This window comes from Dipteris shenzhenensis, chromosome 13 (assembly GCF_047967505.1).
Source record: "Dipteris shenzhenensis isolate YYH24624 ecotype China chromosome 13, Dip_SZ_1.0, whole genome shotgun sequence".
Lineage (NCBI taxonomy): Eukaryota > Viridiplantae > Streptophyta > Polypodiopsida > Gleicheniales > Dipteridaceae > Dipteris > Dipteris shenzhenensis.
Window position 1 is genome coordinate 39,844,761 of NC_141608.1, and position 72,089 is coordinate 39,916,849.

Genomic DNA, 72,089 nt, shown 5'->3' on the forward strand with positions numbered 1-72,089 from the left:
AGAAGAGTTAGGGAAGAGTGTTAGAGATAGCTAGATGAAAGATGGGATGAAACCAACTCAGAGGTAGATTTTGATTCTAAACCTGAAGTAGAGGAATGACAACAAAGATAAGAACAGAAAGAAGAGAGACATGAAAAGCAAGAAGATGATGACTCCGATGAAGAAAGAATGAAGGAGAGGACCAAAGACAACAAGAACATGACAACTTTGATGAAGAAATAACAGAGGAGGACAAAGACAGCAAGAATTGCCCAAAACCAAGGGGAATCATCAAGCAAAAGGAAACGCTTGGATGATGAGGCAATTAGAGGTGCAAAGACGGGAAAGGATTATTGCATCTCAATAGACAAGGAGCCGATCTCGCAAGCAGCATCATGGCAAGCTAGAATTCCAGATGTTCCAGCATCAAGAAGACCAACTGGTAGAAAGACTTTGCCATCAAGGGGTGGCAAAACAAAACCAAGAAGAGGTAGCGGGGGTGGAGGTGGAGGTGGAGGTGGAGGTGGAGGAAGAAGACGTCACCACAAGAAGCCAGGGATGAAAGTTCTTTGTGAGATACAAAGTATCAGAAGAGCATAGAGCTGTTGATCCCGAAAACTCCCTTCTCTCACCTTTTTTGTCTTGTAAGAGGGAGCAAAAGATGCTCTTATTTCTCTTTTTGAGAATACAAATCTATGTGCCATCCATGACAAGAGGGTTACTATAATGAGCAAGGACATGCAATGTGCACGAAGAATAAGAGGCAATGATGCACTCAGAAAATCATGATCAATGTTTCACAAGTTTTGGTTGGTGTAAAAACTCTTTTTTTAACTTATGGTTCTTGTAAGCACTTGGCATACATCTGGCATGCAAATATTTAAATTTTCTTAAAAAAAGCTCCAAGGCCGCCCCCTTTTTTTTTTAAATGATGGTTCTTGCATTATTCTTTTGTAAGGAGCTCCAAGAGCCCATGCTTTATCTGGCACACCACGAGCCAAGATGGTGATGGTGTCTTACCCTGTGGCACACCAGATCAAGCATGGGGGCTCTTAGAGCCCCTTTTTTTTAAATTTTTTATTCATATTTGCATGCCCAATTCATGCAAGTGCATGTAAGCGCCTTATTTTAAAAAAAACAAGACTTTATATTCATTCCCCCTTTCATATTAACTTTTCCTTTGACATGACATTATTACATGAAACATCATGTCTTTAGAAACATCCAAAATGCAAAACTAGATTCTATTCCATCTTGTTTTGTTTAGGCGATAGCAAGATCTTGCCATGATCAAGTTGCCATAAGTGAAAATTTTCTTTCACACCAATAGCTATTGGTACTTGGTTAAAACTTACGCCATAATTGTTCATTATTATGACAATTGCATGTTATTTTTCCAAATAGAGAATGAAAAACCATGTTCCAAAGTACACATGATAAAGAAAGTATATATTGTAAGCTAGCTTGATTTTGTTTACAACATTTTTTGCCTTTGGCCTCCAAAAGTTTTTGCATATTAATACTATTTCTCCCCACAGGTGCCAAGATAGTGGACTATGAGAATGTATCCTTTATCTACGTGGCATTGCAAACACTGGTGGTGGCACCCATAGTAGCAATTGCCAGAATTTTCCCTTGAAGTTTAAGCAGCCCGAAAGCAGATAGCACCTAATCTTGCCTCACAAGAATACATTTGCATGCAGTGTAAGGTAAGGGCACAAGGGACATCAACTTTGATAGTGCCCTACACTTCACCAATTCCCCATTTCCATCCAACGAGAAGGTGGAGTGGAAGCACATGGGTTTCTCTCTTGAACAACCCCATGTAATGTGCAAGCAAGGAGTCGACACCTATGCTCTCTCTTGGACCCCTATGTCACATCCCGAAATTGTCAATTTCAAAGGCACCTTAAACCACAATAATACAAGAACATTAATTCAAAAGAACTTGTAAAAATAACATCAACTTATAGTCTCTTGTGCATCTTTTTCATCAAAGCCTTGTTTGTTTAAGTCGATGCAGCTCTTGCTTTAATGAACGTGAGTTGATGAAGACGATGATGAGGGCTCTCCAAGGCCTTCAAATTTGTGATTGTTTTGCCTTTTCCTACATCTCCTTCTCCATAGATTCTTGCAATTGCAAAATTTTGGCCTTTGTAAATTGTTTCTTACTCTGAAACAATCATTTCTTGCCAAGTTTGAAGGATTGACTCCTCTCAAGAGCCTACATCAATGGAGGTAGCTCCTAAATCATAGGAACTCCACAATCATAGGCACCACCCCATGTGGGGGCCTTTGCATTACATCATCACCTGTGTCATGGTCCATGCCACTAAGTGTGCCTCTTCAACGCACACACACACACACAACCATATGACTGCTAGTGGATGCACACCTAGCAAGCCCTTGATCACACATATCCCAACATCTCTCTCTCTCTCTCTCTCTCTCTCTCTCTCTCTCTCTCCGTCACACCCCTTTCTATGTCTCTTTATCAACATGCTAATCTCTCTCTCTCTCTCTCTCTCTCCCCCTCCATCACACCCCTTTCTATGTCTCTCTATCAACATGCTAATCTCTCTCTCTCTCTCTCTCTCACACACACACACACACACACACATGCACACACACACACATGTAGCACCCCTAATCTCTCTCTCACACCCCTCTCTCTCTCCATCTATAAGACACCCCTTCTACCTTTTGTCTCTTCCTCATACTCTTTCAATCTCAATATGGTCGCCCCTTTGAACACACATAAACATACATAGTAGAATGTACAAATGGAGTTGCCATGATGCAAAAATGACAATGTACATCATACATACAATTTGAAGGAAAGCAATGTAGGATCCAAGTTCATATCTTGAGCCATATATACATGCTAAACCTTCACCTTTCATTTCTTTTTGGTATTACAAAACCCAACAATGCGACGCTTTCAATGCTTCTCTTTCTTTGCTCTATCCTTTCTTGAAACCTTGAATGGGCCTATTGTAGAAGTAACCTAGTACATTAGCCCTAGGGGGTGAGTAAAATGACCAAAGGGGATGGTGGGGGCAAAAGGGAGGCAAGTGGCAGGTAGTGGGGACCAACCGAAGTCTCTCCACCAAGGGGAGGGCAATATGGAACCCTTGATTCTTTTAATGCTCAAGCCCTCCCATTAGTTGGTTTGACAATCTTTAGGTTAGATAAATCTTAAGGGCCTAATGCAAGAGGCCCTTTTTGAAATCTCCTAATGGTATTGATTTCCATTATTGGATTCCAATAGGGGCTCCCAGTTGGTGAAAAATGTATTAGAGCATGAAAGATGGGGTGAAAGGGGGAGGAGGGGGAGTAATAAATTGGTACAACTGGCTGTTATCCCCTCAATAAATTTGTGGTGTGATCAAAGCCAAAACACAAGTCCAATGACATAAAGAAGCGTCAAACAAGAGAAGTGGTCATCACGAGCACGAAAGCTCCCGGCGAGCGGAGTTATAGAGCAAGAAGAACTTGGAAGTAGTTAAGAGCTACCGAAAGTTGAGATCCTACATAAAGGAGTCCTCAACACAGCTGAAGCAGAGTCATGAAGTCACCATGTAGCCAAAGCTAGAAAATGGTAAGGAAGAAGTGCAAATGGGAGTTGTAGGTCAATAAGGAGGCAACAAATAAACAAGGAATGAAATGTGGCTAAGGAAGAGGACAAGAACTTCAAGGAAAGGAGCTGCAAATGAACCATATGAGAAGATGGGTGGAAGGAAGTCACAGAGTTATCACAGTACGTAAGGAGAGTTGCCACCAAGACAAGTGATTGTATGGTAGCAAGAGCAAAAGGGCCGTGCTAAGTGAATTTACAAGCCAAGGTTGTAGAAGCCAAGATGAATGATAGAAGCCAAGGTTGACAGCGATGATAGCACAGAGGCTAAGAAAGAAAAACAAGATAATCATGGAGTTGCCAGGTCCTAATGCCGAGTGTAGAAGAAAGTAGGCCTTTATATAAAGGCTCCCACAGACAATGTTTATAACAGCTCATGGCCGCTTATGGAACCAAAGCACTAGTGGTGGGTAACGAAGCAGGGGGTAGGTTGGAGTGGATGGTTAGTAAGGTGGGTAAACTAGGGAGTGATTAGGTAAAGGGGGTTATGTGAGGGAGTGGTTAGGGGGTTGGTTAGGTTAGGAATGTGCAAGCACACAAGAGCTATGAAGCATGTGTAGGGCTAGGAAAAAGTGTGTGGGTCAAGCTAGGAAAGAAAAATGGGGGTGGGTTAAAAGTACTAAATTAAGAAAAAAGAAGAAGACAAGAAATGAGAAGCCATAAAAATGAAAAAGGAAGCCAAATGAAGGAGTATTAATAAATTACACATCATAAATGAGAGAAAGGGAGGAAGGGGCAGTTTAATAACTCAAAATAAAGTTTAATCTAAGGGGAAGGGGGCTATATATATATATATATATATATATGGGGGTAGAGGGAGGGGTATGTGTGTCAAATGTGAAGGTGTGGAAGTTGCAAGTACGAACATGTATGTTTGTGTGTTGTGCATGCATGCGTGCGTGCGTGCGTGCGTGCATGTGTGTGTGTGTGTGTGTGTGTGTGTGTGAGAGAGAGAGAGAGAGAGAGAGAGAGAGAGAGAGAGAGAGAGAGAGAGAGGAATGGAGCTAAGAGAGACTGCCTACATGAATGGCTTCTCCCAAAGCATTCATCACACTTAGCATGATCTTTCCCTCAACCTCGACCTCTCTGCTACCGTCTTCATCGACTACCAGATTCATGGCCTCAATCTGAGTTGGCAATGGTCCCTTTGTGAGCATAACCAGGCGGTGCAAGCCTTGAGAGGTCTCAAGTTGACTATCAAGCATCGCAAATTGCCAAGGAAGTATTGAACTAGTGTCAATTGAAAGGACTGGTAGGGATGGTCGAGCAGCTGAATAAAGGAAACGACAATCGTTCTTTCTTCGAGGCAAAATACAATTGGCTCTACCACACCCAAGTCCTAGCCAAAGAGATGTTGACGAAGTCAAATTGTTTTGCTTTCTTCTAGTTGCCCTGCAACATGATCTAAGCGATGTCTCATGCATGAATCTCAAGATTATAAGAGCCATTTCACCAATTTTTTCAAACTGTGTGATAGACATGGCAACTTTCTTCATCCCTCAACTTATCTCAGTGATGGAGGTTCAGAGGCATTTCAAGATGTAGGGACATCATATTTGTACTAGATAATAGAGTAGCTATCTAAGAAAGGAAACAACGACTGTCCTCTCTTCAAGGAAAAATACAATTGTCATCTCATGCATATTCAGATTCTCAAGCTCCTTGAGAAATGAGATCTTTGACTCATTCTTAGCCTAATACATTGTCTACAAGACATGCCATGCACATAAAGATGTCCTACAAGCCCTAATATGAGGAATAATTAACCTCTTAATGGACAAAGAAATCAAGGAAGAGGTTAAGCATCCCATCTTATCTCTTTACCTATAAGAGCTACGACTACTACAGATATAAGTATAGCCACTATTGTTGCTTGATTTCTACCAGGTGTGGCTTGTGCATTAAAACCAACATTTAAATGCTGTACCAATTCCTGCAACTAAATACTCTACAATTGCAAATATGAACTCAACTTTGTAAAGGCATGATCGCTAATTGTGAAAACTCAAAAGGGTGCTTTTAAGTTTGATAGTCAAGCAGCTCAGTTGCTAATAATAATCATGCATTGATACTTGTCACAGTTCTTAGCACAAGCAAAGTTTCTAGAGATTAAAATGCAGATGTTTCACACAATAAAAATTGGTGTATTTTACAATAGATGTGATCAAATGCAAGTGCATTGGATTGGGATGTTTGGTTGTTCCTCATGCGGTCCATTAGAGCTTCCAAAAGGGGACGAAGCAGCATTATATGCTGACAAAGATCGTATGGAGTGAGTATAATCTACAAAGGGCATATGCATTTGGTAAGATGATAAAAGTCATATCAAGGCCATGTAGGAATTGATTTGGCAAGCATGGTAGAGGCCACAACCTTTTTAAAACACTTCGTTTGACATTGGGTGAAGGTGAGGTGGGTTGAGAGAGTAACTCTAGGGGGAGAGGGTGGTGCATGGAGGTGAAAGGAGAAGAGAAGGGAGCAATCATAACAAGAGGGAAGGTGGAGCAAAGGTGAGGGCGAGGGGGAGTGAAGGTGAGGGGGCTAAGGGAGCATCTATGAGGAAGGGGAGGGGGAGGTGGAGTGAAGGTGAGGGGGGAAGAGATTGTAGTGCATGAGGAGGGGGTGGTGAGCAAAGGTTGAGGGGTTGAGGGAGTAGCCACGCTGTGAGGAGATAGGAGGGGCAGTGATGTTGTGAGGAGATGGAGCAAAGTTGAGGGGGAGGTAGACCAAAGTTGGTGGGGTTCAGAGAGCAATTGCACAAGGAGGGGTGGACAGGGGTTGAGGGAGGTGCCACAAGGAGATGATGTGAGAGAGTAGCCACAAGGAGAGGGGAGGTGGGGGGTTGAGGGATTGACCACCACAAGGGGAGGGGAGGAGTGGGAGAAGCCACGAGGAGAGTGGAGGCGAGGGGGTTGAGGAAGTAGCTCTACAAGGAGAGGGGAGGACGAGGTGAGGGGCTAAGAGAGTTGATGCTCTTGCAAGGATGCTCGGTGAAGGTCATTAAGGGACAAAGACTAGAGGGAGGGTAAGGGGAATTGAAGCTATGAGGGGAATTGAGAGAGAGGTAGAGACAAGGAGGTGGTGAGATAGCTAGGAAGAGAGGAGAGAAAATAGAGAGGAGGAGAGAGGAGCTTGAGTACCATTGTGGTAAAACAAGAGAGTTTGCAGGTGATAATGAGCTTTAAAGTCATTATGGATAGATATGAACAATATACTTGCATCATCTTTCACAAGATGAAATATTTGTAGCATACTAGGAAAGATTATGTGCCCAGTATGCATGAGGCCATAGCTTTCTATTATATTTCTTAAGGAAGAGTCGCCAAGAGCTGGAGTGCACAAAGAGTTGGGAGATGTGCCTTCTGTTGGCTGGGTGAGAGAGCATGGTGAGCAAAGGGGGTGCCACTTGGCAAGCAAGGAGGCATCCTTCTTTAGAGTAGATGTTGAGTAAATCATGGGTTTTTGAAATTTGGGAGGAGTGGAGTGGTAATGATGCCTCTCTCATCTCGTGCTTTCCTCACAAGCCTTGCCTAACACATCATCCCACCACCCAAAAGACTTGCCCAACACACTTTTTGGCCCCCCATGTCCAGGCAAAGCAAGCAACATAGTAAAGCACTATGAAGCATGTGTGGCAGGGATGGAAGGCACCATAGCCAGAGCTATGGAGCTCAAGTGAGAGAAGATGCCATCATCAAGGAGGAAGAAAGCCAGGGACGCTTTTATGGAGCTCAAGTGATAGAAGATGCCATCGTCAAGGAGGAAGAAAGTCAGGGAGGAAGAAAGCCAGGGAGGAAGAAAGCCAGGGAGAAAGAAAGCCAGGGACGCTTTAAGGAGAGGGATTCCAGAGCCACACCAACCTGTAGTAAAGGTAAGCTTTTTTACCACACTCGAAGTTTTGGACTTTGCAAGAGGAGAGCAACATGCACTGTATAAACATAACCCAAAAAGTTTGTATTCACGCATCTTCCCTCCATTCAAGGTTCATGATAGCATGATTATCTCATTCTAATACTTCTCTAGCTCGCAGAATTGGTGGAGGGCACAGTGAAAGCTGGCGGGCAAGGAAACTTTATAGACAACAGAAAGCCTTTCTCAATGGCTACATCCTCAGATGTGCCACTTAGTGTCAAAATGCTTCGTTACTACATAGGAAGGCACGTCCAAAAGTAGATCAGGTTGAGTAGGATTCAGTAGTTCCATTGTTGTGAGGTGTTTTATCTCTCGCAGGATGGCTTTATAAAAGAGAGAGACTTTATAGAAGGCTTGGTGATTAAGAATTTTGCAATTCATCATTTTGTCTAAATAGATTGTTTATGTGCATTCAAAGGCACACATGCATATGATGCACATTCAAAGGCACCTACACACACACACACACACACACTTGCAGGGACACATGCACACACATGTACACGAGTACACAATCATATTTAACTTCACATGTACATGGACACACATATGTACACGAGTACACAATCATATTTAGCTTCACATAAACACACAAATACATATATGCACTCACACTTGCCCACACATAGACACACATGCACTCACCCACAGTGCACATACAAAGACCACACACACTCCTAACTAAGCGCATGTATCAACATTATCATGTACACACATTTTCAACATACACATTTGGTTGAGCACAATAATACTTGAGCCATCTTTTTTAAGACTTCAATACATGAGGTTGGGTGCATTCACAACTCTTCTTGAACATAAGGTTCTCCTCCATAATTGTGAGCTTGAATTAAAGGCATTCAATAATTGTCCAAATAAAAAAATACACATACTTGCACCCACATGTGTGTGTTGTATATGGATATGTATATGTTGTGTGTGTGTGTGTGTGCGCACACGCATGCGTGTAGATGTAGATGTATAGCTAGTCCCTACACACACAAGCGCGTGCGCACACACACACACATAGGTGCAATGCTACAAAAAACATTTTTTCCAACTAAATACTCTTAATTGATATTCAATTTAATTTAAAATTTTCTTAAAATTTCTAAAAGCTTAAGATTCCTTAAATTTAATTCCTCACCTATGATCCCAACTTCAAAACCGAACAAAACATGTCTCTATCGCATCGTAGACGGGTCATGCTACTTGTATTATAAACGATGGGGTCACGCTACTTGTATTATAAACGATGGGGTCACGCTACTTGTATTATAAATTGTCTCTAGCATGGAGAGCAAAGATACTCAATGAACCATTGTGTTTCCCTAATCCATTCCGTTAACAACCGGCTTATTAGACACCATATGCCCGTCGTCACTGTTAATGCTAAAAATCAGCACATGCAGAATTCTAAGATATGAATGACGGTTGGACGGCAGAGTAAAACGACGTTTGAATGCCATCTACGTGGTATTGAAGGACAAATCTTCATCATCCCTCGCTTAAAAAGTCGTTGAACACCTAGACTAGGGCGGAGTGCCCTCACATCCGAGAGCGAGCGACAGACATAGAGGGGGTGGGGAACCCCTGGGAGGATGTTTAACTAACAGAAGGTGAGGGAGGGAAGAAAAAAAGGGCGAGAGCTCTACGTTGCAGCTAATCAGCGGCCTAGAGCAAAAGTGTGGGAGTCGATGTCTCTCTTTAGAAAAGTGAACAAGCACAGAAAGTGCGGCATCTCGGGAAGGAGAAAAGGCAACGAGGGGCTGATTGAGTTGAACAGTTTAGAGCGACGATTTTTCTGATGGAGTTGAACAGTTTAGAGCGACGATTTTCTCCAAACGGGACCCGCTGTGTTGTTCTGTGGGTGGCCGGTCAAAACGCGAGGAGGAATTATTGACGTTATATGGAGTACCTGCGCCCCTGGAATTCGGATCCTATTATGGATGAGCGGAGCCCACGGACATAAGGTTGCAAAGAGAGGAATCGGGGCCCCTGTTGACGATGATGGGTCAGCAATTGGGACGTATCAAAATCGGGAGCTCCGAAGTCCGAATCCTGCAGGCTACAGGGAAGAAGACGAAGATCGGACGTGGGCGAGTGTGCCGCTCGTGCATGACGTAACTCCACGATTCACGAGCACAGCAAATGCCTGGCCGTGGCACAGTAACACAGGCTCTACAAGAAAAACGAAAGCCGTCACTGGAAAGGTGGGCTCGTTAAGCTTGCAACAGGCTGTGTGGGCAGTAAGTACGATGGTGAGTGAGAGTAAATGCTTTGATGGAGAGGTTAATGCAAATCTGGAACATTGGTGGGCAGTGGGATTGCACAAAACGGGTCGCATTTGGCACCGGAACGGATAATCGCTTGATGTAAACATGGATGGCAACGACCTTCTACAGTTCTACTGCAGCTGCCCAGTAGTGATTCTCATCAGTACTGCAACCAAATTACGAATGCGAACCTCGATCCAAATCCAACCGTCGGTCCCTACGAATAAGACCTTCGATTGTGACTTGAAATTTTGGAATTGCTTTCAAGTTGCCAGCAATCTATCTATAAAACTTTTAAAGCATGCCTTTGCTGTAGAGCTTTGTAGGCTGTTTAATAAACCAACCATTTCCTGTAGAGCTTTGTAGGCTGTCTCATAAACCAACCAGTAGGAGCCGACAGCTGACTTGCGCTTGACAGGGAATTTTTGCTGGCTTGACAATAGTTGCTACTAGCTTCTAAATTCTCGACAAGCTATACCCCATGCAGCATTTTCTACGGGAGAGAAGATTATGGCTGCTGGCAAGACATCAAGAGACTCGCTTCAATTACTCCTTGGCATTTTGTCCTAGGCAAGTGAGTTCTTCATTATGGGATTTTATTTATTTTCCCAAGTAAAAGAGAGAAATTTCATTATGAGATTTTTGGTGCTTTCTCAATGAAGGAAGGGAGGGTTCTTGGGAGAAGAGGCGCCAATTGCTTAGTTGCAAGGCAATGCCCCGTTCAATTGGTGGCAGTAAGACACTCATTGCAATGTAGTTAGTCTGTTGATGGAATGGATGCTATGCGAAGTGATTGGTTGAGAAGTTATGCATATGTGAGAGGCACTCCATTGAGAGTGAATGGTAAGCACGAGGAGAGAGAGAAAAAAGGGACAACAAATGTGGAGTGGGATTATTTTAATTGGGTTTTGGGATGTGTGAGTGAGTTATGAGTCTGTTTGGCATGGATGACTATGTTGAAAGACTTAAAATCCCAACACACAAACAACAAACTTCATAGATCCTCAACACAGATTGGCATTACACAAATTATGAAATTATCTAAGATGTCGAGATGGAGCAAGTGAAACTTGGAAAGAGACATGCCCAATGGAAAGAGACGTATGGGGCAAATGTATATGTAAAAACAAAGAGAAAGGAAACCTAAGCCCACATATGCAAGTCAAACAAGACCTTGAAAGGATGTAAAATTCATGTTGGTTAGTCGAGAGATAGATAGTGAAGAACCAAGTGATACATGCTCTAGAGCAATGTAGAAGCTCAAAAGCACAAAAGGGTGGATACATGTAAAAACTCTTGGGTAAAGTGACTTAAAAACTAAAATAACAAGTCGAGACAAATGAAAAGTAGCTCAGTCAAGTAAGGTAGCACACAATGGACGGAAGACTTACATAGAGGAAACAAATCCATTTAACCTAATGTTAGACCGTATTTGAAGCACTCCATCACATCATGGAGATGGGGTTAAAAAATTCATGTTTTGCTTTATAACTTGCATAGTTTTGAAATGTGTGTAGTCAGCCTTCAATTTGCTACCCTAGGCCATGATGTCAGGCAAAATTTTGAAGAAGAGCTAGTTCTCAATGAAATCCTATTGTTTGTTTCCGTGTTACATCTATGAATGCATTATTACTCACCTTATTCATCAAATACACCAAATGCTCCTAGTGCTTATATAAAAATGCAATTATGAGTTGAGAATCACACTCTTATTATTTATGTCTTATATTGTAGCAAAATGCATTTGGTCTTAGTAGCTTGATAGCTTAGCTTGCACAACCAAGTTGTTACAAAATCTAGATGCCAATGGTGAAAGTGGAACTTTTGCATAACCAAGTTATTCTGACTTCTGGATGCTAATGGTGAAAGCAAAAAACTAGAGCATTTGCAACACCTTGCTACTGGTAAGGCAGTGTGTAGGTTCCATAATTGTGACTATTCTTGCTCAAAGGTTGCATACATGGAGATTTGTCTCGGCTCACAACAATGCTAAATTGACATGGCACGCTCTTCAAAATGACACATTGTCTCTTGCGATGCTAAGTAAAGCACAATTGATGGTGCTAGCTTCTTTCATTCAAACGGAATACGTGGAGATGTGTTTTCTTAGTGCTTCACGAAAGCCTTTAGATTTGTTAGGGGCACTGCCATGGAGTTTTGAAGCAATAGCAACCGTATAGCTTGTGCGATTCTGACAATTCTGGATAGTATCTACTTGGTGGCCGCCGCAAAGACACCATGGCTTATTTCTCCTTTCACTAGAGGCTTTTGCATTCCTTGATGTTACTTAGTGAAAATTTATTCCCACGATGGAGACATGCTTTAGGGCTCCCTCATTTGTGGGCCACAAACTTTATTAATTAGGAATAGTTTTGCCATGGCGTTGAGCCCAACATGAAGCTAATCATGTTGAAGCAAGGCTTGACATAAGTGACATTGTGTTAGAACTCTAAGTGACAACAAGTAAAACAAGCAAGAGTCGAGTCTCAACTCCCATGACTTGATACATACAAACTACCATCGCTATGAGCAATATTGCGCTTTTATGCTAGTGATGACAACTAAGCAAATGTTGTATTTGTGAGCGAGTGGAAGAATGTGTGAAAAGCCATGTTGCTGAGGTCTAGTAGGTTGGGGATAGGGCATGGAGGAATAGTCACTATAGATGACTAAAAGTGTCTAATGCACCCTTTAATTGTGTCCATGTGCTTTTATCTAAGGGTAGGGTGAGGTGTTCTTAAGGGAAGATGGTGTACTAGGATCGAGTCACATGGAGATGTTACAAGTATTTGCCACCTAAACCAATTAACTTCCCATTGATAGCCTCACCTCTGGCTATTCGTCATGACTACGTTGGTTAGGCACTGAGACCCTACAGACACGAGCCTTATAGGTTGTCATTAGTGGCAAACCATTGAGGACACATGCACAATTTTGAGGGAACCACTTAGCAATTGGTGGTGAACAACAACATCTCTTCGTGGGGTTGCAATTGCAACCTTTGTTTTTGGTTGTTGTGATAGGTGAGCCTCTTTCAAGTAATTCCACCTTGATGCTCTTCTTTGATTTCTAGAAAGACCTTTGGCCCTATGCAAAACCCTGTTGGTTTTGCTTAGGACTTTCAATAGTTTTGGCTCCCACATGAAGCCTTCATGTAATTAGAGCCACCCAAACTGATGGTGAATGGTCTTAATAGCTAGTGTTGAACCAAAGGTTTTCGAATGCATAGGCTCCTAGTTCTCGCTTCATAATTTTTGTTCCGCTTCATAATTTTTGTTCTCTCCCTATTTGCCATCAAATGTGCATTTGGCTTGAAAGGAGGTCATTTGATGGTGGCATGAATGAGCCAAGCTCTCATGGCTGGCCAAATGAGCACTCAGAAAGCTCCATGCGATGAATGTTCCCACATCATTTCCTGAGCAGTGTGCCAGACATTTCTTGCTTCTGGCTAGGCATATCAAGGTTAGGGTTTGAATAAAATGAGCCATTGTTATTGGTGAGCAAGCTATAGATCAACAAAATGCCCTACTTGTAACCTCTTACAAAGGTTAGAGGCCTTGGAAGGGGTGCTATGTCGTTAGGAATTAGCAACCTTTCCCTTTCATAGAGAATTAGGGCCCATAATTTTCCTTCCTTTTGATTTTCTCGGGGGAACAATTGTCCCCTTGTAACTTGTCGATGTCTTGAGATGTTCTTAAACTTAAGGGTAGCAACATGTGGGAACCTCTGCTTAGGCTATTTGCCAAGGTTGGCAATATGCTAGGACCTGGCATTCGTAGGCATAGCCAAGTTGTTGTCTATAGCCTGTTGCCATCGCTAATTGACGTTTGAGTTTTTGGACTCAATTGAGTTATAAAAATTAGACGGAGCCTTGCAATGCTTGGATGGAGAGGAAGAAATTCCATCTCCAATGGAGCACTTGGAATGCCACAAGGTGTCAGCAAAATTTTGGGACTACTCGTGGGAACGCAAAAAACATTGGGATGTTTGAGCAAACTGTGTCGTATTTGTTGTCATGGGAACAACCTCATAAAGCAAATCCTTGTGTACCAGAAGGCTAGATATATGTGGCATATCGGTGCATGGAGGAGCAATTGTCCCTGCTATGCCACATGCCTGCAAAAGAAGGAGATGGTCCTTGTGCGTAAGCCAGGCCTCGTTAGCCTCCTACCTTCCTCTACGCATGAATTCTCCATCCACCTTCTTGTGCAGCTAGAGGAGAGCATTCATAGGCTGGAATAGTGCCAAGCCCCTATTTGCCTTGGATAGTGAGATAAAATTTCTGTCTCCATCGGGGTTGAAAATGAATTTTTGTCATGAATCAAGGACTCGAACGTGGGAACATCATAGAGTGTTGGCAAATCTAGGCATATTTGCAAAAGGAAATTTTTATTGGCTTGCCCTCACGGGAAGGTCTAATTGGAGGTTCTAGTTAGAGATGAGAAAAAGAAGTGTTTTCGAAATTAGCATTTGGGATTGTATGATTGGGCTAAGTTGCACTTGCTATTTGCATCCCATCTTTTTCTCCCCCTTTCTCTCTCTCTCTCTCTCTCTTTCTTCTTCACTCTTTTCTCTTGCTATTTGCATCCTATCTTTTTGGACGTGCCCTTACGGGTAGGATATAATAATGTTTTGCTCCCTTTGCAAATGGGAAAATACTGAATCATTTGAATCTTTATGATTGGGCTAAGTTGCACTTGCTATTTGTATCCCTTGAAATCTTTCATCTTGCTATTTGTAGCCCTCCCCCTCCCCCTCCTCCCCTCTCTCTCTCTCTCTCTTCTTCTTCTTCTTCTCTCTCTCAACTTTCAATTCGCCCCCTTTTCCGCACACCATCTTGGGTGTTCTCCTTTCTCTCTCTCTGTCTCTCTTCTTCTTCTCTTGGCAGGCCACACGAATGAAATTCACCTTGTTAATGAAAAGAAAGCACCGCAAGAGCAACTCCAAATGCAAGCGAAGATCGAAGATCAAAGTTTTCAAATAGAATCCAAGGGAGGGGGGAGAATTCACAAAAGAAGAAAAGGCCAAAGGCAATGGGAAGCAAACGAAGGGGGGGACACGCAGTGGGCCGTCATGGTCATGGTCTTCAACAACACTAACCTACAATTATGCAAAAAGCGTGCAAGCATGGGGGACCTACGTGTCTTCTCGTCTTCTCCCTTAATTTTGGGCTTTGCCTTCCAAATCCCTTGTTTTTGTGGCCCTCTCTCCAATTACTTTTTGACAGCAGTTTCAAAATGCACCCCTTCTTCCCGAAACAACAACAACAACAAAGCACCAACTGCAAAATCAAAGTGCTGATGATTTTGCAACCTCTCTTGATTGGCAACCTTTTCTGTTCCTCTTCGTGTGTGTGGGTCAGGGGAAGAGAAATTGGCAACGTCTCCTCTTCCTCCTTTTTACTTGAGTTGGGTTTCTCTCTCTCTCTCTCTCTTTGCTTCAGCTGAGCTTCTTCTGTGTGTGTAGCCGTTGCAACCTCTCTTAATTGGCATTGTGTGTGTGCGTGTGTATGTGAGAGAGAGAGATAGAGATACTAATCCTCTTCCTCCTCTGTATTAAGTTGGGCTTCTCTTCTCTTCTCTTGATTGGCACTGTGTGAGAGAGAGAGAGAGAGATTGGCAACGTCTCCTCTTTGTTCTTTTGTACTGATCTCTCCTTCAGCTGAGCTTCTTTGTGTGTGTGTGTGTGTATGGTATATACCCGTTGGGCGTCTGAGCTGTGCGTTTATGTGTGTATATACCCGTTAGTGTATACCCGTTAAGACCCCTCTCTCGATCTCTCTCTCTCTCTCACACACACATGCACAGTTCTGTTGCTCTGCCTCAGAGTCTGCCTCTCTCTCTCTCTCTCTGTGCATTTGGGTCTTTTCCCCTCTCCCTCTCGCAAATTCAGTTTTTCTTCTGCATTTGGCTCTCTCTCTCTCTCTCTCTCTCTCTCTCTCTCTCTCTGTGGCTTTAAGCTCTGCTCCCTTTTGCCCATCCCACCTTCCCCTCGTTCTTTTTCCCCCCTTCCTGCTTTACTTTGCGCACTTTCCTTTCCCCTCACCCCAGCTCTCTTCTCCCATCCTTCCCTTCGGCATTTTCCCTTTCCTCCATCTCTCACTTTTGCATCTGTGTGCTCTCTTGTGGTCTCTCTCTCTCTCTCTCTCTCGTGCTCATTTGGGTTTTTCTGAACGCGAACGAGCTTCTAATCATCTGGGTGTGTGGTCATTTGCGTTCTCTTGGATATAATCATTTGGATCTAGTAAGCTTCTAATCGTGTAAGTTCTCTTTCTGCCTCTCTCTCTCTCTCTCTCTCTCTCTCTCTCTAATCTAGCCTTGCTCTCTTCCTTTGCCTCTTCAAAGTCGCCCATTTTTTGTGGCAGCTTTCCTGTGAGCTCTATATCCCGTCTCTTCCTCTGCTGCCAGACTTTACTCAAGAAGATCCACGGGCGGAGCCCTGGCTGTCTGTACCCAGATCCTTCCCAGTGACTGATTTGCTCTTGCTCCAACGTACTGGGTACATATTTTTGTTGGGTTGCTCTGATTTCCGAGTAGCTTCTACCCCTTTTCACGCTCGGTTACTTGTTCTGCTCGACGATTTCCTACTCCGTGAGAACATGACTGGTGTAACCACATCATCAGACCACGATCTGTTTTTGGCCACCCGCTCTTCCCTCCCATCCAGACATGCTTTTGCATTCCTATGTTTTCCTGCCTTGCCTTGTTTCTTCTCGTAGATTCATCCCACTAACGATTTTCACTCATCTGATGATGGAGTTTCCTCCATTGCGACGGTTGCCATTGTTGGAATTGCGCAAACCTTAAAAACAGTACAATGTGGGATGCTACGGAGGAGCTAGGCAAAGCTTTCAACTGGGTTGTATGTTTCTGACCATGGTCACGGCTGAAGCGGCTTCCTTCCGATCTGCAGCGTCTCTGCAAACACCACCGCAGGAGAAGATCATCGAGAATGCAAATGGAAAGGTATGCTCGGACAAAGCCACTACAGGCCTCCGTAAACCTCGTAATAGAGAAGTTACTTCAAGATATAAGTCTCCAGCTCCTTCGGTTTCCCCGGCTCCTACTCCGAGTCGTAGATTTCCTTCTCCAAATGTGGACCGTGTTACAAATTTACCTGACATTGCCTCGCCAAAGCGGGCACAATCAGCTGAGAGGAGACGGCCATCTCCCACACGGACAGAGACGAAGGTTTCAAACGGCTCTCTCGATGCAACCATGGTTCCAAGGCGCCCGGCAGGACGGACAGAGCTCCTTTGGCCGTCAACTCGTCTTTCTTCCTCGGGGCAGGGGGAGCCTTATTCCCCCACATCAATTGGTCAAGCAAAGAGTCAGGGAGATAGCAGAGGGAAATGCAATAGTCTTGCCACTGATCATACTTTAAGGCCTTCTGCCAATGTTGTGCAAAGGTCATCTGATCATCGAAAGCCAACACCAGAACGAAAAGGCACACCTCTGCGTTGTCAAAACATTGATCAAGCCGAAAATGCCAGGCCCATGGACAATGTGCACAAGTCTGATTACCATCGCTGGCCAGGGAGCAGTAATGGCAAAATTTCTGGAGCAGCGATGAGTAGAAGCGTGGATCTTTCCACAGATAGGGAAAGACCCCTCAGCAGAGCAGCTTCATTGTTGGTGCAAGGTAAAAGTGGCATTGGGGCTTCTAGAGTCCCGAGGCCACTCAATTCTTCCCGAGCATTTTCTCAGTCTATCAATGAAGGGCCAAGTATTTCTAGTGGCTCAAACAAGACACGAGCAGAAAGCAGGACCAGAAGGAGAGATTCTCCTATAAAGATGAGCAAAGGATCACCACCCAACAGCTTTGGTTTGCAACAGTCAGATTCCAGCATAGAGCAAGCAGTACTTTCAACTAGACAGTCACTGCAACCAGCAGAGCTGGCTAGTGCAGAGGCCCATGTATTTGCTGATAATGCTTCAGATACAGATAGCGTGTCATCTGGAGGTACCACAAATACATCGTCTTCAAGCAGAGGAACTCCAGGACACTGTACAGGAACCAAAGCCGCCCGTGGCACTACCGTGCCTGCAAGATTTTGGCAGGATACAGCAAGCCGGACACGGCGCCCATCTGAGAATAAGTTGCGGTCCTCTATGCCTGAGCCTGACTTCTCAGTGTCATCTGTGGGGAGATCAGGCAGCAGATATAGGTTAGCTGTCTCATCAGAGATCCCTTCAGGATCCAATCCAGGGTCAAATGGGCTTGCCACATCGTCCCAGTGGTCAGTTACCCCCAACCGCTCAATATCGGGCTTTTTCCCTCCCCAGCAACCCCTCTCTCCTGTGAGAACTTCTCCTTACAGAAACACACCTAGCCCTGGAAGGTCAAGGGGACTACCACTATCTTTACCATCACAGATCCAAAGGTCCAGCAGTGCTGCGATAATGCTTAATTTTGGAGTAGACTCAAGGAAGGGGAGAAAAGGATTGACACAAATGGAAGAAGCCCAATTACATCGAATTCTTCACAACCGATTGCTACAGTGGCGATTTGTGAATGCGAGAGCTGATGCAGCTATGAATACACAAATATTTGCAGCAGAGGTAGCTGTACTATTCCCATGTCATGCATTCAATACATGAGTCTTATATCTCAAATTTTATGTTCCTGAAATAGATGTTTGGTACTTGTCTTCAACAATCTTCTGGAGATGTATGATAAAGACTATAACAGCAATAGTTGTATTCCTCTGCAGATGTATAATGAAGGCTTCCAATTGGGTTCTAAAATTTACAATTTGCTTTGTTACTATATAGTTTGCACATGACTGAAACCTTAGTTTTTTTGAGTTTGGAAGGCAAGATCAAGATGTACAGAACTTCCACTTTGGAAAATATGTGTGCAAATCAACAGGCAGAGAGCATGTTGGACTTAATTTTTTGGTCATTTGCATATGCAACAATTTGTTTGACAAATTCTAGCTGGATGCTCACGTTCTAGGGAATGAAATGGATTTCATCTTAGCAGTCATTATAATCTATAGATTTTCTTTTACACATGTAACTGACGGGAAAAGTCAATCAAGGCATGATTGCTTATTTTGTATCGCTGAAAGGGGAGTAGGCACCCGAATAACATGGTAATGCAATATATGCAATCAGACTGATGCTGAAGTTTATTCACCTGTTATGTTTATACTAATCTTTGTCCTTTGACATTGTCAGAAATCTCTCTATAATGTCCATGCAAAAATTTCTGATCTTCGATCTTCAGTCACGACAAAGAGAATAAGGCTGCAGCAAGCACGACAGACTCACAAGCTCAATTATCTACTTTCATCTCAAGTAAGACCTCCTCCTACCATGTCTCTGATTCATAATATTCAAACACCCTTATGAATCATGATAAGCTATGCTCTGAGAGTAGTGCTAGAGCAAAAATTGTGTTTGATTGGCTTTGTTTTTGAGTTCTTTGAATGTTTTGAAAGGACAAATAGAAATTATTATTGGCTATTCACAATTACATGTACTTGCTGTATTTAAGAGTCTAACTTGTATGATAGTGATGATGCCAAATCATGTACATGAGTATATCAGTTAAGATGTTTCTATGAATATGCATGTGTGTGTGACATGCGCGCATACACACACGTGCATATTTAGATTCTTATGAATGTTGTGTGTAATACATATGCATGCATTTGCAGATGCAAAAAGAAGATGATACATATGTACATATGCACATATGCATGTATTTTATACTATGTATAAGTATATACATATTTGTATGTATGTGTGCATGTTGGGGGTGCATATTTAAGAGTAAGTATATTATAGTCTCTCTCTCTCTCTCCCTCCCAAGAAAAAAAAACATACATACATATATACATTGTATGTGTATATTTGAATTCTATCAATCTAAGCTGCTTGAGTTGTAACACGCGGGGACTTGCTACCATGCATGCTCGAATATCCAATGAGGCATGCAGGACCGACCATCTATCGCGCTGTGTGGAAGCAAACTAAATGCGTGTACATAAGGTGTGCTAGAGAACTCAATCATGGACATTGGAAATCTTCCTAACTATTGTACACATGCTTTATTTGTGATGTGAAAATGCTGGCGAAAATGTCCTAACTAGTTGAAACTCTCCTATTTGAGGGAAAAATTGTATGCTGGACTAGGTGATTGTGTTTGTAAATGACATCTATTATCACGGAATAATATTCTCATAGCTTTTGTCTGTGGCAAAGCCATGAGATTGAAAAAAGCCCCATATACAACTGATCCAAAGGGTGGAGCCACTAACAAAATCCAAAAAGTGTATATGTAGGGAAGAATGAGCTATGCTGTTGAGATAGGCTTGAAAATGTCTCCCTCCTGTAGCCGTGTACTTATTTCATGGTTCTCTGTTCGAATTGATTATTGGAGCTAGAAATTGCGTGATTGCAAGTTGGAAAATTTGGATGAGAAATGGCTCAAATCAAAACTCACTACGTGAAATGGAATTTGATTTGGCCCAAAAGGGTTAGACAGTGGAGCGAATGGGGCAAGGACTAGGCCAAGACTTGACTAGGCGGTTGACCAACTTGGTTCGAGTAGATCTGGTCAGACTAAAGGGCCCTTGGTATGGTGACTATGTTGCCTTGCTCTTGGTCTTTGAATGGCCTCTTGTTGTTGCTATACTGTCCTTTGGACGGAGGTTGGTCGCCTATGTCCTTGATTGGCTGCTCTTGGTTTGAACTTGGCTAGCTAGTGTGTCACCATGCACTTGACTTAGGGGTGCATACGACGTGGGAAAACTTTGCCTATTCAAGTTTTCCTTGCATTCAAACAAATGCATACATGGAGATTGAATGGCCTCTTGTTGTTGCTATACTGTCCTTTGGACGGAGGTTGGTCGCCTATGTCCTTGATTGGCTGCTCTTGGTTTGAACTTGGCTAGCTAGTGTGTCACCATGCACTTGACTTAGGGGTGCATACGACGTGGGAAAACTTTGCCTATTCAAGTTTTCCTTGCATTCAAACAAATGCATACATGGAGATTGGAGAAGAGATATAGCCAAGCATAACAGCTGTATGATGGAATGTCTTTGTTTGGCTGCTCTTGGTCTTCTGGTGGTCTGAACTTGGCCAACTAGTGCGTCACCATGCACTTGACTTAGGGGTGCATACAACGTGACTCGTGAGAAAACTTTGCCTATTCAAGTTTTCCTTGCATGCAAACAAATGCATACATGGAGATTGGAGAAGAGAAGGAAAATATGCAAGGGAACGATGCAATACATAAATGGGGGAAAATATACAAGCTTCTTATGGTTAACATGTACTTCTATATAGCCAAGCATAACAGCTGCATGATGGAAATTCTTTCTAGATAAATGTGCATATAGCTCAATGCTCAGGTTGTAATGTAAGTTGGACATGGTTATTGTTGATCATACATTTGGAGCGCCTTGAGTAACTAGACAATCCTCTAATTGCTTTTATATGTAATCAAGCTTATGGCATCCTCCAAATTTGAGGACTTCGTGTGTCGGACCGTGCATCATATAGGAACTTGATGTTGAGATCTCCAGATAGAACTGACAATGTGATGTTTGATGGGCCAATTAGGATGTTGTTTGAAGCACTATCTTCTGGATCTGGGCCAATTCCCATCACCCTACTAGACCTCAGGTGCACGTGTTGCTCACTCAGCCTAACTTCCCAGTCAAAATCAGTCATTGTGTCCTTATATTAGTAGTCACTACATTAGCCCTTAAGCAACGACTTCATGAGTCACTACATTGTCAAGTCACTGTGTTAGCTTTACGGCAGTGACATCTTAATGTGATGGGACTTTAAGTAGCTCCTCTTAATGCAGCGGGTGAGTTAAAGTAAGATGACCGGTAAAGTTATGCACAACTGGTAACGCAACTAAGAGGATGGAAGGTCACAATCAAAGCAAGCAAGAAATTGTCAATGTCAAATAATGAAGAGGAGAGAGTAATCACAAGGCTGATTTGTGGAAGGGTTGTGTGGCATTGGATCTCCATCATCAAGTCTTCCCCTCCCTTATCTAGATTAATGAGCCCCTCCTTTCGACCCCCCTATCCTTTTGACCTTGACCAACATTGACCCCTTTTTTTGGGTCGAGTAGGGATGCTAGAAACAACCTATTTAGGAGCAAATAAAGAGGAATAACATTTAGTCCGCTCACTCCAAGAAGCATAAGATGAGATGATGCTCCCATTTCATTGGAAATGATCCTGGTGAACATACATATGGAGAGATGAAATATGAATTTGGAAAACCGTTGGAGGTGCTACCCTGCCCACTGGGGCAGTCTGCAGGGGACATTTACACTGAGCCAACCTTTAGTGCTAGCATTTGTCATGGCTGAGTCTGCCCTTCAGCTCCGGAGTGCCGACGGAAACTCAGTACGTAGACTTCGTATAAATGGATGCTCAAGTTTGTGTGGGTGTGTGGACTTGTATGTGTGAGAGCATATGTTCATACTATGGTCTACACCCATTGATGGGCACTGATGACGTCAGTGGGGATGTCATAGTAGCTAGTCCCTTCTATGTGTGATGGAGTTAATGGCTTCAACCTTATGAGTGACTATCATGAGATTGAAACTGCACTATGTTGTGTTTTAAGAGGATGAGTTTGGGCTTGTTCCTGCCAGCCTCTAAAATTTTCCTGTCCATTCTAGAGCTCGTGAGCAGGTTGGACAGATCTAATCTCTCTCTTCCCCCCCCCCACCCCCACCCCCCCCCAAAATCCCCATCCTCCCTCTAACATCTTGTACAATTAATGTTCTTTCACGAAATCTAGAGAAGTCCCAGTCTGCAGGGAACATTTAGACTGAGCCAACCTCTAGTGCTAGCATTCGTCATGGCTGAGTCTGCCCCTCAGCTCCGGAGTGCCGGTGGAAACTCAGTACGTAGACTTTGTATAAATGGATGCTCAAGTATGTGTGGGTGTGTGGACTTGTATGTGTGAGAGCATATGTTTATACTATGGTCTACACCCACTGATGGGCACTGATGATGTCAGTGGGGATGTCATAGTAGCTAGTCCCTTCTATGTGTGATGGAGTTAATGGCTTCAACCTTATGAGTGACTATCATGAGATTGAAACTGCACTATGTTGTGTTTTAAGAGGATGAGTTTGAGCTTGTTCCTGCCAGCCTCTAAAGTTTTCCTGTCCATTCTAGAGCTCGTGAGGAGGTTGGACAGATCTAATCTCTCTCTTCCCCCCCCGCCCCCCCCCCCCCCCCCCCCCCCAAAAAAAAATCCCCATCCTCCCTCTAACATCTTGTACAAGTAATGTTCTTTCGTGAAATCTAGAGAAGTCCCAGTCTGTATTTCAAGTCGACAAGTGGGTGTGCACTGGAGCCTGAGTTACCTTCTTCAATCTACAGGCCCCGAAGCTTGAGGACTGGTCAAAATTACATCATGAACATGCTTGTTCCCTAACAGGATCTGTGCAAGCCTTAGAAGCTGCAGTTTTGCAAGTACCTGTAACGGGAGGTGTTAAGGTGACCTTCATCTTCTCTATAGTCATTGCAATTTTTTGTTTCCTGGCTCAGTGGTATTTGAGTCTGTTTTCACCTTGTTGATTATGAAATGTATGTTCTGTAATCTTAAGACACTGTTAATTTCTATGCAGGCGGATACAATCTCAGTGAAAGAAGCAATAGGGTCTGCATATGATGTGATGAACTCTGTGGAGAATTCAGTTACTTATCTGTTGCCTAAGGTACAGTACTGAGTGTTATGTAAAGTTCCAATTTGTTTCTCGTATCAGGCTTGTCATTTTGACGCTACTTGATCTATGTGCAGGTTGAGAAGACCAATTCTTTAGTATCTGAACTAGCGCGTGTGGTATGCCAAGAAAGAGCGTTAATGGAACAGTGTGCTGATCTGCTTGCTACTGCTTCAGCATTAGAGGTGGATACTGCACAAATCGCAATTAGTTGCTGTATGCCATTTTGGGTCCTTCAAACATCGCTTAATATTTATCTGTATTTTATTTTGACAGATACAGGAATGCAGCATGAGAACACACTTAGTTCAGCTTGAGCAAGAAAGAGTTCGTGTTTTAGGGCATTTGATGGACAATACTGTTGTTGCCAGAGATCCTGTATTGCGAAGCTCACCTTAACAGGATCAATTCAATCATCAATCTTCTCAAACATGGATTTGCTAAGGAAGAGGCACCACTTTAATGAAAATTCTGTGGATGGCGAATTCAAACGATCCTTGTTCTTTTCCATCCTCTTGAGCAGAGGGTAATGAAAGCGGCCAGGACTAGAAGCCTGAAGGTGAATTCCTGAGTCGTCGCCATGCTTTCATGCCAAGGTCAGCTCAAGGCATGGTTGTAATATAGCTCCTGGGGAGGTCTTTAACAAGTTTACTGCTTCTCCCTTGAGAATCTGCTTGTAGCTGTGTATTCTGCAGGCAATATCCTGATCTCTATCTGTGGAGTATGGCCAAGAAAGAGATAGCCACATCTGGCTCTTCGATGTGCTGACGATGCATTCAGTTTCTCCTACTGATGCGCAAATTTTTTTTTCTGCAGACACGTAATTAGTGTTTGCAAGGAGCTTGTTCCTTTCTGTCAACCATGGGATCAGGATGATAATACTCGTGCCGCAGTGACTGTTAAGGAAGAGTCTCAAGAAGAATGAGAGACTTGGTTCCTGACCATGCAGGACATCTGATGGTCACCTCTGTACGACATAATTTGCAAATTTCTCAATAATAAGAAAGGCTCCTATGGTATCATATCATACAACGTCCTCTCCTTTTGTGCATTAAGAAGGTGTTCTTGGATCCCTAAATGCTCTAAGACATCATGAAACCACAGGGAAAAGATCAAAAGATCCCTTAAACTTCCTGCAATATCTACTTTGGTTGTTGACCATGGGATGCAGGATGACAATGACCGTACACAGGACATCTGATGGTCATTTGCACGACATACTGTGAAAATTTCTTAATAATAAGAAAGCCTCCTATGCACCATCAGCATACAACGTTCTCTCCTTTTATGCATTAATAAGATGCTCTTGGATCCCTAAATGTTCAAAATCACAGGGAAAAGATCCCTTATACTTTGCTTCTTATCTTATAAGAATAGTTGAAATACTGGGAAAGTGTAATGTTGATGCTGCTTCAACAGTACAGTATTCACTCCCTCTCACGTGTGCTGATATCAGTGGATGCGACTGGTCATGAAAAAGAGGTCAGGAAGTCACAGAATGTTTGCATTTTTGGATTGTCCTGCATTGACCACATTCTCTTGATTCAGAGTGGTTGTGAGCTTTGGTACACGCATAATTTGACTCTGTTCTTGACCCTTCGGAACATGTGACGGTCACTTTTCAATGACACATTGCGCAAATTTCTCAATGAGAGCCTCTTTTGCATTTATCAACAGCAGAGAAGATCCTTCGGTATTGTGCATTGAAAATTCACTGATCCTTAACGGGAGGTCAGGGAATCATTCGGAAGACACCCTCCAAACTTAGGTTCTTATGATGGTAGCCTACTTAAGAAATACAGTGAAAGGGCAAAAATGTACCATCTTCCGCATTCCATGGCCCTCTAGTCCCAGCTGTCAGTATGCAACCACCATCGTTGAATCTTAAATGTGCAACTAAATCTCCGTGATGTGCAAAACTGTTGATAATGTTTTTAGTCTTCATATTTCAATAGTACTCAATCCCGCCTTCGCCCCTTGTCTCCTCTCGTCTCCCTTCTCGCTCGTCTCCCTCTTCTTGCCCCTTGTCTCCCTCTCCTCTCCCTCCTTGCTCGTCTCCCTCTTTTGAGAGAAGTGAGCAAGAAAACCTATTTTCTAATTTTGCTGGAGGACGGTGAGCATACTCTGTGCCTCTTGTTTTAGCTAGATTGCTTGGCCAGCTGGGCTCTTGATGAATACTTCTCTCTTTTGCTATCTTGTTGAGATTCACATGAGTCACGTTGTCAGAAATGATGCAGAAGATTGATGTTCAATTGCATGCAACCTTTTCTAGAGTTTTCGTTATCATCCAGTCCTGCTTGTGCTTGATTTGTTGTTCATGTCGACAGTAAAACGTAGTTTTTCTTTTTCTCAGACGAAGACAAATTCCTATTCTTTGCACTGTAAGCAAATCTATTGTCATTCCACTTCAAGCGAACGACGGGGAGATGTATTTCAAAAATGTATAAATAATAAATCATAACCAAATTGAGACAGAAGCATGCAACTGTGACAAGGATAATCCAAACCCAAGCTGCATTGCATGTACGACAAAAGTTCCAGCACCATTTGCAACTTCATTGGATCCCTTTTTTCGAAGGCACAAATGTTTATTTTTTGGGTCAAATTATGTTCCTACGCTTTAGAAAATAGTACTTTCGTGCTCTAGCCGGATGGCCCTCGTGCGTGTTGTAACCTAATGGACCTATTGTGTTGTGGCTCCTTACGTAGTACTGCTCTAAAGTTCGTGCTTTGTCTACAGTGTCTGTCGTTTCCAAAACTTTGATTTCGAAATTTTCTTCGAAGGGCTTGTAACGTTGCAAGTCCTCTTTCATTTTCGCCAGTGGTTTTTTATTGTGCTGTTTGATCCTCCGTGGCAGGTCCGTCGTGCTCCCTATGTATTTTCTGTTATTGGGCTTGCACATGATGCAGTAGACAATGAGGTTCGCGGGCGCTTCAGTGGAGGCTCCTCCTTCATCTCGAGGCTCGCGTCTTTCAATGTCGTACCTGCGTAAACATTGACAATTACGTTAGTCATCGATGTTTTCGGTCTTTTTTTTTTCGTTTGAGGTCCATAATAGAATGCATTTATTTACTTGCCTTGGTTTTTCTCTGTTGGCGTGAAAGGATCGTTTCCAATACCGAAGCGCTCCTCGTATAAGTCCCTGTCAAAAATATACGTAAGCTTCTCCATTGTCGTTACCGGGTGCGTTGCGTCGTGTGTCCCTCCAAATTGTTTCATGAATTGTTCGAGTATAGCTGTTCCCCTTGATCGCGCGTCGTGTCCCTCAGCAACTCCAAGGATACGTTGTACCCATAATGCAGCAGCTCGCACGCATACGCTGTGATCCCTTTCGTCTTCGTGTCTGGTAGCTTCTGCCTCTCCAAACTTTCCATCATCCTATCGGTCTCAGAGAACTCAATGTCAAGCTCGATAAGGATCTCTTTGAGGAGTCCTGCAGGAGAAGTGCAATTCATGATGAGTTTGTTGTTCTTGCAACTCGTTAATTCTTTTTCTCAATTATTGAGGTTTTTTTTACTTTTCGGAAGCATTACGTACCATTTGCGAATCTCAAGCCTCCCGGCTGTCTTTTAGCTGGCAAACGCCTATTGCAGTTGTCAATGAAGTCGCGTAGTTCCGCATACGTGTTGAAGCCGTTGATGTAAGCTCCTCGACGTTCTCCTGCATTGTTTGCTAGCCGGAATTGCTTTGTGGTTAGGAAGAACCTCCTCTTTGCTGGTGGAGGTTTTGTTGCCTTCGCGTTGCTTTTGTATAGCTCAAATAGCTGCTTGCAGGCACGACTTATTACACCGTCTTTTTAAATCTTCAAGAAAAAAAGATTCTTTCATGCTGGTGGAATTTACCTTGTCTGCGTCCATGTCTTATGCTGCAATGTTCCGAGCTTTCTGATTCTCTGCACCTGTTCTTGACAACAGACAAGATATTAAAACCATTTTCCTTGCACGCATGTTTGACGTAACATATTCATGACTTGTCTCTGCCTTTTTCAATCTCTGGTAGTGAATACCTTTATGCGCGTGGTTGTGTTGTCGACTGTGAGAACTCTCGTGGAATTGGTCTGAATACGTCTGGATGTGGGTAATGTAGTATGCGCAGCCTCGTTCTCTCAGTCACTCTGGACAACATCACGTATGCTAGGCCAGGGGCAAACACTCCTCGAAATATGAGCAGCGCTTTGTTGGATATGGTTGCGCCTTGGGATTTGTGTCCCGTGATAGCGTATGCTAGGGTTAGTGGAAATGTGGACTTGTGGAACCATTTTCCATTTATTGCCTTTCACTGATGCTTCGAGCGTCGTAATGTGAGCACGGCCGCTGTTGTGTCCACGACGACAGTGATACCGTTGATTTCTCCCTTGCTAGTTGCATTGATGCTCTTGATTTTACACATTGCTCCATTTGCGGCACCTATTGCGAGGTCGATGTTTTCCGTTATCATTGCCTTCGCCCCCACACAAATTTTTCCTATCTCGTTGAAGCTTTTGTCCTCCAACCATTCTTTGAGAGCTGGTTCACTCGCGGCGTTACTGTGTATTTGAACATGCACAATCAGCTCGGGAGTGTTGAATTTCTCCACAAGCTCATCGTTGAAGGTAGCGACATCAGCTCTGTGCATGCAAATGATGGTTGTTTCGGCATCGATGAAGTGGCATGCACCTTCCTTGTCGACAATGCACTGCCCCAAACAGTCGGAAATCTCGTCAGTTGTGGGTGTCCTAAGTCTTATGGTATGCAAGAATGCCAGGAACGGCATGTCTCGTGCATGTCGCACCGAGAATTGCATGTGGTACATTTTCGCTTGAGCCCAGTGCACAGAGGATGTGATGTGGCACGGCTCGCAAAGATCCTCGCGGTGTTTGTAGACTGGCGGTAATTGCGCCAGGTCACCAAAAATTATCAGCATTTTGTGTCTGAATGGCTCATGCAATGTGCCATTAGTCACATTGATGATTTGTCTTACCACGAGATCGAAAGTCATCCTTGTTAGCATGGACATCTCGTCAATGATGATCGCGTTGGCTTCCTTGATTGCGAGGTGTCGCTCATCCGTCTCATGGATGTTCAGTGGGTACTGACTGCTGCGCACAGGGATCTTGAATTGGTAGTGTACAGTGGTTGCAATCCCGCTCAGTCGCGTCGCAGTTGCCCCTGTTGATGCACAGAGTATTGCGGTTTTGTTTTGCGCTACCAGATGCGAAACATAGTACCATATCAAGAAGCTTTTGCCGCTACCTGGTGTTCCACAGATAACGTGCAGCCTCGAGCTTGTTGAAGCTAGGCTTTCGAAGACTCTTTGTTGTTCTACTGTCAATGCGGCATTGGCGACGGTGCGAAACTCGGCCATTTTTTCCAACATCCTTGCGCGTGTTGGCCCTTCGACGGTTTGCTGGTCGATGTTAGGCGCTTCCATCAGGCAGTCTCGGATGATCGCAACCTTTTGCAATATCATATTGATCAACTGGTTCGTGTGGTCAGTCGCTAGCAAGTTCCTTTGCGTGTATTCGGTCACATACATCTTGAGGTCCTCGTTGCTCAATATGAGGCCGCGCATTTGGCATTCGACAAAGTAGGATCCAGCTGTGTTGGCAGGTGATATGAGCTCCGTTTCATTCCTGAAGCTAAGTTTTCGCAAGAGCACGTTGTAGAAGTACCCCTCTGGTTGATGTCCAGGGTGGTAGTCAGTGAATCTGACTACTCGCTCACATTTTGCGATCCTGTTGCCTAAGAGGTCAAGACCGACCGTTCCATGTTGCGTTTCCTTAGGCTTTCGGATCACATATTGCCTATGGTAATCGTAGAACGTGCTATCCTCGATGACGCTCGGTCTCCCGCAGTATATGTCAACCGGGTGCAGGGTGACGTTGTTTCGCGAGATGATGCGTTGTCTTAGAGATGGTGGGGAGGAGTCGACATAGTGAACGGTCTCGCTCCTTGTGATTGTTGGTATCTGCATGCAGTTTAGCGCGGCCTCTGTTGGAGAGGTTGGTTTTGATAGGAGGCTCGCGGCGATGAGTTTCAGCTTTACTTCGTCGAGATGTTGCAACCCAAATGCAAGGCGTCTTTTGAACGGATGTTCAGTTTGCCCATTGGTTCAAATTTCATCGCGTACTTGAGGAGGTAGTGAGAGATTGAAGAGTTTGTCACCCGCTGTATGTTCATGTGCGCACCCCACAACAGTAACACGGAAGGGTGGTAAGGGACGACATTTCGGTGCTCATGTCCCGGCCGGTAATACAACCAACGTTGCGTCAGAGGGTCCAGGATGGGTTCATATTCTGGCTGTGTTGCGAAAGGGAAGCCGTGCTTGCAACTGTGGTGTGACGGTCCGACGTAGCACGCTTTCCTGCATACGTGCAACTACTTCCTGAGAACTAGTTCTCGCAGCCTTGTGTTTTGAGGATCAAGGTTCTCGTCCCTGGGGACGTAAGCCGCAATGTCATTTGCAATTCGCTGACGGTCATCATGGTGGACCCACAATATGACATGGGTGTGTAGGGAGCCCCTGTTTTGTATCTCATAACGAATGACATGGTGTTGTATTCAGCCAAGCAGACCGTCGGATGAAAGCAAATGCTTGCGCATGAACATGTGGAAGCGTGCGTGGAAAAGTGCCATGCATTCAACAGGACAGTCCTTCCAAGTGAATTGCGCATTATAATGTGTTGCGATGCTCTCGATCACATTAATTTCTTGCCACCGTGTATCGGTGACCTCGTCTGCAGTGAATGTCAGAAAGAAATCTGGGAGGCCCCAAGCATCGACCATCGTTATGAGGTCCTTCAGTTGCCGTCGATGCCACGATGGGGACCCCGGCATTGTTGATGGCATGCTGTAGCGAAGCACGTGTCTCATTGCGTCTTCATCGGTCGTGGCAGGGTTGGCTTTCCTATATTGGTCGATGTCTCGTTGCAAGCATATAGAGTTGCTTGAATTGGCAATCATCACTGCCTGTTTTAACTAGAACATGATCAACAAGTACGGCTTGTAGAGCGTGTAGATAGAGAATAAGGTGCATATTCTCATTTTCACATAGTTGCTGAATTGTATGCAGCCATCATAGTAGCCCCGTCCGAAAGGGAACAAGAAGGAAAACACTGCTGACTCCATGGTTATGTCAATGCACGCACTGCCAGCTGCTGCTACTCCGTCGACGTGGAATGAAGCGACCCTCTCTGAAAGCATTTCTGTACCCCGTAGCTGTATGGAGGCAAACTCATGCTTGTCCCTTGCATCAAAGGTGCGACGGTTCGTGGGGTCCACCATGTTTTGCAAAAGCAGGAGCTCAGGCTCAGATTCCGCTATTGACATTAACTCGAAGGGAGCTGTCTCATCGTGTAGTTCCAAGATACCTGCAATGGTTTGAGGACTCAAGATGCACATACCCATCTTGATGTCCGCATGCTCTGCTAAAGAATTGTACTTGCGCAATATTGGATTGTTCTCGATGTTGTATGCGAGCACACCTGACAGCTCGTTCGTCACGATTTCTTGAGCCGAGCTTAGTGGGACGTTTCGCCAAGATATCAGAGGATTGTCTAGAAGTGACCTTCGATCGAGTGTGCCACGAGCAATCGCATTTGCAGTTGTGGTAACTGAAATGGATATATCTATGATGCTTAGCAGTTGCGTGTGGAGGTGGTTTGTTTTAAGCAACTGTCGAGAGTACTGTGGCATCAACCGCGCAATGTATTTGCTCCGCTGGGCATCTCATGTGCAGCTTTGGCATTTCCAGTAAGTCACTTGCATGCCCATATTCTCGCAGGCATCCAAAAGTATCATGTTTCCGAGTGCGGCGCTGTGGCTCGAGATGCCTATGCCTTGCGAAGAAACGATCCTTTGGTTTGCAGACAGTAGTGTGGTTATGCCACAGATACCGCAGATTTGAAGGCTAGAGAAAATAGCCGCGCAATTACTAACCCATTGCTTGTATCTATCTGCGATGGTCAACCACGATGACGTAGCTGGCCTCAAGGACATCTTTCTTGATGTTATATAAAGTTGAATAGCTCGACCTCTGGCTGCTCTGAGCGTTGACGAATGGTCATGTTCGAAGGAGTTTCCAGTGGTCATTTCTACATCGTGACATGAATCGATGTCTTATGTTCGGGTTTAAACACCTACAGGGATTAATAATAAAAACCATCCGAAACTTTGCTACAATTTCACTCACGTGGTTTTGTCTAAACGCAACAGGAAAAACAAAATGGAATGAACCTCTATCTTTAGAAGGTGAAAGAATTGATAAAATAACTTGAATCAAGCAAATACATTTTGTTGTGCGTACCTTTAGGAGAAGACACTCGTTTGGAGGCTGCAAACATCTCGAAAACAGAAGTGTTGCAGACATGATTAGTATGTTGGTCGAACCAAGCAAATGTAATGTTCCCTTGCGGAAACAGAATGTGCGAAGAAGTGTGCGTGCTCAAGATGAGGTGTAAAAAAAAAAAAACCATAAGTAATGTATGGTGGAGAGCCGGCACATGTCTCTCCAAAAATTATATATCATAGGGGAACGTGCCATCCCCCCGTTTCGAATAGTCACCTCCAGTGTTGGAGGTGTAGCGCATTAATGCGGACCAGAGCAACAGACGGTGCAGAAACATTTCAGAATTGAAATGACCGTACATTCTACTTACGTGGAGTATCCTTTGTGACGTCCACAGCTCGACGAGAAGTCGCCTATTTCTTTGCTGGAATGTTGGAATCTGAAAAACAATCATGATTAGTCAATATGCATTCCTCATGTTCTGCATGTTTGGATATGTTGGTTAGGATATATGCAATTTCCTAAAGATGATAAATTCAAGCACAAAAGCTATACACAATCCAACGATCAAAGATGTTCAAACCATCAAGGTAATCATCTTCACACATCTTTGAGCAGTTGTAGTTACAATTTTACAGAATGAACTGGGTGAATAAAGTGCTGAAGCCAAATGTATATCTGTAGTGATCGATGTATATACAGAAATAGATAGAAATATATATATACAACGGAAAGTTGAGGGGCTACGCGGAGGAAAAGCATCCACGTAGCTCTGAATTATAGGATCAAATTACAGAGTGAGCCCATCGTCCCTGCAGTGCAACTACTTCTCGCCCCGCCTCATGGGACTCTGTTATTCAATTCGATTGGCAAGGATGGGTATCTGTTGTATGGATGAGGAATTGGATGCTGCTCGCCTTGAATCGCTATGCCTAAAAGCGAAAGCCGCGGCTTTCCCCTCGGCCCACCCGTGCCGTGGAGTAAGCAGCATCGCCGCTCGACTTACGGGAAAGCGTTTGGCGGTTTTCTTGGCTACGCTTGGTCCTAGATCTCTATATCTAAACTCCAGTTCAATCTGGAGAAGGCTTTGATGACTCGGGCTAGGGGGCAACAATAGGGGAAGAGGGCTTGCGAAACAAGATAGAAAAACAACAAGAAAGAGGGGAACAAAAATACGTATTCTCTTCTCTGAGGAAATAACTACGATACGATTTCGGACAAATTGGGAGCGGGAAACCGTTGCAAGCAATCAGACCTTAGAAGAGAAGCGCAGTACAGGAGAGAGTTTTTAACAAATTGATCCAACTATGGACAAGGAATTCGGAGCTGAAGCTGGGAGACAAATGCGAAGAGGAAGAGGATGTTGCCTGAACAACATCTTTGTATGCTGTCAATGGGAGCTGCTACCATTCGGACAAGCAAGAGGAAACAACAGCGAGGTGGGAGGAGAAGCCTTGGAAGCCTTATCTTTACGACTCGACATAGAAGCGAGGGGGGTAAGCTATGCGTTTTGAAGACAAAGCAATACGTCGCAATTGGAAAGATTAAAGCTGGCAATTCTGTTCTATACCCGAGAAGCGGACGTGAAGAAATTCCACCACCAAAGTCTTTCAATTGATCCAACTATGGACAAGGAATTTGGAGCTGAAGCTGGGAGACAGATGCGAAGAGGAAGAGGATGTAGTGCGTTTCGGACTTCGAACCTTCCAAGGAGCGATTGGAGTGTCACCAGAATTTCCAACGTTTGGCTGCCTTTTTTGTTGCTTGAACGCTACTGCCAGGTGAAGGTATCCCATCCCGGACTTCTGCAACCAAGACCGGTTCATCGTCATCTTCTTCTTCATCAGAGGGGTCTAGTCGAGCTGCATCTTTCGCCCACTCTACCATCTCATCCACATCAGAATCGGGAATTTCCTCTTCAACATCATCACATTCATTCGTGATACCGTCATCTGGCTTTCTTGCCTTCTGCCCATCATTTTTCCTCTCGAGCACAACTTGATCACCAACTGCAGCCAGAAGTTTGTCCACCTCCGACACGCTTACCCCTTCTTTCTCTCCTCCAACTCCTCCAATGCGAGCATCAGGGGCGTTCAACGTGGAAAGCTGGTCCACTTTCGTCGGACCCACTATGACTTTGGTAGGCGCAGAGGGTTGCGGTAGTTCCGATGCAGCGTCCTGATGGGCAGGAGCAGGAAAGGGACGACGAGACGAAGCTTTCAATGCAGTGAGGCGAGCGGCAAGATCGGAGCCAAGGATATCAATCTCCTCAGGGTCGGGGGGGGGGGGGGGACGGAGGGATTGGGGGGGGGTAGAAGCGTGGGAGTAAGGCAGAGGGGTGGGAGGGGGGTTTCGCAATCGCTAAAAGCGATCAAGGAGGTCAGAATTGAGGAGGAGGGAATCAGGGGAGGGGGAGGAGATGGTGTGGGTGTTGAGGGAAAGCTTGAGCAAGCTCTCATCGCTGCAGAGCACCAGCAGCTCCTCCACTTTTCCTTCATCATCTTGATGATGACCTGAAGAGCCACGGCAAGGATCCATGGTTTCTCCTCCTCCTTCTTGATTACTCCCTTCTTGTCTCTTATCTTTATCCTTCTTCCTTCTTGATTACTCCCTTGAGCCTTCTTACTCTCTGATCTTTATCCCTCCCTCCATAATACACTTCGAAACAAAAGATGCACTTGGACCTAGACGAGACGACGAGATACAAGAATAGAAACAACCAACATGTTTGCTTTAGACAACACTGGCAGGATAAGAAGCAACCTTCCTCCTCAAAGGTGCCTGAAGACGGGGACAAGGGCTTGCTTTCTCTTGTTAAGCGGACTGCACATGTCCGTTTCGCCTATATTTAAAGGTTTTACCTTGGCTTTTTATGCAGCTTTTCAAAAGCTTTCAAAGCTTTTGGGCTTTCAGAATTTAAAAAATCTAAGGGTGTATATTGTGCCATGTGGAAGCACAGTATATATTTAAAGGTTTTACCTTGGCTTTTTACACAGCTTTTCAAAAGCTTTCAAAGCTTTTGGGCTTTCAGAATTTAAAAAATCTAAGGGTGTATATTGTGCCATGTGGAAGCACACGATTTCAGAATTTGAAAAAACGTCCTAGTGCTGGCCAAGTAATAAAGAACTTAATCTCTCTCTCTCTGTCTTAAGATTGCAACGCTTGCATTCTTTAAGTCTTTTGATTGTACTATCTTGGTATGTCAATTAATTGCTCATAGGTAGTTAGTGCCTTGCTTTGATCTCTTCCCACTTAGTTTGTTTAGATGCTTTTGCCTCTCTCTCTCTCTCTCAATTCTTTTTCTAGGTTTTCCTTATTTTGGTGCTTATGTTGTAGTGGTTGGGATTGGGATTTAAGCTCCTAGGTTAGGATTTTATAGTTGTGTAGGAGTGAGGTTAGGATTTTATAGTTGGGTAGGAGTGGGACATTTTTTTCAAACTTTGATGGCATCTCATGGTTGGGAAGTTACTTCCTTGTAGTTTTTGAAAAATTTCATGTCCCTCTTCTAAACTAACTTAATCCTCGATATCTTATTGATCTCGGGTCATTCCTTAAATTCCTTGTACACTTAGTTTTTGAAAAATTTCATGTCCCTCTTTTAAACTAACTTAATCCTCGCTATCTTATTGATCTCGGGTCATTCCTTAACTCCCTCTTAGCTTTATTGTTTTGTTTGTTAAAATTTCCTATTTTTGAGAGTGAAACTCTATCATCCTAGTGAACACGCAAATTCTTAAGTATTCTCTCCAAGTGGTGTTAAGTGGTATATGCTTCATTAATTTGTCTTTAGAGGATGAATATTTCTTGATAGCTATCTTATCAATCATCAAATATGTAAGCTAAATGGAAAATGATAGTTTTGTGTCTAGGTTCTTCAAAACAAAGAACGTTTGTTAAGTCTTTATGTTTTGGTATAAAACTTATCTATGCAATTTTTTGCAAGCTTTGATATACCCCTTCTCTTGTTTCTTATGTTTGCATCCATGTTTGTTTGCATTTTTCTTCTCTTCATCTCCTCCTCCCTTTTGTCATAGTTGCTAGTCTTTGGTTGGATTTTTGGCTTGCTTGGAAGGATAAGTCTAATTGGAGATTTCTACTTCTAAGAAGCGAAATTGGGATTTCAATTTCAAAAATTCTCTTATAGTTTCACAACTAGAGCAATTCATTTACTCTTTAATTTCTTCATGTAAAACTTTGACAAAACTTTTAGTAGCTAGTGCTCTATTAGTGACAAATTTCCCTCTATAGTAATACTGTTTAGCTTGTTGAAATAATCTAGGGTAGTATCTCAAGTCTTTTGAACTACCTTTGGCAATTTCCATTTTCAAATCCCATTGTCATTACAAAAAATTTGTACTAAAAAAGGACCCTATAAGTGAGTCCTTGGGTTGGTGACATGGAAGAATAAGGTGAATAAAACCCAATAGAATATTGACTAGTGGAGGGAAATATACTATTGGAAGTGGCCTGACTTCTCTATTTCTTTATTCAATGGCCAAAACAATGAGGTGGAGCACCCACTTGCTACCTCAACTCTCCCATTATGTTTTTAAACTGTAACTAAACTGAGAAACCTAGTTTCTCAACCAAACTTGTATCATTTGACCTGAAACCAAATCGTACCATCCAACTATCATAATCCTTTCATTCTTTCCCATTCCTCTTGCTTCCCCCTCATTTTTGAGCATTATTTTGAATTTTTCTTTGCTCCAGTCCTCTTTTCAAAATTCTTTGCTCCAGTCCTCTTCTCAAATTTCTTGCTAGCTCTTGAGTAGGAAGCTTCTTTCTTTATTCTCCCTCTCATGGGATGGACTCACGCCAAAATCTTATCACTTCTCTTCTCTACATGCATTTCCCTCCCATTTCACTCTCATTCTTTCAAAACGTTCAAGATTTTTGAATGAGATTCAACATATCTTCTTCTTTTTCTATTTTGGACGCTTCTTCTTCAAATCTTGTCACTTCCTCTCTCATCTGAGATTCTCCCACAATCTAAAATCATTTCATTTAGGAAGACAAGGCAATCAATGTTCTGAGTGAGCCATGAATGATGCAAGGTGTTTGGAGCTTAGAAGGAGCTATTAGATGAGATTCTTTGAGAAAGGATCAAAGAAGATTGACTTTCAGGCATTGTAGTTGTTGATGCATGAAAACCAATCTTTCTTTTGTCCATCTCTCCATTCTAGTTACTTTCCCTGTTGCAATCTCTAAGGGCGTATGATTTCAAACCATTTGTGAAGGTTTGGGGTCCATCCAGACAAATTGTATGGAGGTTCAGGTGAGATAATCTTTGGAACAATGCAACACAGTGATTATGACGAGATTTGTTTGTTAATGATATAACTTTGAAGAACCAGTTAGTTCGTAGTTCATTCTCCCACGATCTAAAATCATTTCATTTAGGAAGATAAGGCAATCAATGTTTTGAGTGAGCCATGAATGATGTAAGGTGTTTGGAGCTTAGGAGGAGCTATTAGATGAGATTCTTTGAGAAAGGATCAAAGAAGATTGACTTTCAGGCATTGCAGTTGTTGATGCATGAAAACCAATCTTTCTTTTATCGATCTCTCCATTCTAGTTACTTTCCCTGTTGCAATCTCTAAGGGCGTATGATTTCAAACCATTTGTGAAGGTTTGGGGTCCATCCAGACAACTTGTATGGAGGTTCAGGTGAGATAATCTTTGGAACAATGCAACACAGTGATTATGACGAGATTTGTTTGTTAATAATATAACTTTGAAGAACCAGTTAGTTCGTAGTTCATTTTGTTTTGTTTCATGATTTGAAAAGGTTGAAAAATTTGTTTGTTTTATAATAAATTCCATGAGAAATGAGTCTTTTCTACTCTTACTATCAATGGTTTTCTATAGAATATTGGTTGAAATAGATTTCGTGATGTTTGAGAGCACATAAGTTTTTTGAAGCAAGAACCATCAACTTCATCAATCTTGGAACACATTTGGGACAACTGGGGGGGACAAATTTGATCACATTTTTCTTTCAAAGAACCTTGCTCCAAGAATCAGGTACTGTTCATTCATGTAGTTTTAGAATGTTTTTAGTTTTTAACTCAAATCAGGGTCTATCAGAGCAACTTGCATGGAGATTTAGGTGAGAAAAGCTTTAGAACAATGCAAGATAATGAAAATAATGAGATTTTATGATGCAACTTTTTGAAGAAGCAGTTAATTTGTAGTTTGTTTTGGCAATTGTATTGTTTTCTTTTAATACATGATTTAAAGAGGAAGAAAGATCTGTTTATTTTAAAAGATACACTCTTACTAGTGAGGTTTTTTATAGAAGATGGTTTGAAATAGAATTGGAGTTGCTTGGAAGCATATAATTAGTATTGGAGAAAAATCCATTAAATTCAGCATCCTGGATTACAAGAGGGATCATAGAGGAGGACAAGTTTGATCACATTTTTTCTTCAACGATCCTTGTGAGCTATTGTTTATTCACACAGTTTAATAGTGGTTGATGATAAGTAAATATTTTTTTGAATTTGTAGATTTGAATCGTTAGCTTTTGCATGCAATTGCATGCAATTGGGGTTTTCATTTTTACTTGGTTTGATACTTTTTTGAAACATGTCATGTTTGTATATTATTTGTTGATGTCAATGTTATATTATATTAGGTGGAAAGTGCATGAAATCATGCAAGTCGCTCAGAATTAAAAAAAGGTGGATATCCATTTTCAAATAGATGTAGAGATTGCACCATTTTTAAAGAGGAATGAATCCTCCTTAGCAAGTGAAAGTGATTTAGTAGCTCTTCGAAATCAATGAAAAGCACAAATGGATTTGTGGTTAGAAGGGAAAATATATCTTGTAGATCACAAACTTGTCAGACTCCTCAATTCCATGGATTGACCAGCTTAATAAAGTTCTTATGTAAGGGTGAGAATGGTTTGTTAGGATATTGTCGAAGGTTGATTGGTCATGGAGCAAGTAGCCTTCACAGCCAATATCAATCTTTGCTTAGTGAAAGAGACAAAAGGATCGCAATGTTGGAGGCTTGGAATCAACATTTGGTATCATCTATGCAAGCTACAAGTGTTCAAATGTCTGCATATGATGGCATAGAGAAGAAAATCAGGAATTATAGGTGAAGGTTCAAACATTAGATGCTCAATTGGGAGAGAGCACTATTAATGAAATTCACTTACAGATATAAAACACATCTCTGAAGGATGAGATTAAGAAGTTAGAAAAAAAATTATCATTCATGAAGGATACTCCAATGGGTCTAAGACTACGTAAGAGGAAATTGCATCCAATGGATGAAATATCCAAGAAAAGTGGTCTACGGAAGCGTCGAGTGAGAGCTTGTAGGATTGTTTTAGAACTCATGTCTATCCATGATGAACAATATGGTGCTATGGGTGAAGTGTTTACCAAAAAAATATTGGAGTCTGTTATACAACATCCAAAATTCAAAAGTCTAAAATCAGAGATAACATTTGAGTCAATGAACAAAGTTGTGGAGCATTTTAATACAGATACTATAGGGATAAGTACAAGGGCATATCGGCTCATATTTAAGAGCTTCAAACTAGCATGTCTTTCTGTGGGAGCAAAACTTAAAGCCCCGCTGCCTAAACCAACTGATGTTAATAAGGCCAGGCATGCACTCAATTTGGGCATACTTGATTTAGTCGGTGAGCCCCAGCATGTATGTAGTACACTAACTTTGAAAACAAAGGCTAGAGAGTCTAAAGAATTGGAATTAACAGTCAACAATAACTTTGTGATGGATGTTCAAAGAGTTCTGCAAGCCATGGTGAAGTTTTATGATATGCCTATAGAGGAATGCAATGGTACTCTGAAGATTGTACTAAAGCTTGATGAAAGTGAGGTGGTCCAAGGTAAAAAATTAGAAAGAGTTAGTTTGACAACGAGGAATAGAATACTAGACCTTGAAGTTGAGCTTAATGATGCAAGACAGTTCAGTGTGCAATTAGAATAGGAGATTTAGTGGTTAGCTGCCTTTAAGGTATGATGGAAATTTAAATTTTAATGCAATAATACAAAAAGACATATTTTGAAATAACATGTGAGTTTTTTTTGCATGTGCAAAAAGAGTCACATTCAATTTTGAAGTGGTTTTTTGACCAAACCGATATCCCAAGTGTGATCAAAGGTCATAACAATGGTGAACTACTTGAAGTTGAGGGCTATGGATCCTATCATGTAGAATGACATCTAGATGCTGACCTCAAGACTATTAAATGTATGTTTAATGTGGCACATGGAGCAAATACAAGCCATCCTTGTCCACTATGCATGCAAACAAGAGTACCTTGCAAAGAGTGGTAAAAAGAATCAAAAGCAATGGGCCTCTGAACTTGCAGAGATAGATCAAACTAAGGCACCAAATAGAGATGCTCCAGGGAAAGATCCATCATGGAGTCCAATTCTTGAAATTCGTCTTGAGCGAGTACACATTTGTGCACTTCATGCTGTTGTGATGGATGACATCCAGCTGGCTGCTGCCATCCATAGGAAAAGGGTCATGGTGACCGCGCCATAGAGATGCAGCTTATTGTCCGTCTTAAGAAGCCCAAGGACACTTGGGGATTTTGTATGCTCCACCTTGGGCGATAGTTAGAGTTCATGTACTCTGCCCACAAACATCTATCTTGTACCAGCCTCTTTTCAATATAATAAAATGTCTTTTTTGAATTGTCTTTGTATGTGCAATCTCAAATTTATTTTCAATGTGTTTGCAATCTATTAATTTACTTACATGCAATCTCAATTTACTTATTACAATAGCTATGATACTAGAGGATCGGATCATGTGTCCAAGAAAAAAAGTAAAGCTACACTATGCCTAACCAGAACAACATGATTTGCAGTAGGACAGATGGGCCTCATCTTCACCATCCGATGAGGATCCTGAACTTCATGATATTCATCTTTCCATCCAGTGATAATTGTCAATGGAACACCAAAATGTGTTGAGCCACTCTGTTGATGTGGTGGCCGATCGAAGCCATCCTTGTTGAGAATTCATGCTCAACATCATGTGATCACGTGTGCATAGCACCATCATGTGATCATATGTGCATAGCACTAACCTTATAGAGTGCTATAAAGGAAAGGGTTAGATCCCCTTACCCTAACCCTAAATGGGTTTGTATATATTCTATTTTTTCAACTAAATCTAGTGTACAGTTAGTCATTTGTGGCGTGCTCTCTAGTTGTGCCCTCCCTCCTCATCTCCACTCTTCTCCTCTCCCCTCTTCATATTTTGTCATGGTATCAGAGCTCCCTTGCCTTCCGCTGAGGCACTGAGATCCTTGTGAGAGAGATTGAGAGTTCTCGAGTGTTCTTGTGAGAGTTCACTTCCGTAGAAAATTTCTATTCATTGGAAGAATTTCCATCCATTGGTCTAAGAATTCCGTTCATTACTACATGAGAGAGAGAGAGTTCCTTTAAGTGTTCATGAGAGCTTAACTTGACAGATTCTATGAGAAATACAAAGCTAGAGATATATATTGCTTGCTTGAGAGAGAGAGACAGTCTCAAATATCAAGCCGACAAAGATTCAAAGAGCTCTTACAACTCAGTTCTTCGACCTCAAAGCAACTGCAAGCCTCTCCAATTTTTGGCGCCTCCAACAACGAAGTCACCAAGGCAAGTAGTCCAATGCTTCAGTTGACTGTAGATCCAACACATCCTAGTGCCGTGCATGCTTAGCCTCCTCTCCAGCAAGCACACAAGACCTTCCAGATGACCATCTGGCTTTTGGGACTCCTGTGACTCAAGGTCAAGGCTGGAAAGCTTCAATGGCTCTTTGCTCGACCTCCTACCTAGCCAAAGCTTCTAAGCTCTCGGCTCATCAACAACACTCCTACAATGCAAAACGACGGCTCCACAGCAAAGGCAGCTTCTCAGCATCAATTGTTCCATAGGTAAACATAAGAGAGACACCTGGTGGCTAGCTTCGATGGCATAATCGACAACAGACCTTCCGACAGCATCCACAGCATTCCCAGGCATCCCAGCGTCGAGGAGGCACCGAGCTACATCTTTGTGGCTGTGCATTATGGCATGGATGAGCGGACTACGACCGAGACTGTCAAAGCAGCAAGGGTCTAAGGTAGAGGCAAGCAAGGAATATGCTACAACTGGCCAGTGACCTGAGCGGCTGGCTACTCATAACCTCCTACAACAAGGCCTCTACTCCGTACTCTAACTTGGGCAAAACAGCAGCTACGATAGTTGAGACAGGCCTCCTTCAAACGTGCAATGCTAGCCCACAACACTCCTGCAGCAACCGACTCCTCACCGCCCATGCTCCAATAGTTCCTTTGAACGAAGCTCCTACTGCACGCCTCAAAGTGTTGCCATAGTCGTCCACAGCGCCAAGGCCTTCAACCAATGCCTTCTCTACTGGCTCCATTGGCCAACGATCTACTTTTGACTCCAAAAGCTCCATCAGCACGCCATTAGCAACTGCGGACTCCAACAGGCTCTTGAGCCACCAAGCTGCTCCAGCACACGACGCCACAAGTAGTAGAAGACGACACTGAAGCAGCACCTTCCTCAATGAGCCTGCAATAAAATCATCGATTTTCATCGACAGTAACAGAGAAGACAACCAAATCTCAAAGTTTCTATTGGCATCTCCGAGATTCTATTAGCCACATCATCGTTTCGTCCATGCCACATGTCATTCTGTCTGCCACGTCAGTAGCCCCCACCTTGTACCATGTCATCTTATCCTAGTGCCACGTGCCATTACACCTTACTTGCCACATGTCACCTCTATCCTTGTGCCACATCAGCAAACCCTATCTTGTTGCCACATCAGTACCTTATTTGGCCACGTCATTTGGCCATGTCATCTGGCCACATCATCTGCCACATCACTGTGTCACGTCATCATTGCCACATCATCTACCACATCATCATTGCCATATCATCAGTGCCACATCATCTGCCACATCAACATTACCACATCATCTGCTGACATCATCATTTGTGCCACCTCAGTAGTGCCACCTCAGCTGTGCCACCTGTGCAGGCACACATAGTGCTCCATAGTTACTGCATGTGACCACTCCTGCCACCTCAACACAGGGCTCCACTGGCACACCTCTTGCTAGGCACAGTGCCACATCATCACTGCATGATGTGACCCACAATGACACATCATCATTGAGCACCATTTGCACTCCTTTTGCCCCTCCACCTAGATCAAGTCATATCTCTTGATTTAGGAAGAATTTGAGGGCCCTAAAAAAAAAAAGTCGCTCATTTTTTGTGCTCTACACGCTCATCACATCATACGCACATTTCGGTGCAAGTTACACTCACATTTTAGCCTCGCCACTAACAAAACCACTTCCTTCACGCACATTCGCCTCTACATTGATGCATCTGACCCAGCACTTAAAAAGAACAAAAGAAAAGGAATTATTTGCTGTTCTTTCATCGATCGACAATTGGTATAGATCTAGATCAGAGTAGACTAGATCGCCATAGAGGGAACTCTTTGAATTTCCCCAAGTTGCCAATCTAAGCCATGCCCGAAATTCTTGACTAGTACCTACTCGGAGTCAGTCCATACACTCACATATGGTTTCACATCATTACATTGCGTGAAACCTTATGTTCATCAGTTCAGTGAGCAGACTTCAGAGAGTACAGACGCATTGCAGATTGCTTCAGTGGGCAGATAGCATTTGATTTTACACACACATGCCACCATTGTAAAGCCTATATGGCTATCTCATGGCATTATGCACATCATTTCAGCCTTGTAAAGCCTCTTGGCTACTATTCCCAGCATTATTGCCATAAGCCTTGTAATACACATCAGATTTTATATATATTGCAGTTCTATCTTCACCGACGGTTCAGAGATTCCACTTGGCACAGTTAGTGTATTTGCAGTTGATTCATACAGAGATTTTCATGACACTTTTGAGTACATTTCTTGCACCATGTCTATGACTAGCAACCTCAATCTGGAGGCATCTGATAAGTTAGACAACTCCAATTACGGTACATGGAAATACTGAATGGAGACCATTCTTGTACTTCAGGACAAATGGGAGTATGTCGATGGGTCTACACCTAGACCATTGGATGATCCAGCCATAAGTAGCTCTACTCCATCTATTGTCACAGCACCAGCAACGGGATCTACAGCTACACAAACAGTTTATACACTAGTAGCAGATCCTACCATTGCTTGAGCTCAGGTAGGGCTCAGGCAGAATGGGATAAGAAAGACAAGTATGCCTATCATCTGATCAAGCAGAATGTGCAAGATGTCATGCTACGACAGCTCAACATAGTCAAGACATCGAAAGAAGCATGGGATATGTTTGCAGCTCTCTACGAGTCCAAGAACACATCTAGGATTCTCACCCTGAGAAACCAAATCAACCAAAGTTTCCGCAACAGTAGTGAAACTGGTCATGCTTATGTACTCCGCATAAAAGACTACAACAATCAACTTGCAGCAGTAGAAGAGACCATGAACCCCGCAAAAATGGTTCAAGTCATTTTGAATGGACTAGGAGAGGGATACGAGAATCTAGTCCAGAGTATTGCCATCCAACAACAAATTTCAACACTGGAAGAACTTCAGTCACAGTCCCTACTTGGTGAAACACTTAGGACTCAGGCCATCCAAGCACAAAAAGGTCATTCTAATGATCAGGCATTCATAGCTTCAGACAAAAGCAGAGGCAAAGGCAAAGGCAGAGGTAGATCATATCAGAAAAGTGGTCATCATCAGCAACAAAATCAAAATCAAAATCAACATCAACATCAGCATCAGCATCATCCTCAGTAACATCAGAATTAGCAAAGAGGAAATTATTAGATATCAATGCTCCACTCTTGTGTAACTACACGGTGTAACTACACGGGAACTAGCTAACTCTACTTGTAAGCCCCCCATATGAGGAGAAGGCATTTGAGTAGCTTGGTTATCTGATAGGTCCTGGTTTGGACACTAGATGGGGGCCATGTGTGGCCTAATGGTTGGACGGCTTCAGATAGAGTTGGCACACCGCCAACTAGTCTACATGCAAGTGCGGGAAGGCATCCCTTGGCTGACCGCACTAAGGGTAGATGGAGCATTTCCCGGGCAGCCCACTTCCGGGTTATGAGGCCCATTTGGAGCCTCAGATGATCTCGAATGGCTCTGGGCTGAACAGATACCTTAGGTCAATTGCTCTGTTTTGCGCACCGGTTCTATCATATGCTCGGTGGCCTATTTCGGGAGTGACTCTAAGTCGACCGTTTTGGGCAAACTAGGTCGGTCACCCAATTGAGCCTAACCGACTACAACTGGTGGCTATATAAGAGCAAGCCCGTGAAGCCCATTTCATCACTGGCTACAGCAACCCTGATTCCAGCATCTAGCCTCCGTCTTCTACTGTTTCTAGCATGCCATCGAAGCTTCTTTCATAGGAGCGCATGGTTGGGAGGCAGCGCCATCTATTGTATCAGTTCTACAGTAATCAAATTTTTGATTCTCCATACTATCTTGTTTTTTCTCATGCGTACGAGATCCTGTTATCTCTTGAGCACAAACGTTGTATTATTTTCTTACATGGTATCGGAGCCTGGACTCTAGCAAGAAGATTTGGTAGTGTGTTTCTATTTGCGAGCAGATTGTGAGAGATGGCCTAGCCCGCAAGACTGTGAGTCCCACCGTTCAACGAAAGCAAAAAGTTGGACGGCTCTAACTATCCACTCTGGAAGTTCAAGATGAAGACCATCCTAAGCGCATACGAGCTTTGGGACACTGCTACTGGGGTGGACATGAGGCCGGTTGCGAGACCAGATCCAGCAAATGCAGGACAACAGATAGTACCAACTGCGGATGAGATTCTCGCGTGGACAAGAAGAAATGCAGATGCGCAGTGTTAGTGATTTCATCATGGTGTTAATTCAACATGTCACCACAGCAGAGGAGGCATGGACGGTCTTGAAAAATCAGTACCAGACCACGAATTAGACGCAGATTCAGAATCTGGAGACTCAACTCGCGAACAACAAGTTGTCTGAGTTTGAAGCGGCAGAGAAGTTCATCACCAGGGTGAAGAATCTACGCGATCAGATGACTGCGATTGGCATCACCATCACCAGTGAGAATCTAGCACGAAGGTGCATACGGATTCTCCCACCAAAGTACGACGGTCTTGTTACGGCGCTGAATACATAGAATAGAAATTCGCCCCTCAACTTTGAGGATTTCAGCGCGATGCTTCTGGAGGAGGAGATGCGTCAAAAGATGAGGACTGGAGAAGATTCGGCTTTCTGGACCAGATCAAAGAAAGGTAAGGGTAAGGACTCTGGTAACCCATCTTCTTCTGATGATAAAAAGAGAAAGAAGAAGATCAAGTGCTTCTATTGCAACAAGGTAGGGCACAAGCAGAATGAGTGCCGAAAGAAGATTGCAGATGAGAAGAACGGAGTAAAGAAAGAGTTTAGCAACAGCGCGCAGGCAGTACCAGTAGAGCTGTTTGTCGCAATTGAGGAGATTTGCAGGGAGGTAGTTCATGTACCTACGGATGAACCGTGGATCATTGACAGTGGTGCATCGTGCCACATGACCAGTCGGAAGGATTGGTATACCTCTCTATAGCCGGTAGGGAATGACATCCTGGTAGCAGTCGGCAATGATGCAAAATGTCCAGCAAAAGGAAAAGGTACGATTGCTCTCAAGTCAGATGGAGTTGTAAAACAGTTGTCCGATGTTCTGGATCTAAAGAAGATGAAGAAGAGCCTATAGAACCACAATGGCAACGGCCATTCTTGAAGTGGGTAAAGCAGCTTTTGGACAGCAGAGAACCTCCAGCCATTGAGGAGGAACCATCTGAACACTGCCGGTCCAAGAGATTAGAGGAGCAAAGAAGGGCACAGGAACACTTGGTCAACTATGCTTTGATGACAGAAGTGATCCGTGCTGATGAACCCAAGTGTCTTGAAGAGGCACAGGGCAATGATAGGTGGATGGAGGCTATGCAGTCGGAGTATGGCTCCATAATGAAGAACAATACTTGGGACCTTGTGGATCAACCACCAAAACGCAAGGTAATCGAAACCAAGTGGGTGTACAACAACATAAAAAAAGGGATCACATGCTTCAAATCACGACTGGAGGAGAAACACAACAAGAGAATCATCATGACTAGAGGAGAAACACAACAAGAGAAGTAGATCAAAATTCCACATGGGTACATGGGAGTCAACTGTATGTCCAATACAAGCAAGGCCATAGCACATTCTAGATCATACAACATCATAGCCAGCAGTTATAAAAATGGTCTCAATTATTTGCTACCATGGCGTCCGATGAGCAGGAAAGAGAAATGGAAAGATAGATGCTCCCATCACTCCAATCCAAGTTACAAAGTGCTGAGACTGAAATTATGAAGCTCAAGGAAAGCATGGTAGAACAAATGCAGCAACAACCCCTTGCACAAAATGCTCTCAGAAAGTAGAAAGGATGCCCTACAAGCCACAGTTTCTCTCCAAGAAAAACACATAAAGCTATCTGATGCCTTGAACCAAAAGGAAAAGTTTGAGTTATCCCTCTTCCATATGCAAGCCACTTGTGATAATATCAAGAAGGAATTGTTGCACTTAAATGAAAGATTACTACTTGAAGAGGATCAGCTCCATGCCACATTAGACACAAACAATGAGTTGCAGAGAATAGCCTCAAAGAAGGTAAATGTCAAATTCAAGCACTAGATAAGGAATGCATGGCATCAAGTAAGATACTTGTGTACACCAAAGTAGAACTGGACACTCAAGAGCAAGAGATACTCCAACTCCGCATGCTTAATGATCAATTTTGAGGGCATCCAAAAGCAGCTCAACAATTCAATAATCTAAAGCTTGCATACACCTCCACATTGGGTAAGTATAAAGACAAGTGCAAGGAGTGGTATTAAGTAGGAAAGAAATCAAGGCATAAGGCTAGACGCTAGGCATGGTGACGCTTGAGGGCCATGGGGAAAAGGGAACGTGAGGGAAGAAGCATTAACATGGGCAGGGGAAAAGGGATAAAGAGGGTGGGAATGAAGAGGGAGACTATGGCACAAGGGGGAAGGGAGAGGGGGAAGAGGAGCATGTACATGATGGGAGGTGGAATGTAGAGATGGAGACATCAAGGGAAGAGAGTCATTCTTTATTTAAAAGGAAGGATGGGGGAAATCAAAGTACTAGCTAGGTGGCTTTACAAGAATGATTGTCACATCAAGGAATAGCCACCTTCTTTTATAGACAAGAGAGGGGGTCTCTCCCAATAAATGCATCCTCCCACATGCAGGGTGTGTGTGGAGGAATCTCCCATGTGGGCTAGGTGGGTACACACTCTCAATTGTGTGCGACAACCCTTTGCCTCATTTTCCCACATAAATCAAACCCCATATCCCAAGTCTAAGATACTCCCTTGGTCTCTTCCCGATTTTATAATATGTTCAAACATCTAGGAGGACAAGTGGAGGGTTGGCACAAGGAATCTTGCCACCTCATCCTACTTTCCCCATTATTTAACTTGCATTCTTGGACTATCTACACCCCCCCCCACATGGGCCTATCCTACATGGAGGGAATAGTCCAATATAATATCCATCTCCACCTATTTTATATTACTTATCCCATGGTCCTTGGGCCATGTCTCACTAAATGTAGGCATGGGGCCGCCTAGGTGGAGGGATGGCACATGGAGGAACCATGCCACCTTAACATTTTATAATATTACTACCATGGATTATGTACAACACACCTTATGGGTCCTCTTACGTGGAAGGATGGCACATGGTCATGCCTTGCCACCTCAACCCTAGGCCCTATGCACACCATATTTTATTATACTATTGCCACACATACAAGTACACACACATATTTATGCCTTTTAACTTGGTCAAATTTATCCATAATAGTTCCCCCCCGCAGGCAAGGAATGCACAGCATTTCCATGCCTGGGACCATCACGCACAAATAAGGGCTTGAGATAACACTTGTTGATCAACTTCTTGCCATATGGCTCATGCAGCTGTTGAACTTGTACAAACCCATTGCTATGTTCCTTGATGACTTTGTATGGACTGGTCCACGGTGGAAGGAACTTTTTATCCATTTGGTGGTTATCAAAGCATAGCATCCAAGTGGGCCTTTTGTCAATTCTTTTAGATCTCTGTTTGATGTAGTGCAAGGCATCGGGTTTCATCTAACTTTTCAAGTTGTACCAACCTGGCCTCTACATGTTCATCTTTTGTCATCCTCTGTTCTTGTGCCAATCTCAAGGCCATAATCTCTATCTCTAGTGGTAAAACTACCTCAGTACTGTACACCAACTCAAAAGGAGTGTGACTTGTAGACGTTTTATGGGTGATGTTGTAAGCCCACACGGCTTCAATGATCTTCTGATCCCACTGGCTCTTGTTCCCTGTGGCCATTTCCCCCATGGATTTACAAAGGAGGCTGTTGGTTCGCTCGGTTTGTCATATGGATGCTGGATAATAGATGCTAGAAGTGCGATGATCAATACGCATGCGATCCATGAGCAACTCCACTGCTTCATTTAAGAATGGACTCCCATGGTCAAATACTATTTCCATGGGTGTCCCAAACCTTGTGCAAATACGTTCAAATATGAAATTTGAAACTACCTTACCATTTGCAACGGGGAGGGCGAGAGCTTCAGCCCACTTAGTGACATACTGAGTGGCTACCAAAAGATACTTCTTTTTGCAGGCAGTCATGGGTAGGGGCCCGACAAAATCTATTCCCCACTTCTGAAACGGATGGATGGACATCACTAGATGATGTTGCCTAGGGCGCAAATCCTTCCTACCAAAGAATTGGCATGGTTCACAAGTTTTGCAATACATAGTGACATCCTTGAACAAAGTCGGCCAATAGTACCCAGCATGTAAAATCTTCTTAGTTGTATAGTCACCGGCATAGTGGCCTCCACAAAATCCATCATGATAATGCTTCAATACCTTAGGTACTTCATTTGCATCAATGGCCCATCTTAGTATCCCATCCATGCCTTGATGGTACAACACCCCATCAAAGAGAGTGTAGCACCTACTGTCTCTACGGATTTTCTTTCTCTCATAGCTAGTACTTTCTGGAAGAAAGGAGAAAGCGGTCATAAACCTATAGATACCACCATACCATGGATCCCCAAATTCTATGGCCGCTATAAGGGTTACATTGAGGCACTCCTCTAAATCAATCAAAGCATTCTTCAAGTTGGAACAACCCCCTTTTACAATTTTGAAAGAAAAATCATATTCTTGTAAAACGCCAACCATTTGGCCAATCGGCCCATGGGATTTGGTGATTGAAGAACCTACTTTGCAAGACCATTGCTAGAGATTATAATGAGGGATTTTCCAGCCACATAATGCTTAAATTTCTCAATGTAGAACACCAAAGACAAGGCATGCTTGTTAGCCTCAGAGTAGCATCGTTCAGTTTCGAGCAATTGTCGAGAAGCAAATCGAACGGGATACATGAACCGATCCTCCCCTTGCTGGAGAAGAATATCTGCCAAAGTGTTCTCACCAAACCCAGGATTGATATAGAAAGTCTTCTACCAATCAGGATTGCGTAGAATGGGTTCGAAGCCAGAGCACTCTTGATTTGTAGAAACCCATGATCACAATCCTTATCCCAAGAGAAATCAACCCCATCTTTTAATAGCATAGTCATGGGTCGCATCAAAGTAGCATATTGATCAATGAAGCGACGATAGTATCCTGCTAGATTGACAAATGAGTGTACCTGATGTTTGGTTGTTGGCTGGGAGAGTTTGAGGATAGCTTCTACCTTCTCGGGGTCAGGCTTGACGCCCTCGGATGAGACAATATGTCCCAGTAACCTCCCTTGAGTGGCTCCAATCGTGCATTTATCAGGGTTGAGGTTGCCATTTGCATCGTTGACCCTTTGGAAGGCCAACTTAACCTTCATGGCATGCTCCTTACGTACCTAGAATATATAGAAATCATCTAAAAACACCTCCAAGAAAACCCCCAAATAAGGAGCAAACACCATTTGCATAAATCTTTGGAAGGTAGGAAGAGCATTTGTGAGGCCAAATGGCATTACTTTGAATGCAAACGTCCCCCAGGGTGTGGCAAATGTGGTTTTAAGTACATCCTCCTCGGCAATTCTAATTTAGTAAAACCCGGAGTAAGCATCACAGAAAGTATACATCTCATGACCACTTACCTTCTCAAGAATGAGGTCTTGAAAGGGTAGAGGATGATGGTCCCTCTTGGTGGCCGCATTGGGTTTCTTATAATGGATGCAGACTCGCCACTTGTTGTTTTTCTTTGGGGTGACTACCACTAGTGAAACCCATTCAGTATTGTGGACCGGAACAATAAACCCAGCTTCTACAAGCTTCTGCAACTCTGAGCGCAAAGCGTTGGTCTGTAGGGGCCCTAATCTCCGATACTTCTAAGCCACTAGCTTAGCATTGGCTCTATCTTGTGCTCTATGGTAGTCACATGGTGAAGGTGGTGGTAGCTAGTTGGCGAAGAGGTTAGGGAAACCTTTGAACATTTCTAAGAACTCATCTTTCTCACTCGGAGTGAGATCTGGGGAAAGCATAGATTCAAGCTGTTGAGGACTAGCTGTTACCTTTTTCGTGGGTGGTGGGGTCAGAGACACCCCCATCATGTAAACTTCTTCGTCTGAGGACTCCTCCCCCCCGTTTGAATCTTCCATTGATTCAGACACTGAGGATGAGAGAGTATCACTGTCTTGCTCCTCTTCTTCTTTTAGTTCAGTGGCATCTGGTTACACTGGGATCTTCTCCTTTGAAGCACCAAAAGACATGTGTCTTGTCTTCCAATAGCTGACTGGATCACTCTTTCTCAACAATCACAGTCTCTCGAGTATGGCTGGGTAACTCCTGCCTGTATCTTCAATGTCCATTACATAGAAATTGATGGTGGTGGTCAACCCATTGATAGTGATGGGCAAATCCTCAATGACTCCTAGGGTGGCGAGTCATCGATCATCTACTACCTTGGTTCGAGTGGAGGAACTCCTTGTGCATTTCAAATTCAACTTCTTCATGATACGGGGCACCATGATATTACATGCAGCTCCCCCATCAACACACACTTTTGATACGGCAATTATCTATGATGACATCTACTGTATGCGGGTGCCAATTGACTTCTTCAGAGATAGAAGAAATCTCTCATACCTTTCCCTTTTTCTTGATCCTCCTTGTTGAGAGCCCTTGCTGCAACTCTTGTCTCACCTAACTTGTTCACACATGAGTTGAGAATCTCCTCGCACCTCAAGTTGTTTGATGTGATGTTTTGCGCCTTTTGGTAGCCCAAAAATGAGTGTCAAGTACTCAGCTTGGTTGCAAGTACTTGCAGGTGCAGACTTGCTATAACAATACACCTCAACTCCAGTGAAGTGAGCTTCACACCCACACCAGTAGCCTTCGTTGAAGGTTTGTATGCTCCGTCAAATTGAAGGATCCAAGATGTCATTACACGAAGACTAAAATCCGAACATCCCAAGTTTCTCGGTAGTCCAAGATAGGTAGAAGAGGGTGGGAAGAATTCAATACTGGAGCAAGACGCTCAGCACCAAACAAACTTACTATCCTTTGTTGATAGTTTATCTTTCGACCATAAATAATTACAACATGAAGCTCAAAATGTGGCGTAAAGGGTTGATTAGGTAAAAAGGGATTCCTTGGTCGAAACATTACCAACCATAGCCAAGCCCTAGAAACCTTTGTAGTGAGGTCGAGAAGAAATCATTCAAGATGAGCTTATCCACAAGAATTAACAAGCAGATGTGCCAAATCTCACCCCAAGCTTGTGGATCATTCCCACCTTGGAAGAATGTCACCCTTTTAATTACCTTCGATGTAGCAAGTAGCTCGATCACTGCACAATGAGTAGAGTTGGAATCAAAGCCCTCCTAGTGTATCACTAGTTCTTCACCTTGAACCATCCAAGGTGTATCATCCCACCCATCGTCTCCTCGAGCAATGCATTGTACAATCAGTTGTTGAAGATCGACATGAAGATCAAGAAAGAGATCTCGCCAATTGGTAGCCATAATGAGCGGAGGACCAAGCACCAAATCCTTGAACTCGTCGAGAAGTGACATATTTTACAGTAAGAGGAAAATCCCCACGGTTAGAGAGTTATAGTTCATGAGATTTTAACATATAAGCAATATCATTACATTTTGATCACTTCCTATTTGTTGGCCCATTGGTAAGTCTTTATTTGTGAATGGGGAGGTCTTGGGTTCAATTCCCACTCCTTAATAAAAGGAGAGGAGAGGAGAAGAGAAAGAGAACAAGAAGAAGAGGATAGAGGGGCGCATGTATTGCAAGAGTTTTGCAGCCGCGACTAGAGAACGCACACGCTGATGCGCAGGAATCGCAAGTCACATCCACGACCAGAGAACGGTGGATGCGTAGGAACTACGAGTTGCATTAAGGAGTTTTGTGCTTTACTTATGGAGGAGGAATTGAGGCTTAAAGCTCGGGCAATGGGGATGCCGCGTTCTGTGCCACTCTAAAAGGCAAAGGTGGTTCCTCCACCAAAGGTGAGTCCTCTACTAGTGGTGACAAAAAGAAGAAGGGCAGCAAGAAGTTTCAGGGAGAATGCTTCTACTGCAAGAAGGGTCATGTGATTGCAGATTGCTGGGTCAAGAAAGCAGATGAAAAGAATGGTACCTTGAAGAATATAGATAAGGGGAAAGAGATAGCTAACATAGTGGGAGCAGAGTTGGATCTATTTCTGGCCATTGAGGAAGAGTGTTCCTCAGTTCAAGAAGCGTCAACCACCACTGATTCATGGGTGTTGGATAGTGGTGCCTCCCGTCACATGACCTGCAAGAAGGGTCTATATTGTTCCATTCAACCTCTACAGGAACCCATCACTGTGACGGTTGGAAATAATGCAAAATGCCCTATTGAGGGTATAGGTATAGTTTCATTTGTTTCCACAGATGGAGATGTTAAGAAACTATCTAATGTGCTATATGTTCCACAAATCAAGAGAAATTTGCTATCAGTTGCTTCCATAACTGAGCTTGACCATGAGGCGAGGTTTAACAAGACAGGAGCAAAAATTCTGGATAGTGCTGGCAATCTTGTTGGCACAAGAGTAAGGAGGAATAACCTGTATGAGCTAAGTGCTCTTACAGCCACCACTGGAGTGGACACAAGCAGACTTTGGCATGAAGGATTTGGCCACATTGGATTTGCAATGCTGAAGGAGATGCAAAAGCAAGGTATGGTTGCTCACTTACCTATAGTAGTAGAAATCAAAGAACCGTGTGAAGCTTGCATGATGGGCAAGCAACAGAGAAAGGCATTCCCACAAGAAAGCAAGAATAGAGCAAATGCTCCTCTAGAGTTGGTGCATGTTGACTTGTGCGGTAAGATGCCTACACACGCGTTGGGGGATCTTCCTATTTTTTATTGATTGTCAACGACTATAATAGGAAGATGTGGGTGTACTTTCTTCACGAAAAGGCTCAAGCTTTTGGTAAATTGAAAGAATGACTACATCTTGTTGAAAATGAAACAGGGAGAAAAGTGAAGAAAATCAAGTCGGATGGTGGTGGTAAGTTTGTTTCTACAGAGTTTGGAGATTTTTGCAAGAGCAAAGGGATCAAGCGACAAACGACGACACACATATGCCTCAGCAAAAATTGGTTGTTGAATGCCAAATGTGGACCACCATGGAGATGGGGAGGTGTATGTTGAAAGGTGTTGGACTGCCAAACCACTTTTGGGCTAAGGCTGTTAATACTGCGGCTTACATCCTTAATCGCACAGCTATACAAAAGGCACGCAAAGGTAAAACACCACATGAGGCTTACAATGGTAAGAAGCCATCTGTCTCCCACTTCAGAACGTTTGGGTGTGAATGCTATGCGCATGTACTAGACCAAGAGAGAAACAAGCTACAACCAAAAAGCACCAAATGTATCTTCTTAGGCTATTGTGATGAGAAGAAAACCTATAAGTTGAATGACCAAGAGGCAAGGAAGATCATAGCAAGCCGGGATGTGGTGTTCAGGGAGCAGCCACATGCAGTGGAGGCAGAGAAGAGGTCTTCCACTTTATCATCAAGCGAAGAGGTAATTCACTATGGACCTATCCCAGGAGCTATAAAGGAGGAGGAAATATCAGATGATGAAGGTATAAGTCACCAACCTGTTGTTACACCACCGAAAAAGCCATTGCCGCGATGGGTAAGGTAGCTCTAGCATGCAAATGGACCAAGGGGGGGTCTCAGAGAATTGAGGAGCAAAGGAGGGCTTTTGCTCACATAGTCAATATGGCCTTGATTGTTGAGATTATTGCAGAAGTAAAGGAGCCTGCGAGTTTGGAGGAAGCACTTGCAGACCGAGATTGGAAAAACACTGCAAGTAGAATATGACAGCATCATGAAGAATGAAACTTGGGAGCTGGTAGATCGACCACCTAACAGAAAGGTCATTGGCACCAAGTGGGTTTGGAAGGTAAAGTACAAGGCCAATGGGACTTTGGAAAAGTACAAAGCTAGATTGGTTGCATAAGGATTTTTGCAAGTTGATGGGTTTGATTTTTAGGAATCTTTCACTTCAACTGCCAGAATGACCACTATTCGCACAGTACTATCGGTGGCTGCTCATAAAAAGTGGCCAGGTTATCAAATGGATGTTAAATCAACATTCTTGAATGATGACCTCAAGGAGGAGGTGTACGTGGCTCAGCCACCTGGGTTTGAGGCCCCCCATTCTGAGAACAAGGTATGTAAGCTGAAGAAGGCTCTGTGTGGGCTGAAATAGGCCCCAAGAGCATGGTACCAATGGATAGACAAATTCTTTCATAAATTAAACTTCAAAATTGCCTCAGATGCTAACTTGTGTGTGTACACGAAAGGTGGAAAATCTGCTATTATTGTTCTATATGCGGATGATCTCCTTATTACAAGTGACTATGAAGACATGATCCAGCAGACTAGAAAGGCGTTGAGCACAGAGTTTGAGATGATTGAAATTAGGCTTGATGCACTACTATTTGGGAATTGAAGTCTGGCAAAAGCCAGGCAAGATCTTCATCTCTCAGCAAAAATATACAAGGGAGATCTTGAAGGCATTTGGTATGTCTGAGTGCAAGGAGATAGCTACACCTATGGAGGTAAATGCGAGGCTATCTATGGAGGATGCCTCACCATCAGCAGACATCGGGAGGTACAGGAAGTTGGTCGACAGTCTCATCTATCTGTACAACACTAGACTGGACATCAGTTTTGCTGTTGGCATTTTGAGCAGGTTCTCCAATAAGCCCCGGGAGAATCATTGGAAAGCCATTGTGACTTAGATTGGGCTGGAGATGTTGATTCCAGGAAATCAGTTTCTGGATATTGTTTCTCTTTAGGTTCAGGTATCTTCTCTTGGATCAGTAATAAGAAACAACCAACAGTGGCATTGTCTTCTACCGAGACTGAGTACAAGGTAGCATGTTTTGCTGCTTGTGAAGCAGTATGGTTGAGGAGGATCTTGTGGCACATGGGAGTGCAAGAGGATGAGGCAACTCTGCTGAGGTGCGAGAATCAAAGTTGCATGGCCATTGCTAAAAATCCAGTGTTTCATGCATGCACAAAACATATAGAGATTTAGTATCACTATGTGTGTGATTCGATCGAGGACGGAATAGTGGAATTGGTCTACTATCCCAACAGAGCAAAATGGAGTAGATATCTTCACCAAGGCACTCAGGAAGGATTAGCTTGAGGGTCATCTTCAGAGACTCGGCATTGGGCCAAGAAAGTAGTTCACCTGCGGGTGGACATTGAGGGGGGTGTTAGATATGCTCAATTCCCCACCCTCCTGGTAACCACCAGTGGTCTAAGGTGCTCAAGTTGTAAGGCCCCCATATGAGGAGAAGCCATGTGTGAGCCTAAGACATTGGATGGATCCTGACTTGCATGTCAGATGAGGTCTATCAAAGAGACCGTTGATGGTAGAAAGGTGATTGTGTAGGAGCCCCTTATTCTTGCTGGGGCCTGGGGGCCAGCGGCCCCCTTGGTGGGGGTTCAGGGGCAAGAGCCCTCAAGGGAATGATATAGGGAATATTCCTTGAATATTCCATGGATGACTAGTCAGTTCCACTACTAACTAGGTTGACTGGTCAGCTTCACTGACTAGGTTGACTGGTCGGTTCCACCGACTATGTTGATCCGACTACCACCCTCATAGCTATAAAGAGGTGACCTCCCTAGTCCATTGCATCAGATTAGTTCAGATCAGATCAGATCTTCAAGCTAGTAGCTCTTCACCTAGTATCTGTCTAGATCGCCATCTAAACTCCACTATGGGAGCGCACGGGTGGATGGAGCCATCATCTGTACTACATTAGTATTGAAGAAAAATTTTTTTCATCTCCAATTTGCTGTGTACTCTCTATTATTTGTTTAGTTTTTGCTCCACTGCGCCGCTATCATGACAATCATCATTGTGGGAAGTATAAGACATACTTAGTGAATTTCTCTTGAGCATCCATCAGGGCACACTGGGGGCTTGGGCTTTAGATTTCCCCATTGAGATAGTAGGTTCTTAAGTTCTTGCTCCCTAGGTTCTTGTGTTACTGCTGTAGTTGTGGGCGGTGGCCTTGCTTGCAACATAAGAACTCTGGGTAGAGTGGATTCTCTTGCACTTGTGCCTTAGTGTGAGTCTTACCAGATGGGCTAGCAATAGGTTCTTATGATTCTACCCCCATGTTAGGGGCAGGTTCTTGTGGTACTACTGCTGCATTGCCATTGGATGATCCTATAGACTTGGTATCAATGGTTGCTCCAAGGATGACTAGAGCATTGAGGTGGTGGGTCTTAGGCGCCCATATATACTCGTTACCCTCATAGTAACCTTTTGCTTGAAGTAGCTGCTTAGTAATCCATTTGGGCTGGCTTCTTTGTTTTTTGTCTTTTGATGCATGTCTTGTTGCCCGAGATTTCCTTTGGCTAGTAGCTTGTAATTGAATCGATGTGGGGAGTAAGGGTGGAACCAAAGCTGCATGTTGAGATTGATTTTCCAAAGATCGTAGAGTATGGGCTAGAGGCAATCCTTTTGAAATCAAACCCTATAGGATAGTTGTCTAGCCATGAAAATGGTATCCCAATGGGCATGATAATTTTTACAAGCCTTAAACTAGGTAATTTTAAGTCCTAACAAGGTATCATGGCCATCGGGTACCATTTTCATGTTGAAGAAAAAATATTTCCTCATTTTTCAGGATGCATTATGTATGAGGGCATGAAAACATGCTGCAGTGGTCTTCTAGCCATGAAAATGATATCCAATGGACATGATACTTTGAGAAGATCTTAAACTAGGTGATTTAAAGTTCTATGCAAAGTATCATGTCTGTTAGATACCATTTGCATGTTTAAGAAACCATATTTCCTTGTTTTTCACCATGCATCATGCATGAGCATAGGAAAACATGCCTCAGTGCTCTTCTAGACATGAAATGGTATTTGATGGCCATAATACTTTGCAAGGCCTTAAACTAGGTGATTTTAAGGCCCTTGATACTTGCCCATCGGGTATCATTTACATGGTGAAAAAACCATATTTCTTTGTTTTTCATCATGCATCATCCATGAGCATATGAAAACATGCCTCAGTGATCTTCTAGCCATGAAAATGGTATTTTATGGCCATAATACTTTGAAAAGTCATTAAACTAGGTGTGTTTAAGGCCCATGCAAAGTAACATGCCTATCAGGTACCATTTGCATGGTGAAGAAACCATATTTCCTTGTTTTTCACTGTGCACATAGGAAAACATGCATGAATGGTATTCTAGCCATGAAAATGGTATCCGATGTCCATGACACTTTGCATGTGCCTTAAAATAAGTGATTTTAAGGCCTGCATAAATTTTTATGCTTGTCAAGTACCTTTACATAGTGAAAAAAAATATTTCATTGTTTTTCACCGCTTGCAATCATGCATTAGTGTGGGAAAACATGCCTCAGTGGTCTTGTAGCCATGCAAATGATATCTGATTGACATGGTACTTTTCATGGGCCTTAAACTAGATGATATTAAGGCTTGTGCAAATTATCATGCCTATCTATTACCATTTACATGGTCAGGACACCATATTTCCTTTCTTTAACCACACACCAGGCATGAGCACATGAAAACATGCCTTGGTGGTCTTCTAGCCATGAAAGTGGTATGCAATGACCATGATACATTGCATGGGCCTTAGACTAGGTGATTTTAAGGCTAGTAAAAGTTATCATGCTATCAAGTACAAGTTGCATGGTGAACAAACCATATTTCCTTGTTTTTCAATATGCATCATGTATGAGAATAGAAAAACATGCCTTCGTGGTCGTCTAGCCATGCAGTTATAACTGATGGCCATGATACTTTTATGGGCCTTAAACTAGGTGATTTCTAGACCCATGCAAATTATGATGCCCTTTGAATACAATTCTCATGGTGAAGAAACCATATTTCCTTGTTTTTTACAATGCATCACGCATGGGCGTAGGAAAACATGCCTCAGTGGTCTTTTAGCCATCAATTGGTATCTAATGGCCATCTTTGAGGTGATTTTTAAGTCTTGTCCAAATTTTCATTCCCATTGGATACCATTTGCATGGTGAAGAACCATATTTCTTTGTTTTTACCATACATCATGCATGAGCATAGGAAAACATACCTTGGTGGTCTTTTAGCCATGCAAATGCTATTTGATAGACATGATAGTTTTCATAAGCCTTAAATTAAGTGATTTTAAGAACCATGCAAATTATCATGCCTGTTGATTACCATTTGCATGGGTGAAGAAACCATATTTTCTTATTTTTTGCATGCATCGCGCATGGGCATAGGAAAACATGCCTCGGTGGTCTTCTTAGCCATGCAAATGGTATCCAATGTGGCCATGATTTTTCCCAAATTTCTATGGTCCTTAGAAAATATGAGCTTAAGGCTCATGCAAAGTATCATGTCCATTAGGTACCATTTGGACGGTGAAGAAATAATATTTTCTAGTTTTTCACCATGCATCATGCATACACGTAGCAAAACATGCCTCGATGGTCTTCTAGCCATGCAAATAGTATTTGATGGATATGATACTTTTCATGGGTCTCTAGCCATGAAAATGGTATTTGATGGACCCATGAAAAGTATCATGTCCATAGAATACCATTTGCATGGCTGGAAAACCATCGAGACATGTTTTGCTACGTGTATGAGTGATGCATGGTGAAAAACAAGGAAATATGGTTTCTAGCCATGAAAATGCATTTGAGATCAAGAAGGATCCTAGGAGCTAACCCAAAAATATAGTGCCTCAAATAACATTCAATCTAGCTATACCTACTGATGCTGAGTTTCATAGATCTTCAGTTAAGATCCTCAATACTTAGTGCCCACTCAGTGCACGGACCATCCCACCAAGTTGAGTTGTCTAGCTCTGAAGATTCAATGAGCTTTGCAAGAGATGTGGGTGAAAATCCCAGCCTTAGAGTATTTGTAGCTCCAAACTCCAATTTAGTACATTCTAACTCACCTACTCCTTCCACAACATCTCGAATACGGGACTCATTTGTACACATGCTAGAGGAAGGTTTGGGTTGAGTGACCCACCCGTAGAAATGATCAACCCATTTGTTGGGAAGACTAGGACAATGCAAGAGGCTCAAAGGCCAGCCTAACCACCGTTATCTCACTAGCAATACTTAGGGAACCAAGTCCCACAATACGTACTGGCAGTCAAACCTGTCGTACCAATTACTTGATGATAGACAATCTTATGGGGATGAATTCGGAGTCAGATTCTCATAAGGGTCCCAAATGCTAGAACAAAAGAGGCAAAGGGCTAACCTCGAAGGCCCACAATTCAGACCCTCCACCTTGGAAGCCCCTATGATTCCTCCTTGGTAACAAAACATGGGAGACATTCCCTACCCAACTACTGGCCCTTATGGGCCTATGCTTGTAGGGAACATACCACTCCCTAGAGGACCTCTAGTCCATCCTGTTAGGCCCAACCAAACCCAAGTCACAATGTAAATGCCTAGTGGGCTTGGATTCTCCCCTGTCAACCTTGGGCCATCAAATTCGTTGAACCCTTCATGAAGACCACCAATGTATGGGAAATCTCCCACCATTGCACAACCTCCCATTGTATCACAAACGGTCCTTACGGATGAAGCTATGAGAATCCTAGTGCAAACACTAGGAAGGGGGGCCGCAATGACACCTCCAGCTTTTCTAGGAAGGAACACCAACCCCTCAAGGAGAAATCTAGTCACAATCTCCAAGCTAATCACCAAGTTTTTAGGATAAGGAAACCCAGTCTCCCATCTTGAGAGATTTGAACAAATCTGTGAGACATTTGGTGATATTAGGTATCTAGACAAGACCAATGCTTTTGGCTTAAGCCTTGATGGAAACGATGGACAATGGTATAGAGCCTTAAACCGTGAGGAGAAAATAAATTGGAACACATTGTGTAAATCTTTTATTGTGGAGTTTGCCCCCAGTGGTCCCAAATGGTGCCACATTAACCAACTTTATGAGGTAAAGTAGGACACTGAGTCCTTAAGAGACTATATTGCTAGGATTAAACATTTGAACTCACAATGTGAGCCCCATGAGAAGCGATGCTCAGCTCTTACCACGCTTCCTCATAGGGCAAGGGGATGGTAAGTTGCATGATAATCTATTTTCTATGAATCCCACATCGTTTGAGCTATGCAGCAAGATAGTGATACGCCTAAGTGATAACATGAGGGAGAAGCCCCAAAGGATAAATCCTTAGATTCCTTTGATATGTCCCAAACGATAGAGGATTCAACCTCAGAAGCAACTAAGGATGCAAGCATGATGCCCAAGGTGCTAAACATGGAAGAGTTAGCCATTGATCTATTAAACAAGTTGGGCCACCAATGGAAGGTAGAAGCATCAAAAGAGGCTCATAGCAACCCCCATCTATTTCCATGAAGAGATAACATATGGTGTGGGGTATGAAATGGAAACCATCCCTCTAGAAAAGTTCCCACGTCTTAGATCCAGGCTAGCACTCTACTATGCCCATTGTGTTCATTGGGGAAATCATGACACATCCCAATATCATTATCCTAGGGTGATTCCTGAACCCATGTATCAACAAAAGCTGCATCTACTATTGCCTGCTCCACTCAATCCATGCAATCAGGCACAATTGGCAATACAACGAGCCACATCAACCAATAAAAGGCAATTTATGGCTCAAAAAAATCCATTACCCTCGCTAGTACTAAAATATTTTAATATATTTTAAAAATACTTAAAATATTATATATTTTATTTTAAATAATAAAATACTTAAAATTTTAATGATATTCAAATTATTAAATTGTATTTAAATACACCTCACCATGTGAGTAAAACATTTAAAGATTAGATAGATATTTTAATTACTACTATACCTAATCTTTAAATATTTCAATAGATATATAGGAAATAGATAAACAAATATGTACACATGTAAATACATGAAATATTCAAATATATTTATGTATAGTTAAACTTAAATGTTTAAATATTTATTGTGTATATGTGTGTGTGCACACGTGCACGCACGCACACGTGCATGTGCATGTGCGTGCATGCGTGTGTAAAATATTTAAAGGTCAGCTAAATATTTTAATAACTAATATACCTAATCTTCAAAAATCTAAATAGATATTTAGATATTAAATATAGATAGATAAATAAATAAGTACATATAAAAACAAATAAAATATTTAAATATATTTTAAACATACTTAAAATATTTAGTGTTTTATTTTAAATAAATAAAATGCTAAAAAATAGTTTAGGGTTTGAAATTATTAAATTGTATTTAAATATACCTACACCATGTTAGTAAAACATTTAAAGATTAGATAGATATTTTAATTAGTATTAGAACTAATCTTTAAATATTTCAATAGATGTATAGGAATTAAATATAAATAAATCAATAAACATGTGCACATCTAAATAAAATATTGTGTGTGTGTGTGTGTGTGTTGTTACTACTCAAAAATTTCCAATGTAAATGTGATAAGTGGAAGTGCTATGTGTGCATGTGGCAATAGTCACATAATGTATTGAGTAGCCAAGGCCCCATGGTTGAGGTGGCAAGGGAGACCATGTGCCACCCCTCCCTGTAGGAAGCATCTTTGAAAATAATGCATATAGTCCATGCTACTTGCCATATTTGATATGTATATTGGATGATGTGGGAGGAAACCCCCATGTGCCATGCCTCCACCTAGGCAACATTAAATGAGGTGTGGGCAAGGTCAATGGGAGCTAGAATATAAAATGTGTGAGAAGGGGTTGAGGTGGCAAGCATCTTTCGTGCCAGCCCATCCATATGAATATAAATAAGAGAGAAAATCAAAGTGCATCTTGCACTAGGGATATGGGTTTGGAGTATATGGAAAATGCAACCCTCAAATTGTCAATTGCAATTGAGGGTGCACACTGCCATGCACTCACATGGAAGATGCCCTTCCACACCATGCATGTGGGAGAGGGACAATTAGTGCGAAGCCCCCTTCCCTTTGATTATAAAAGGGGAGGAGCTCTTTGATGCGACACCTCCTAGCTTGATAGCCATCATGTTGGAAGATCAAGCCATTTTCGCTACTCCTAGTGTGCATATCACTCCTTAGCTCCTCTCCTTCTTTCTCCCCCATGTCTCACCCCCTTCTTCCATGATGTCCATACCATCACTCTCCCTTCCCCACCTCTTACTCCCCACAGCCTCATGGTATATATGTTCTCCTCTTCCCTCTCATTTTCCCACATGTCCCTTTTACTTCCACTTCTCACTCCCCTTTTTTCCCTATCTCACTTGTATATTTCCATCTCCCGATGAGTCATCTCCTCCCTCCTACGCTCTCATCGCGAAGTTCATATGCACGAATTCCCCGTGATCATGCCATGTTAGAGGTTCTCAAATCCCTCAAGAGTTTTGGTGTGGTTGTTGGGATGCGAATCTCCACGGTATCGACAATGGGTTTCATCCAATTAGTTTTATTTTCCGCTTTGTTGCTTTCTATCCACTTTCATAGAGTTTTTTAAATCCATTCCTTCTTTCCTTCGGTGTGTAAAAAGTGAAAAAGGCTAAGCCTTTGTTCAAAGATCCCTCTCCCTCATTCTCCCTCTCATGTTCTCACCCTCCTCACGTTCTCGCCCACCCACTTCAACCCGTTCTTGTTTCGTTCTTTTCTTTCTTTTACCCTCCCTCTCTCATCTCTCTCTTCCTACTCCCCCCACCCCTTTGTTGCTCTTTCTCTCTCTGTCTCTCTCGTCAAGGTCACTGGTCAACTCAGATGAAATCTCAGCCGTCCATTGGCAGGACCCTAAAACCCAAAATCCAGTTACCCAAAACTCCAGCGAAACCTGATCGGAAAATGATGAATTCTGCCTCTCAGTCCACCGTGACGGTTGGGAAGGGCCACTTGTCGCCCTTTCTCGATCGAAATCTGATCGGATTTTGGCTTTCGACCTCCGGTCGGCGGTCCCCGGAAATCCTCTCGGCTTCCTCCTCGGAAAGAACTCCGAGTGGCCTGTCCCTACTCCTTACTCTGCCCACAACCCCTCACTTCTTGCTCTCACCCCCTCTTCTTCCTCCCTGCTCTCTCTCTCGGCCCTTCATTAACTCAGCCTCAACTCTTTCGTCTCAGCCGCTTCTCATAACTTACCCCTTATTCTTCCCATCTCCCCACCCTGGTCCTGCTGCTCCACACACGTAAACCTCTCTCTCTCTCTTCCTTTCTTTTTTGCTCAGCCTTCCCCTCACTAGTGATGTCCGTCCCACACCTTTCTCTCAACCACACTATCTTCCCCCTCTCTACATGCTCAGCCACCTCACAAAGTGCCACTGTTCGTGTACTAACAAATCCAATGTAGCAAATGGACTGCCCAACCCATTGTTGACGCAAACCTCCATGCATGCCTTGAAGTGTCAAGTAGCTTTGACGATCATTTGATTGAGGGAAGAAAGATTAAGGCCTCACACAATCACATGGGAGACAAGCATTGTGTCAACGATAGATGAAGTGTCAACGTGCGAAAAACATCACATTTTTTTCAGCACACTATTCCTGCTCTTGTTTCTCTACCGGAGGTTTCATTGGAAACATATACCATCCATACAATGATGGGGATTGTCGGACAACTCGGCCAATCATGAAATTGTGGATTTTATCAGTGACAAGCATACCGATTGCTTCCTAGAGATCACGGTGTGCTTGAAAATTCATGTGACGGTCTCTACTTTGCTGCAAAGCTTACGGAAGAGGGTGTGTCTTTGAAGGATTTCCAGGAATTGCTCCATCGTGCCTAATTTCCTCCACTTCGAAGAATAAACGATACTCTTATGTTGCTGGGCGACAAAACTTGCAGCAATTTCTTCGTTGTTGATGAACAAGCAATTGTAAGTAGCTTTGAGCAGCTAAAATTCATCTTTCCTCCATTTTGAAGCCATAGTGTTGCAACCAAAAGTAGAAATGGGAGTATGGAAGCAGTCCTTGTTCTTGAAGAAAGGCAAACAACCTCAAAGATTGGCAAAATACTAGAAATCGACAGCCAAGAGGGGAGCTCGGTTGATTTCTCCAAGATGCTACTAGAGAGGTTGCAATGCTAAAGATGCAGATGTAAGAGTGCCATACAATTTCCCAACATGTGGTGAACGTTTCTTGCTTCGTTTTGCTGCCCACGCCCCGAATTTTTTTCCCATGCTTGGTCAAAGAAGCCCTCTAAACCCGAAAAACGAACTACAACTGTGAGCCCACTCGTGGAAGCTAGTTCTTAGCCTGAAAATTGGCAGTCCATTACTTCCAAAGTTACTGCAAAGCTTCTCACTTGCTAACCACGTCACTATTAGGCAAGAGATTGTCACTTTGGGGCCACCCATCTTCAGGTTGTTGCCCCTCGATTGTTCCAGGAGTAGCTTGGGTTGTCAGTTCCAAATTGTGTCATAGAAGCCCTGATCTTGCATGGATTGGTTACTACAACAAAGGATCTTCCAGTTGTTGAGTATTACGATAGTGGTTCTTTGGCCAACGGTTTTAGCCACTTAGACTCGTCCCAAGGTAAAGCAGAATTCCAGATTAGCTTGTATGACCGAGTTTGTCCAATTATGAGGACTTCCTCCAAAGTCTAAGGCCGACAACCATGAGCACTTGGCAAGAAGTGTTCCTAGAGCTTCCAATTGACTTGCAGTGTCATGTAGTCCGTCAGCTCGCTGATTCTGATGAGACGGCGGGTGGGAGCTCCTTTCATGGGATATAAAGGAAATTGAAGTCCTACACATTCATTGGGAGAACTTTGACTTTAGCTCCCCAAGTTGCATGACCATCGAAGTCTTGGCATCTTCCGAGGGGGTGCGTGAAGTGAGGTTTGTGGATGGGTGGGAACTGCCTGAGGATTGGGGATTCATCCTAAGGATCTGTTGCTTAATCCCTGTTCACAAACTAGTACTGTCTGATTATTATTTGGTGCATTTGGGCGGCTTTCTCCTAGGTGATGAAGATGGATGGGGAGTACGGGTCCTCTAGTTGATGTTTCCAAGGCCAATCGAGACAAAGATGCCAAAATCCAGTTGTTCTTCCAATGCTGCACCATTGAAAGTAAGAAAGAGGGAAATCCTTAAGAAAAAGGCTAAGGTATTTGGGCCACCAAAAAGCTATTATTATGATTATGCTAAAAAGCTAGGGTTTCTTGAGTTTCTATGTAATAATATGCACCTGTACGGGTAAAATGTTATGGCCCTAAAACCCTTTTGTACCAAATCAACCCTTTGTACCGCATGCTGAGATTCATGTTGTGATCCTATTTGGGCATAAAATAAATCATCAACAAAGGATTGTAAGTTTGTTTGGTCCTGCACGCCTCGCTGAAGTATTGGCTTCTCCCCATCCACTCATACTTCATATTCTAGACTATTGGGAGACCTGGAATGTCTGCATTTTGGTCTTGTATGATGTTAGCATGGGTGATGTACTTTGATAGTGCCTATGAGCCCTCGATTAAGGCTTCCAGAGTTGGAGTATCTTTAGTTTTCCTGAACAGGGTAGAATTATGGTATAGTAGCCCGGTGGCTACCGATACATGTAATCAAGTCGAGTATTCAGCTCTCATCTGCGGTTTGCGTTAGGCAAAGGAGCATCAAATCACCCAGCTTGAAGTCCGGGGGATTCTCAACTAGTGTGCCGACAAGTTATCGGTGATTGGAAGGTGCAAAGCAAGTCCTTGGTCCCAAATCATCAGCAGCCATGCAACTCTGTCAAGGATTCCAAGAGATCCAATTATGCCACATCCCTAGGACCAAGAATAGTGTAGCTGATACACTTGCTCGAGCTGCCTGTGAGTTCCAAGGTGATTCCATTTCCCAAAGAGTTTCTAGCCCACACAATTCAAGGTAATCTATGAAGCGAGAACTTGGACCTGCCCAATGGAGGTGAACCATCTGCAAGAGGGTCATAATTTGTAATTATTGTGGGGCATGTGGACACCATGAAGCTAGATGTACCAATTACCTCATCCAAGTTCTTCGACTTAAGGCTGTCATCTAGAAATGCTCCGTCGGTTTGCCCAAAAGAAAAAGCTGCAATGCTAGACCGCACACCACTAGAAGAAATCTCTTGGAGATTGCAAGAACCGAAGGAAGCTGAAGGTGACACCCGAGAGAGCTGGCCTTAGCTAGCGACAGCCATGATTGAGTACTTTTGCGAGGAAGAAGGGTAGAAGAATGTGCACTTGTAGGTGGAAAGTCTGAAGTAGTTGGAAGGTGAGTCGATGCATCGATATGTGGATCGAGTGGCCGTGCCTCTAGATCGCTTGATTGCCATGCAGCAAGCCAATGCTGGATTCCAAGTTGGAATGACTCAACATGTGCTGAGCTACCTGATTGCTAGAGCTGAAGATGAGTTCTGTCTCAAACTTAAGTGGAAAAACCCAGACACCATGGAGCGGGCGCAAGAAATTGCTCAGATGTTTGACAAGGTTCAATCTGACAGAGCATTTTCAAACTCTGAGCAAACTTTTTTGAGCGAAGCAAAATCTGAGCGAATCCCTTAAAAAAGAGCACTCACTTGGATCATGACCATTTACAAATACGATTATTGTTTAGGATACAAAGAGAAAAAAACATTTTTTTCAATTAAAAACATGGGAAAATTTTGCCACGATGAATCATTCTGCATTTTATTTTTGACAAGAATTTAATTAGAAAACATGTTTTTTTGCCTCAGATTTGCCTCGAGCTGAGGCAAAAAATTTACCAACCCTCTTTTCGGTAAAAAAATTTGCCTCAGATAGAGGTGAAGTTGTCTTGCAAACAAACTAGCATTGTCTCTAATTGAGGCCAATTTTTTTTTTGTTAGTGGCAATTGGCGATTGGCTACTCTTGGTGAAGATTGATTATAAGACAAAGAGATGTGCGGTGAGTTGAAAGAGCTTCCTGTACCCAACAAGTATCACAAATTCAAAAATTCACTATTTTGCATCTTTGCATTGGTTTGTAAGTGAATTGATTTTTAAAAAACATCATATATTTTGGTGTAAACTTTGAAGATTTTGACATCACTGATGTGTCTGGAGCTATCCTAAAACCCAAAAATGACTTTGGAATCACCAAAATTGGAGTCTGAATGAGGGAGAAACAAATTTCTTATGCTTTTTTTTGTGCCCAAAATAGGGCACGTCGGCATGCCCTATTTTGGGCCAAAAACATTTTCCTTGGTTTGCAAACAAGGAAAACTTTTTTGGCCCAAAACAAAGCGTGCCGACACGCCTTGTTTTGGGCCCTATGTTGGGCCAAAAAAAGTCGTTTCTCCCTCATCCAAACTTCGATTTTGGTGATTTCAAAGTTGTTTTGGGGGTTTTGAGGCACTCCAGATGCATTGGTGATGTCAAAATACTCAGATTCTATACCAAAAGGTATGATAGGGCGTGCCGACGCGCCTTGTTTTGGGCCCTATCTTGGGCCAAAAAAAGCCGTTTCTCCCTCATCTAGACTTCGATTTTGGTGATTTCAAAGTTGTTTTGGGGGTTTTGAGGTGCTCCGGATGCATTGGTGATGTCAAAAAAATCAAATTCTACACTAAAAGGTATGATATTTTAAAATCCCTACTCTATCTAAGGCACTTTCTTTTGCTCAAAAGAGGGCATCTCTCTGAGGTAATTTTTTTTCCTGAGAAGAGGGCGCACTTGTAAAGTTGTCTTTCATTACTTTTTTCATTAAATACATGATTTTTTTACACGGATTGAGTTTTAGAAAGCTACTTGTATGGTGTGGCTTATATAATTCATTCTCGCCTTGGGAAAAATGAAAATCTTGGTTAATTGCAAATTTCAAGAGAGGTGGGTCCATTCTTTGAAAGAAATCAATGGAAGCTTCTTTTAAACTGATTCCTTTTTATGACTTGAACTTGGCTGATTTCACTCGGATTCTTGCTCGCTCGGAAACTCTCGCTCGAACTATGGGGAAACTCAGTTTGACCTTGTAGCTAAGAAGGCCATAATTCCACCCCAACCCTCTCAAGTCTTACCGTGCCCTCCTGGGGCACTTCCCCCCGCAAGCTCCTCCCAAAATGTATGCACATCCTCCATAGGAGATCAATCCTCACCCCCCACTTGGAGGGTTTCCCCAACCTCACCAGCAAGCCCCCCTCCTTTCTACTCTCCCTGCACTGCAATCTGAAGAACCAAGTGTCAAAGATCTGACTAAGGCCCTTAATGATCCACAGCTTGAGATGCTACGAATCAAGAATCATGCCAATCGCACCCCAAGAGAATGTGCCAATGTCATGGGCTTTGATTATCACCAAAAGGGACATTACCACACAGAATCCCCAAATGGCCTGTGTGTAAACATTTTTGGTGAATTTGACGTAGGAGACTTAGATGTGGAGATCTTGGATCTTGGGAAAAGAAGTCATGAAGCTATGGATTCTTCCTCCAGCCGAGGACATGGTTGACCAAGGAAGAAGGTGTCTTTCTTAGAACCTCCAAATGTGGAGATGCCTGGTCCTCCTGCAGAAAAGAGTAAAGGTTCTAGTAAGTGGTCACCCTCAGATTTCCCCATTGGATCAGGGCACGAAGATTACCCAGTGGTTCAAGACATCACCAACTTGTCTTTGAACATCACTCTCCCACAACTGATAGCGCTAAGCCCTAAGGTTAGGTGTGAGCTACAACAAGGGCTTTCTACACAGAGGGCCAAGAAGAAAGAAGGTATGGGAAATCCCATCTATTGCAGAAGATATTGATCAACACCCACACACTGTAGATGTCATCATAGATAATTGCCGCATCAAAAGTGTGTGTGTTGATGGTGGTGCCGCATGCAATATCATGGTGTGCCACCTCATGAAAAAGTTGAATTTAAAATGCACTAGGCGTTCCTCCACTTAGATGAAGGTAGTAGATGGAAGATGACTCACCACCCTGGGAGTCATTGAGGATTTGGCCATCACAGTCAATGGGTTGACCACCACAGTCAATTTCTATGTGGTAATAGATGCCCGTCGCTCATCCTCTCATCTGATTTGCATCAGGAATTGAGGTGTTTGATCGTAGCAATGTAGTCCTAAAGTGACTCATTCTTATTCTGTTTCACCTCATACAATTGATTGATTGGGCTCCAATTGTGGCCACTAAGACCGGTGCATTGTGCATGTGTATCTACAAATATTTGGAGAGCATGGAATGATATGGGGGTTCCAAAAATCTATGCGTTTGTTGTCAACTAAGCAAGGCACTATATGCCGATGTAGGCATCGTTAACCAACAATTTGCCGGTGGAAGACCAACTATTACCAAGCAGTGTTGAGGTTTTACTATAGCTATTGATTCTCAAGCAGAAGGTCATTATTCTTTGTCTCATAGGATACAAACCGTTGCTGCCATTTTGCTCTACTCTTCGTGTACTTTTTGTAGAACTTTCTTAGAGAGAGGAAGCTACTGTGTTCACTTCTGTGGTGGAGGGGGAGGAGGGGCCTTCTTCACTAGTCAGATTGGAGGTGACTCGTCAGTCGGTGTTTCTTTCAAAGGGTCTAGGTCTCCTTGCCTCCTCATTAATGCTCTTCTCTTTTGTAGGACTCTATTGCTCTGCTCAAGCGTCTTGATCTATTGCCTTAGCTTGTACTCCTCCTCTGCCCACCAGCTCTTCGACTCAAGACTAAAATGTAGCTTGGCTGCCCTAAGTTGGTCCTTGGCATTATCCCAATTGCATTGTAGGGCCATAATGTGTTCCTACAGAAGCTGGAGCCAAGGGGACTCCACTTCTTCTACCAATTGGGCAAGTAGAAGGAGGGCATCTGTCTACGGAGGCTCTATGGGCATAGCGGCATTTCCCTTTGCAAGGGATAGGGTTGCTTGCTTCTAGTTACTAGCATATGGGGCAGGCATAGTATCTTGTCCCTTGGTGGAAGATTGGCTGTCAGGACCATTTATTGTAATCTGTCACTGTGGTTGGAGAGTAGAAGCACCGGCCATGTCTACACTTGGCTTCAGCTCGCGTCTTGCTTAAAAATGGCCATCTGAGGGCCAGGATGAGCTGTAGGCACTCAATGTGTTGTTTCCATTGCTAGGCTCGCTCTGCCATGAGATGAGTGTTTGTAGCTCTATCAGTGTGTCAAAAACCATGGGGACTATGCCTTCAATTGCGTTCTGGGTAGTGCGAAACTTTGTATCCCAGAGGAGAGCTCGAGTTGTTGTATCTTCATGTTTCCTACAACGGAGGCTCTAGCATATAGACATCATCCTCTGCAGCCTGATGCAATCTATGTTTAAGGATTTCCACCTCTTCTGATAGTAGCTGGGAGACCCTAGTGAGGAAATCCTAGCTCAGACGTGCCATCTCTCGCTCTTGTATCTGTAGCTTGCTATTGGCTTGTGCTAGCTCTTGGTAAAGGGACTCTATTTGGATGATTCCCAAGTACTCCGTGAGGTATTCGGCATAGTGGTGAGCCACCTCAACATTTCCAAGTGGGGATAGACATGGGATCTTGACTAGAATGGCCAACTAGGTGGGAAGTTGTACACTGATATTCGCAACATCCACTTCCTCTTCCTTTATAGTGCTACCTATGTCATAAAGCATCAAGTCTTTTACTTCCCACTTAATGGTTGTAAACATCCACAGGGTATAGCCGCAGAGTGCATGGTAATGAGTGGTTAGAGGTGATTAGGCTTCACGATTTACTTCAATGGTTGCAGCCATGGATGGAGTAGAGTGTAGGTTTCA

General features: G+C 43.1%; 1 protein-coding gene and 1 pseudogene across 2 annotated transcripts; one reads left to right on the forward strand and one right to left on the reverse strand.

Annotated features, from left to right (window-relative positions):
* Positions 1-15,414: 15,414 nt before the first annotated feature.
* Positions 15,415-24,858, forward strand: LOC147895390 (AUGMIN subunit 8-like). Of its 2 annotated transcripts, XR_015542022.1 has the most exons (7): positions 15,415-18,362; positions 18,984-19,103; positions 23,172-23,288; positions 23,420-23,509; positions 23,593-23,700; positions 23,792-24,074; positions 24,332-24,858. XR_015542022.1 is itself a non-coding variant. In XM_087384081.1 (6 exons), the coding sequence occupies exons 1-6, from the start codon at positions 16,665-16,667 to the stop codon at positions 23,912-23,914; spliced, it is 2,256 nt and encodes a 751-aa protein (XP_087240207.1). In that variant the 5' UTR covers positions 15,415-16,664; the 3' UTR covers positions 23,915-24,858. The 2 variants fall into 2 exon arrangements, 1 of the variants encoding a protein (XP_087240207.1); XM_087384081.1 differs by having other exon boundaries at positions 23,792-24,858.
* An 8,616-nt stretch (positions 24,859-33,474) lies between these two features.
* LOC147895391 (uncharacterized) lies at positions 33,475-34,448 on the reverse strand (annotated as a pseudogene).
* Positions 34,449-72,089: the final 37,641 nt, after the last annotated feature.

Bases quoted from the DNA above. Each gene is read 5' to 3' on its own strand.
- LOC147895390 (XM_087384081.1), top strand. From the start codon at position 16,665: ATGTTTCTGACCATGGTCACGGCTGAAGCGGCTTCCTTCCGATCTGCA. The intron at 19,104-23,171 runs GTAAGACCTCCT...TTCAATCTACAG, and splicing joins ATTATCTACTTTCATCTCAA to GCCCCGAAGCTTGAGGACTG. The intron at 23,701-23,791 runs GTGGATACTGCA...TTATTTTGACAG, and splicing joins CTACTGCTTCAGCATTAGAG to ATACAGGAATGCAGCATGAG.